Source organism: Sorex araneus, chromosome 8 (genome assembly GCF_027595985.1).
Source record: "Sorex araneus isolate mSorAra2 chromosome 8, mSorAra2.pri, whole genome shotgun sequence".
In the NCBI taxonomy this organism is placed as follows: domain Eukaryota; kingdom Metazoa; phylum Chordata; class Mammalia; order Eulipotyphla; family Soricidae; genus Sorex; species Sorex araneus.
Window position 1 is genome coordinate 33,178,950 of NC_073309.1, and position 55,924 is coordinate 33,234,873.

Sequence of the window (55,924 nt, forward strand, 5' to 3'; positions counted from 1 at the left end):
CAAATCAAAATAATAATGAGGCATCACTTCATACTAGCCAATAAAGGGTTAGAAAGAAAGTACAGGGGCCGGAGCGATAGCACAGTGGGTAGGGCGTCTGCCTTGCACTCGGCCGACCTGGGTTCGATCCCCGGCATCCCATATGATCTCCCCAGCGCCGCCAGCAGTAGTTCCTGAGTGCATGAGCCAGGAGTAACCCCTGTGCATCGCACGGTGTGACCCAAAAAGCTAAAAAAAAAAAAAAAAAGTACAGTGGGTAAGGTGAATGTATTGTGTATAGCTGACACAGGGTTCAATCCCTGGCACTACATGTGGTCCCCTGAGCACTGCTGATTGTGATCCCTATGCATAAAGCAAGTAGTAAGTTCTGAGTACCACTGGGTGACACCAAAACAAAACAAAACAAAGAGTCCAGAAGTAAATAATCCTGGCAGAAATAGAAACCAAAAAAAGGAACTCTCAGTCACTGTTGGTGGTTTAGCCATTATGGAAACAGCTGGGAGACAGCTCAAAAAAATTAAAAATAGAATTACCATATGACCTCGTGGTTCCACTCCTTGGCATCTACCCCAAGAGCACTAAGATATTAACCAAAAAAGATACATGTGCTCCTATGTTCACTGCAGTGCTATTTACAACAACCAAGATCTGGTAACAACCCAAGTGCTTGACAGATGAGTCAATAAATAAATTGCAGTATATAACACAGCTATAAAATTCTACCTTTTGCTACAACTTGGGTGGATCTGGTGGGTGTCATGTTAAATGAAACAAGTCCAAAGCATATGGACAAATACAGGGTAGTTTCATTTGTGTGGTATATAAAGAAGCCAGAAAGAGACTATGTAGGATAATATTGGTTTCTCCTGTCTGCCTTGCTGCAGGGAGTTAGTTTTATTGGGTTACTCCCATCACAGTGCTCCCATTCCTCTGTGTTTATTTGTAACTTCTTTCTTTGTGCTCTGTTGACTTGTAAATGTTGTTTTTCTCTTGTCCTTAAGTCCTTTGCATAGTTAATTCAGAGCAATGTCCTTTTTGTATGGGCAAAGAAGACAGTTAATGCTATGCTTTTGTAACTTGGGAGTTAATGGGCTTTCAATGATATTTGCCTCCTGGGCATCTGTTATCTCGACTTGAGCCTCAGTTGCCCTAACTTCCTAGCATCCCCAAAAGCAGAGTCCTGACAAGGGACTGGATGGACCCTTGTCAAGGGTGAACTATGTGCTACCCTGGCTTGGAGATGGGCCTGGCCAAAGTGCCAAAATGCTTAACTGTAAGTTAAGAAAATGGTCATGGAAAAATGCTGTCATGATCCAAAAAGTAATAACTATATTCAGACCCTCTTAGGGTTAGGAAAGATTAATCTGGCCTGAGCACTGTGGTCTGAGTCTGTGGCAAGATGTTCCCAGGAGAGCTGCCCTACAAGCTCAATGCATTTCTTACTGTGTCCATACAAAATAACTAATATTAAGAAGTAAAATTAAGGGGCTGGAGCGATAGCACAGCGGGTAGGGCATTTGCCTTGCATGCAGCCAACCCAGGTTCAAATCCCAGCATCCCATATGGTCCCTTGAGCACCGCCAGTAGTTAATTCCTGAGTGGAGAGCCAGGAGTAACCCCTGTGCATCACCGGGTGTGACCCAATAAGCCAAAAAAAAAAAAAAGTAAAATTAAGATGTTAATTAAGTTATTGGACTGAGGAAAGGAGAACCCCAAGGTGGTGTTTCTGCCCTTGAGCCTGATGGGCAGTTGAGAGGGGCTTTTCTTATGCTGCTTTTGCTACCAGACTGGGCGTAGCATTGGCCCAGCTTGAGGGAGTTGGAGAGAGTGCTTAAGGAGTTGGAGAGAGTTGAGGGGTTGGGAGAGAGAGCAGGGAACACAATGGAGCACGGAGAGATGAGCAGGAGAGACAGGAGGAGACGGGAATGAGGGGCAGTGTGAGACTAGAATAGGGGGCTCCGAGAGACTGGAACAGGCGCATGGGGAGAATGGAATAAACACCAACCGATCAACCATCCCGGGCGGCCGTCGGGGCTTCCCTGGCCCCCCTGGAGGTTATACAAGACTAGACAAGGATGAGTGAAAACAGAACTCTTGAAAACAGAACCGATGAGATAAAAGAGGTGTGACAGGGGGAGATGGAGAATGAGGAAGTAACTGAGGTAGGGAAAAAGGGGACAGTCAACATTGACACTATTACATTAATACTGTAAAAGAAAAAAATCAAAAACAATGCACAGGACAACCGTTCCCAAGACAAATTTAAATGTCAAACGTCAAATAATTTGAAAAATCTTGTAGTGGAAATCTCACTGTAGTTGTATTTGAATATCTTAGGTAACAATTGATCATAGGCATCTTTTAGTGTGAAACAAACTAAAATGTGGAAGGAGAGTAATAATGGGAATTATTTTGATTACAAAATTTTTCTTGTTTTCTCTACTTAGAAATTTTAAAATTTAAGAAATTGCATTTTGCAGTTTTAAAACTTCCATTCAATTCTCAGGCTGGAGTAATAGCACAGCAGGTAGGGCGTTTGTCTTGCAAGCAGCCAATCCGGGTTCAATTCCCAGCATCCCATATGGTCCCCTGAGCACCGCCAGGGGTAATTCCTGAGTGCAGAGCCAGGAGTAACCCCTGAGCATCACTGAGTATAACCCAAAGAGCAAAAAAAAAAAAAAAAAAAAAAAAAAATTGATATACATATCTACATATGTTAAAAAAGACATTTTCAGGAGTTTTAGGTTTGTATCTTATTTGGGGTAAATTTGGTGGTTTGTAGTTTTCAAGGAGTATGTTGGCTTCATTCACAATTTTCAATTTATGTTCATAGTGGTTACTAATGAACCTTCTCCTATTGGGGGAAACCTATAGTGAGATCTTTTCTTTCATTCCTGGTATTGAAAATTTATCTATCTATCTATCTATCACTGTCATCCCGTTGCTCATCAATTTGCTCGAGCGGGCACCAGTAAGGTCTTCATTGTGAGACTTGTTTTTACTGTTTTTTTTTTTTGGCATATTGAATACACCACTGGTAGCTTGCCAGGCTCTGCCGTGGGGGCGGGATACTCTTGGTAGCATGCCAGGCTCTCCAAGAGGGGTGGAGGAATCGAACCTGGGTCGGCCGTGTGCAAGGCAAATGCCCTACCCGCTGTGCTATCTCTCCGGCCCCTATCTATCTATCTATCTATCTATCTATCTATCTATCTATCTATCTATCTATATCTGTCTATATTTTTTATTTTAATCTTGTTAGAGGAGTTATCAATTTTGACTTCTCAAAATTTGTTTTGGTTTTATTAATTTCTCTATTGTTTTGCAATTTTGTTGAATTTTGATTTCTGCTCTTAAATTCCTTATTTTTCTGTTTAAATAAGCCTTATTGAGCTCTCTTTTTTTTTTTTGCTTTTTTTTTTTTTGGGTCACACCTGGCGATGCTCAGGGGTTACTCCTGGCTCCGCACTCAGGAATTACCCCTGGCCGTGCTCAGGGGACCATATGGGATGCTGGGATTTGAACCCGGGTCAGCCGAGTGCAAGGCAAACGCCCTACCCGCTGTGCTATCTCTCCAGCCCCTGAGCTCTCTCTTTTCAACATGCCTAAGATAGACCTTTATTGATTGATCTGAGAATATTCTTTTAAAAATATATAAGCATTTAATACTATCCTCTGAGAAACTTGTTTTGGTTTTGGTTGGTTCTGCTTAAATGACTGGTGAATTTCCAATTCAGACAACTGAAAGAGTCCCTTTGAAAAAAAAAAAATTTCCAAACTTTTTTTTCTTTTCTTTTTTGGGCCACATTCTACTCAGAGTCCCTTTAACTTTCCAATTTTTTCTTAATAAATTAAGGGCCAGATGTGACTGACCCAGGTTCAATCCTGGACATCCCATATGATTTCCTGAGCTTTGCTGGGAATGATTCTTTTTTGTTTTTTTTTGGTGAATAATTAAAAAAATTTTTTTTTAATTTTTACATGAATCACTGTGAGGTAGACTTACAAACTTTCATGCTTATGTTTCAGTCACACAATGATCAAGTACCCATTCCTCCACCAGTGCCTATTCTCCACCAGCAATGATCCCAGTATCCCTCCCACCAACCCCCTCCTTCCCTCCCACATCACCTGGCCTCTGTGGCAGGGCATTCCCTTTTGCGCTCTCTCTCTCTCTCTCTCTCTCTCTCTCTCTCTCTCCCCTTTTGGGTGTTGTTTGCAATACAGGTATTGAGTGGCCATCATGTTCAACCTATAGTCTACTTTCAGCTTGCATCTCCCATCCCCAGCGGGCCCTCTAAGCACCCTTTACTTGGTGGTCCCTTCTCTATCTAAGCTGCCTTTTCCCCCAGCATGAGGCCAGTTTCCAAGCTCCTGGCACACAGCTCTACTATTCTTGGGGTGTAAGTCTTGCATTTTGCTGGGAATGTTTCCTGAGTGTAGAGTCAGGAGTAAGTCCTGAGCACTGCTGGATGCAGATCCAGGATTAACCAGAGCATCACAGGGTGTGACCACCCCCTTCTCCTCCCCTCCCCCACACCAAATTGATGTAATTTTGTGAAAGCCTGGGGAAAATGAAATTCCTTATATGAATACACCCCCTTCTCCACTGGCCTCGATAGGCTTCTTCTGCCCCACAAAAAGTATATGTTGGTACTTCACTTCCATAAGAAGTCAAGACCTGTCTTCATTTTCTTCCCTTCCCTGTGTTGTAACTACTGCACTGTCTGAAGCTGCACAGTTGGTTGTGATGCACAGTTTGTGCATATTGTGATGCTAGAGATCACAACATCAGTGTCCCAAGAGCTGCACTTGGCAGTACCAGTTATCAAACTCACAGCCTCATGCCTGCAAGGGAGGCACTGCCACTGAGCCACATCTCTAGAATCCTTTAATTTTAACAACATTCTACCAGAAAGACTAAAGTTTCTGTCTCACGTGATAGAAAAAGTAATGCGGGGTTCTTGGAGTTTGGAGTTGGCATATAAGAAAAAAAAAGGAAGACAGGAAGTTATAAAAGAGGTTTATGGGGAAAATACTCATTATCGTGCTACAAACTGAGTTACAGAGAGTGAAGACATGATGATGATGTCCACTACAAGAAAAGTTCAACACAGTCACCAGTTTGTACATGTAGTTTATTGTTTGGAAATGTCCAGCAGAACTACCATTACCTTTGTCAGGAGACGCCTATGAGAAACAAAATCAGAAGACAGGGACAGGCTGCTGGTCTACTCTTCGTGCAAACCCACCCAACTAGGGTACAAGAGTCAACAGGTCTCAGGGACCATCAGGGGACACCCCAGCACCTCCCCATAATGGAACAGGATGAGAGACAAAAGCTTCCAAGTGCGGGCTTAAAGTGCCACCCCGAACCATACAATTCGCTTTGATGGAGCCCGGAACCCTATGATCTGTAAAAAAATCAAATCTATAACCATCAGTTTTCTTACCTGAAGTTGACCTCCTAAACCAGTGAATCTTAGCATGATCCTCTTATATTTATTTAAAAAGTAATTCAAGCGTATACAAGCATCTTTTTTAAAAAATCATGTAAATGCTGCAAAGTTTTTAAGAGTTATTTATAATCTGAAGAGATTTTGTAAAAAACTACCGGACTTGTTAAAACTACAAATACTAACCCTTCCTCCCCCCATGAAAAAAGCAATTGTTACAAAAATATAAAAAATATACCAGCTTCGACTATTTAACCTTTTTCACTAGAAATTTCACAACTCTGGGACACATCTGGGTTCATATTCCGTACAACACGCGTAAGTGCAATTTTTCACAATTTTTTTTTTAAAAGAATGTTTCCTAAACATTCCCTTTGTTCTCTGAGATCGTGGCTGATTCTTCAACAGGGTGAGAGGAGTAACACGTAAGGTCTCCCCCGCTGTCCCCTGCCTGGAAGTGATAGCACAGGAGGCCACCTTCAAAGCTCACTTCTTCAGTCCCTTCAGATTTCTCTGTCCAGCTCCTATGATAACCTTTGGGACTTGCGGGCTCCCTTGAGCTGGCCTTGGCTTTCTCAACTGACGTGGAAAGGCCGCTGGGAAGAGGAGGTTCTCTGAAGAAAAGGCCACCTAGTCTGCTATCGGACAGCACCCACTCTCGGGAAGCTGCAGGCATGGGGGTGATTCCTGACCCCAAGAGATGATTGATGCTACAGGACATGCTCTGGGAGCCATCAGCAACTACGGAAGTAGCACATTTCGGGTAAAACCAGTTTGATAGACTTCAAGTCAGAGCACGTGCACTCTCACAAAACCATCCAACCAGGCACTTTGACCAATGAGGAGCTGGAAAACGGGTCAAATTCAGTTTGAGATAATAGACACTATGGAGAAGGGAGGTTCCACTGAAACCTCCTTGTGGCCTTGAGGAGGATCCTCCCTCAGTCGGCTCATTAGGACATTTATAGTGTTCTCCTAGTTCCCCCCCAGGGAGACAATAGTGTGTAAAGGCGCAACCAAGGCCGAGTGAGGCAACAGCTACCGGGCAACAGTTACTGGATGGATCTGTGTCCCACAGGCAAGAATCCTACCCTGTGACTGGGATACCACCGGGCTTTCCCCCGTGTTCCTGGAGTCCGGGTCGGCCTCCCAGACGTGGATTCCAGTCTAAGTCTTCCCAAGAGAACCTAACTCTGTCCTTGTGTGCAGCAGCGTTCTTGCCATCTGCCTGATCCCAAGTAGAATTCAGGCTCGATGTGGAGTCTGGCTCATCATCTCTTCCTCTCCTCTGGCTGTCTGACTCTGCCCACTACCCCCAGCACCTTCCATAACTTAGCTTAGTGTCCAGTCCAGCACCAGGCCCTGCTGCCCTCACCATTCGGGTCTGAGAGAGAAGCCTCTGGGCTTCAGGCAGGAATTGGGGTGTCTGAGACTCCAGGGGACCCCGGGCACTCCTCTGGGAAGGACCAGATGTTCACGATACTCAGGGCTTTATTTCGCAGGTCACGGTGGTGAGCTGGGATTCTTCGGTCCTTACCACAGTCAGGTCAGACATTACCCCACACCTTCTTTTTTCCAGGAATGAAACCTCTCACCCAAGACATTCTGATTATTTGAAACCCCAAATGAACTTTTCTAAAGCAACAACGATTCCGAGAGGGCTGGCCATGTATGCTGAGCAAATCCTTTCAACTTTGGTTGCATCCAACCCCTCCCCTCCCTCCCCCACTGCCCCCCCGCCCCCCCATACACAGACACACACACACACACAAAAACAGAGCTTTGGGGACATCCCCAATTCACATTAGCTTAGAAGAGAAGTGTTCCCAACATCAAGGCACAGAGAAAAAAAGTCTCCTGGGGCAAAATGATGATGAAAGCTACCAGTGACCCTGGCGAGGTCTGAGGCAGAGTTTCTGGGGGAGATGCACATTCAGTCTGGCCTGGTGGAGATTAGGAGGGAGGCCCCAGTCTCCCTCTGGGGCCCAGCGGCCTCACGCGTACTGCTCCAGGAACTTTATGTGAAAGTCTTTCACCTTCTGGAGAACCGCCTTCAGCTTCTCAACAGGAGGGAGAATGGTTATTCTGTCAGGAAAGAGAACAGTGTCAGCCGGCACTCCAGCTGCCCTGGGATGGGGTGAGCAGTGACCCCCAGAACTCCTTCTGCACCGTGGGAATGGAAACGTGCAGGTGTGGGCAAGGTCTGGCGAGGGACAGGCCTGTCCCATCTGCAGTGAGAGCATCTGTCCCTAAACGGCGCCTGGCATCGGTTAAAACCACCTTTACCCTTACCCACTCTGGCCATTTGTTTCTTTCTTTGTACCCAAACATGACATGTGAACAAAGCAAAGAGCCCATCGCAGCATTTAATGTAAGACACGTCCACTCTACAATGCTCGGACCGATGGACAGAACTTCCTCTAGGAGAGCAAGACTCACTCCTGCTAGATGGGTCTCCCCCGCCCCCCACCATTTCTGCAATCTCCACAGTCAGGAAAGGTGAGTGGGAACTTCCAACCATACCGCCTCAATATCCTTCCCAACTAGATGGACTAGATGTTCACGATACTGAGGGTTTTATTTCACATATCATTTAAAAAATTTTTAAGTGTTCTTATTTTTATTTTTTTTCCTTTTGGGGTCACACCCAGCAATGCACAGGGGTTACTCCTGGCGTTGCATCAGGAATTACCCTGGCGGTGCTCAGGGGACCATATAACATGCTGGGAATCGAACCCGTGTCGGCCACGTGCAAGGCAAACACCCTACCCGCTGTACTATCGCTCCAGCCCTTCACATCTTACTTTAATCCTTGCAGTTTAACCACCTTTTTAATTGTGGTTTCTTGGCCACAGCTGGCAGTGTTCAGGGGCTACTCCTGATCTGGCAGTGCTCGAGGGATCATGCAGTTCTGGAGATCAAACCCTGGCCTCCTGCATACGAAGCATGTGTCTTCCCCTTGAAGCTATCTCTCTGGCCCTAACCACTTTTAGAATTCTATCTCCAAGGTGAAAAAATAACTAGGGTGGAAAGGCCAAACATGCTTATACACCCTGCTCATGACCTTGACTGAGTCAAGACTTGGCTCCAGGAGCTAACTAAGCTCATGACATTTCCTTTTATATCATACGCTGCTGGAGACATCTGAGAGCACCGTGCACGAGGAGGTGCTACTCTGGATGGAACAGGCCTCTGCAGGGAGGCTGAGGTTCTCTCCCTCTCTTCTTTTCATTTGTTTTTGTTTTGGGGCCACATTCAGAGGGGCTCATGACTTACTCCTGACTCTGCACTCAGGGACCATTCACTCCTAGAGGGCTTCCAGGGACCAAATCCAGGAAAGCCACATGCAAGGCAAGAACCCTACCTGCTGTACTATCTCTCCAGCCCCAGGAGCTGAGGTTTTTTTCCCTAGCTCATCTCCAAAAGCACCCCCATCAGTCCTAGGCAGAGTAGCACTTTAGAAGTGGAGCTAACTCCACTGTGTGTTTCAGATACAATATGTCAGTAGCTTTTGAGTTACTGAGCAGCTGTATGGATGCTGGATGTGGTTTGCATGCTGTTAAAAAGGAAAACAGGGGCTGGAGCAATAGCACAGCGGGTAGCGTGTTTGCCTTGCACGCAGTTGACCCAGGTTTGATTCCCAGCATCCCATATGGTCCCCCAAGCACTGCCAGGAGTAATTCCTGAGTGCAGAGCCAGGAGTAACCCCTGAGCATGGCTGGGTGTGACCCAAGAAAGCAAAAAAAAAAAAAAAAAAAAAAAGGGAAACAAAGAAAAACCACCTCCCTGGAAACATTTCAGGTTGTCTGTGACAGATGGAGACAGACTGGTCCAAGACATGAGCTTGGAATCTCTCCAGGGTTTTACTAACGCCTCGGCACAGGGTCTCAGTGCTACCGCAGGACAGAGTGGGGAGACTCCAGGGAGGAGAGGGTCACACACATCTTGTCTCTGATGCCAGCCTGTGCTCTGTGTTGAGAAGCCCACGCATCCCCACACGACCTTGGAAGCAGGCCCCCGTGCAGGAAGGAGTCATACCTAAAGTGGTAGGTGCCTTCTCTCTGCCCGAAGCCGCTGCCGGGCACCACGCAGATGCCAGTCTCCTCGAGGAGCTTCATGCAGTAGAACATGTCCGGGGCCATCTTATGGGCCTGCGGAGTGGGGGAGAAGACACTGATTCGTTGTTTTCCTGGTTTCACCTGGCCTCACCCATTAAAACCACAAAGCCAACTACAATCAAGCGGCAGGTTCTTTCCCCTGGTCAGGCCCTTCTCCTGCCCCCGTCCTGGAAGGATCGAAGTGGGCAGCCGATGCAGAACGGAAGCTGAAGTCGAACACCTCAGGCTAGCCACAGACTGAGATGTTTCTACTCTTGGTCTACGGGAAAGGACGATGATTTCCTGCACATCACTCTCAGGCAGTGGCTCAATAGATACTTAGAGAGGTTTTCTCTGAGCCAAGTCCCAAATGCAGCCCATAGGACCCTGAGGTGAGACGCAGTAAGGCTGTTGTGGATGTGACTGGTCCTTCTTAGAGGCTGTGCGTGCTGGCCAGGGGGCACATTCTCTGACTTCACACCAGGGATCAGGGATTCTGACTCAACAAATCAGGGGTACGGTGGCAGGGGATGGTTGTTTATGTTTTGAGGGGCATACATCCTGCTTAGGGAACCATATGGGGTACCGGGGATTCAACCAAGGACAGCTGCATTGCAAGGCAATGGCCACATGCGACATATTATCTCTCTGGTCCGGATCCTGAATGTTTCCCAAGGCCCTGGGTACACAAAGGCGACGCCTACAGAAATACTGCTCTATGCTTTGATCTCCTAAGTCTGTGATAACTCTTGAGATCTTGTTGGAAATGCAGAACCCTGGCGCCTTCCACAAAATTCCTGAACGAGAATCGGTATTTTAACAAGACCTCAGACAATCTATCTTCAGACTTGGACCTGAGAACTGCTGTTTGAGGGCCCAGAGACCAGCGCGGGGAGACTCTTGTTACTTCCCAGGGTCCTTCCAGGATTTTCGGTGGTTTGTTTTTAGGAGAGAGGCTCGCAAGAGTGCTCAAGCAGACGCAGGGCCCATTCCCAGAGATACTCCACCAAGGCCAGACAATTCAACGCTTGGCCCGCTGATGTGGTGCTACCCGGTGCTGTGGTTCAAACTCAGGTTTCAAGCACACCCCCTCGCTGCTGCGCTATCTCCTCAGCCAGTCAGTTTGAGCAGCACCGCCGGGGCACCTGCCTCAGAGCACCAGGGGGACAGCCCGCATTAGCTCTGCTCTCGGGTCTCAGCTCCAGACGCGCCACTCTCACGAAAGCCAGAGGCTTCCAGGGCCAACCGCTGTGTTCTCCACAGCACGCGGCAGCCCCTACCCGGCAGTCCCGAGGGAACCCAGAGAAAGAGCCAGGGCTGGCCGGGGCAGACCTGAGCGGTTTCCACAGCTTTGGCAGGAAGGAAGATCTGAGGGAAGGCATACAAGGCTCCCTGTAAGGGGTTGCACTTAAGTCCTGGGATTTGCTTAAACAGCTCTTCTGTCAGCTTGGCTTTCTTGGCCAGAGTACTCAGGACAGACTCCTTTTCCTGAGGGAAGAGAAAACAAGAGTCAGCATCTCGGGATATCATGGAATGGTCCTGGCCCTGCAAAACTGTCCTTTTCTTTTCTTTTTTTTTTTCCTTTTTGGGTCACACCCAGCAATGCACAGGGGTTACTTCTTGCTCACTCAGGAATTACTCCCTGGCGGTGCTCAGGGGACGATATGGGATGCTGGAATCGAACCCGGGTTGGTCACGTGCAAGGCAAATGCCCTCCCCGCTGTGCTACCGCTCCAGCCCCAAGACTGTCCTTTTCATGTCCCATCATGGAGCACACTGGTGCAAGGTGCCCAGGGAGGGGGGGAAGAATGCACACACCTCCCTACTTCTTCAGATGCTTGGCCCATGAGCCTGTCATGTGCCTGAGCATGGGACTCCCAAGCACAATATTGCAGGCCACAGGTAGGGATTGGTGAGCTTGTGTCACGGCCTCTCTCTCATCTTGTACCAGAAGGTCATTCTTGGGAGTAAGAAATCCCAGTTCCTGCTCTTTGTTCTAAATAGACTTGGACCTGGACAGAAGATCCATGAAAGTGCTTTGGTGGCTTCATTACTCTCAATCTATGAGGTATGCCTAGGGCACATGACCTGGCCAAAAACACATCAGTGACTGGCTCAGAGCTGGTCACGTCACCCCAGGCCTTCAGCTAGTGTGGGCTGTAGGGGAAAGGAGAAGCAGTGGGCAGTGTCCACATAGTGCATTCATACTGAGGCCCAACACAGAAGGAAACTCTAACAAATGATCTATTTTATTTTATTTATTTATTTATTTATTTTTGCTTTTTGGGTCACACCTGGCGATGCACAGGAGTTACTCCTGGCTCCACACTCAGGAATCACTCCTTGCGGTGCTCAGGGGACCATATGGGATGCTGGGAATCGAACCCAGGTCGGCCGCGTGCAAGGCAAACGCCCTACCCGCTGTGCTATTGCTCCAGCCCCTCTAACAAATGTTTTAACATGGAGAAATCCTGAAGAAATCCATTTCTTTAACATGGAGAAACCATGGAGAAATCATGTTAAGTGAAACAAGCCAGGAACAAAAGGGCAAATAATGTGTAATTCCACTTAAATGAAGAACAACAGACAAAATTCATAAATGCATAAAGCAGAGAATTGGTAAAAGGATATAAGGTGTGAGTGTTTAATGTAAGCAGGGTTTCAGTTTGGGATGATGAAAAGATTTGGGGGATAGTTGTATCATAACACGAATGTACTATATGTATTAAACAAAACAGTTTAAAATAGCTAAAATGGGAGCCAAGGATATGGTTTAGTGGTAGAATTTAGGCTTTTCATTTATGAGATTGTGGGGTTTGATCCCTGGCAGAAAAAGAGGCTATCATGGTGAGGTTTTTTTTTTATCTTGGGCTTCTTGGGTCACACCCAGCAATGTTCAGGGGTTACTACTGGCTCTGCACTCAGGAATCATTCCTGGAGGTGCTCATGGGACAAAATGGAATACCAGGAATCAAACCCGGATCAGCCACATGTAAGGCAAATGCTCTACCTGCTGTACTATCTCTCACCCCATCATGGTGAGTTTTATATTCCAGGCATTTTACAACAAAATTTAAAGAAGATGTGTGTCTGTAATGGCTAGAAACTGATTTGTGGTTATGTAACCCTTAAATTCCCTTTGTTGTTTAAAGGGGTACAGCTCATGTCACTTGCAATTGGGACTGGACAAGCTGGAGGCAGGAGTAAGGGCCAGAACCTACACTGTGCCCAGCTACTTCCCCTTTTCAGCGAGTAATGACCTATGTCATTTCCCACATGTTTTCAAGACACTGAGGGCTTTCCCTCGGAATCCACCTTTCTGTGCTTATGTGCACATCCGCCTGCTTCAAATCAGGGTCCTGATGCATCCTTAGACGTCACCTCATTGGGGCTGGAGAGATAGTACAGCAGGTAGGGCGTTTGCTGCTACGAGCATGACCTGGGTTCAATCCCTGGCATCCCATATGGTCCCCCAAGCACCATCAGGAGTAATTCCTGAGTGCAGAGCCAGGAGTAACCTCTCAGCATCACCTGGGTGTGGCCCAAAATGCAAAACAAACAAACAAACAAACAAACAGACAGACTTCACCTCATGGAGGTCAGACACCAAAGGAACCACCAGCACTTCTGAGGCCACCCTGAGAGAGAAACTGACGGTGACAGTGCTGCAGACTCACCCTGTTGAACTGCTCGAAGGACTCCTCTCCTGGCACTGGGGGGTTCACCACGATGTCCATGGCAGCCTGCCCAGACACTGGCGGGCACAGACGCACCGAGAGCAGTTTCTCCAGCTGGCCCTTAATCTCAGGGTGCAAGTTGATCACTTCCATGTAGCCTCCTCTGTAGCCACACCTGGAGGTTGAAGAGGCAAAGAGGATCCATCCGTCACACAGAGACCTCAACAAAGTGCCACCCAGCAGAGCAGAATCTTCTGCAACCCTCCCTGGGCCAACAGAGAGGTCCGGTGTGCCCAAGTTGTGGGCAATGAAAGGGAAACGAAAGTGCAAATTCCTGTCACTTGGTCACAAGGAGAAAGCAGGCGGACTCCTTCCTCAGTCCTCCACCAAGGAAACAGAGAACTGGAGCAGAAGCCTCAGAGCTGGAGACAGATGTCACACGTGGAGAAAGCAGAGTCATATCACCCATCACATTCACGAGCGCCCTTGTGGAGTGGAACCTGCCTGGGGCTTCCTCCTACCTCTGGGCCGCCACGCCAAAGGCAGATACACTTTTATCTTGTTTAAGTCCTTTTCGGGGGCCCATTTATTATAGCATCTTATCCTGAACCCTAACTAGTAGATTTTTTTTTTTTTTTTTGCTTTTTGGGTCACACCCAGCAGTACACAGGGGTTACTCCTGGTTCTGCACTCAGGAATTACTCCTGGCAGTGCTGGGGGACCATATGGGATGCTGGAAATCGAACCTGGGTTGGCCACGTGCAAGGCAAACTCCCTACCCGCTGTGCTATCGCTCCAGCCCCCTAACTTACCCCTGCTCCAAAGAGCACCTGGGTAGGTGGATGCTGGACACAATTCACTGCTGTTAAAAAGCACCCAGCAAAAGCTGGAACTTTCTGTTGGCTGAAAACACAATCAATACAAAAAAGAACAGAGCTAAGAAAGAAAATGAAACAAGGCAAGAAAGCAGACAGAGTCCCATGGACATCTTTAAACACCATGAGTCAACTGCACTTCTGTACTTTTTACCACGTGGATTTTTGTTTTCTAAAAAAAGGCTGTATTCTTTCTTTCTTTCTTTCTTTCTTTCTTTCTTTCTTTCTTTCTTTCTTTCTTTCTTTCTTTCTTAAAAAAGGCTGTTTTCTTAAAAAAAAAAAAAAGCTTCATATAGGCCAATTCAAACTCATTTCATTATTTGATTACACAGTCAACTGTAGCACTGTTGTCCCGTTGCTCATCAATTTGCTTGAGCGGGCACCAGTAATGTCTCCATTGTGAGATTTGTTGTTACTGTTTTTGGCATATCGAATACGCCACAGGTAGCTTGCCAGGCTCTGCTGTGCAAGTGGGATACTCTTGGTAGCTTGCTGGGCTCTCCGAGAGGGACGAAGGAATCGAACCCGGGTCGGCCGCGTGCAAGGCAAACGCCCTACCCGCTATGCTACATTAAAAATAACCTGAGGGTGCTGGAAACCCTAGAGCACCCATGGGAGGCGGGCGGGCCGAATACCCAGCAAACCAAGGCTCTGGCGGCAGCACCCGTCCCCACCACTACCGCTGCACTTCATGAAAATTCCAGAAAAGACACCAATCTCGGAATAACTTCAGGTACTAGCACCTGGACTGGGAACTCCGGTGTTTTTTTCGGAGTCAGGGTGGGCAGCCTCCCGCCAACTCCCCATACTTCTGAAAGCCATTACACGCATCTGCCACCTTGTTGATTCTGGCCCAGACCATTTATCTGGAAGTGTCTGAACTTCATGACAGCTCCTGATGCCAAAAAACACAATAAATTCTTAGACAAGGACTTACCAACCCTGAATCAGATGTAACAATGTTCACATAAATGTATATTCTACATCTATTGACCTTAGTATTGCAACTCTGTTCCTAATCAATATTAATCCTAGAATTTTATCAATGGCTGCTGCTTTTTTCCACATTAGATAAATTTAAAGTAAGCTGAGGGGTTGGAATAATAGTACAGTAAGGAGGGTGCTTGCCTTGCACGCAACTGACCTGGGTTCCATCCCCAGCTTCCCATTTAGTCCCCTGAGCACCACCAGAAGCACTTCCTGAGTGCAGAGCCAGGAGTAACCCCTGAACATCACTGGGTGTGGCCCAAAAGTCAAAATGTAAAATAAAATAAAATATGACGAGTTCACACAATGAATTAAAAACAACTTTCAGAGCCACATCAACTCTCCCAGAAACAATTTCTGAAGCCACAACTCCTCTGAAATGTGGTAACACTTAGACTAATGACCAGAGAAACAGGCACCCTAAGGCAGGAACGGAGTATTCTATTTATAACCATCCACCCGCACCTCAGAGATGCCGTGATAATATGCTTCTGGGATCAGGATGATGGACAGAACTGGCAAGTACAATGCCCCTGAACTAGTCTTTGTAGGATCAGAAGACAAATTCTGATACCTTGGAAAGTTTTGCTTATAACCAAAGCAGGAAAAAGGGATTTTCTGCTGAAACCTCTGCTTATGAACAGAACACTCAAATTACGCAAGGCCAATAAGCTCCCAACAGAGGGTTGGCTGTTACATAAGAGTCTCCAGAACACAGATGGAGAGATGAACAAGTATGTAATAAACAAACTTGAGTTTGAAAAATGAGTTAACAGAGTGCAGATCGGGTTAGGGCCAGCAACAACAGGCCCTGTTCACATCAAATAAAGCCAACATCGGTGGGCAACGTCTCCAAGGGGACAGCTCTTGATCTGGCCAAATATTTCTTCAAGCTTCACTGTCACACTAACCTCCTGCCAAAGAAAAAGTCCCTTCCGCACCCCTCACACCTGGCACAGAGAAGATCAGCCCCTGAGGGTCAGGGAATGGAGACCCTTAGTTATGAACGCAAAGACCTTTCCTTCTCCTTCTCTCACCCCTAACTTCTGAGTAGTGACAGCTGGTCCTTGGGCCTCTTCTCACTCAGAAACATCTAGGCGCAGCAAGCTCCCTGTCGAACAACTCAACACTGACCGCCGACGCATCAGCCCCCAACTGGTCTGCACTGCTGACTGTTCTCTCTCTCTCTCTCTCTCCCCCTCTCTCCCTCACTTTTCCCACCCCCTCTCTCTTTCTCTCCTCTCTATCAAACAACTCAGACACTGACATCACCCACACATAAGCTTCCAACTGGTCTGGGCTGCACTCACAGTTTGTGCTCTCTCTCTCTCTCTCTCTCTCTCTCTCTCTCTCTCTCTCTCTCAGTCTCTCTCTCTCTCCCCCCCTCTCCCTTTCTCCCCTCTCCTCTCAGTTTGTACTCTCTCTCTGTCTCTTTCTCTCTCACTCTCTCTCCATCCAATGCAATCTGTAAATTTAACCCCTCCCAAACCAACTCCCCACCCTTCCCCCTTTCCCCTAAATGCGTTTCACATCAAACAACTCTTATCCAGCCCACTTCACATATGTGGCATCAATGTCTTCTCACCACCTCTACCTCACCCACTATACCTCACCTGAACTGCAATAGCTCCCTGAGTTGCGAGTGTCCCTGATTTTGTCACTGGCCTGCCCCGTCACACAGCAACCAGTCTAGTCAAACAGAGTCAGGTGTGGCCTCTGTTCAAACCCTCCAACTCTCTCACTGCATCAAAGTACCGACCTTAGGAGCCTGTTCGTCTGGCCTAAGACTGATCTCAACTTCTGCCACTTTTCCCATCCTCACTCCTTTCCAGTTCCGTACTGATGTGTGTGGACATGCCAGGCACGTGTCTGCCTCAAGGCATTTGCACATGCTCTTAGTTCTGCCTGGAATGTTCCTACGTCAGTCACACACGGCCGCCTCCTCCTCCTCTGTCTCTTCACTCTAGCCAGCTGCTCCGTGAGGCGCTAATTAAGCCCATGATCTCACCCTTTGCTCCAAGGGCTCTTCATCTCTTCTCTAATTAGTTTTCTCTGCATGATTTTACTCATTTGCCTACTACTCCCTCTCCTGACTAGAACACGAGCTACAATCAGGTTTGGGGTTGGCTTTGTCTTCGAAAAAGTGCCAGCAAAAGTCCCCTGAAGAATGCTGTTTGGCATTAGTGTATCAAATGCCCACTCCTGCAGCTCCTGAAGGGGGACGCCGGGCCTGACGTGTGTCCCCCTCTGGAGCAGAGACTAGTGCCTCTGTGCCAGGGTTCAGGCTCAACTGCTGCAATGGGCGCCCTCAAACACAGCAGCGCGACCCTTGAGGTCTGGATTGCTCACGGCTGTTTTCCCAGTGCCAAATACACACTGGACTCATAGCGGTATATTTCATCAATATCAGCACATGAATGAACACGCATTCAAGGGGCCCCTCTGAACATAGTAGGAAGACAGGGCGCACCCAGAGGCCCCAAAACCTGACTCTCTGACCACAGTTATCCACTTCCGCTGCCTTCCTTGACGCCTCAGAAACTGCTGGCAGCTGCCAGGACTCTGATCCCTGATCCACACGCCACTCTCTCAGGGGGAAGCAGTGTGTTGCGGGAAGCCGGCGGGCCCAGAGCAGGGGGAGGGAGGTCGGAGGTTAACCTACTCGCCCATGTAGCCCTTGGAGGTGGAGTGGAAGGAGGCCAGCTCCACATTGCTGGAGTACTCGGGACCCATCTCGTAAAGCACCTTCTTAAAGGAGTGGAATTTGCAGTCAGGAGAGTACACGTTGTCCTGGTATACCTGTGGGGAGAGGACAGGGCAGGGACGGTCACCAGACGTCTCTCCAAGAGGCCTGAGCTCAGGAAGTCTCCCAAGTGTGGACCAATGGGCAGAGCCCCTCAGGCCGCTGGAGAGGGGTGCCCAGGCTCCCAGAGTTGAGGTGCCGTCAGGCTTTCTGGCCTTGAGGCGCAGCCTCTATTCCCACTTCCAGGAACCAGGCCAGGGATCAAAGCCGGCCCGAGGGGCACCGGAGCGAGAGTACAGCAGGGAGGGCGCTTGCCGTGCACGTGGCTGACCTGAGTCTGAGCCCCTGGTGCCACACCCAAACAAAAGAAGAAAAAACAAAAAACAAAAAAAAAAACAGAAAACCGCACAAAACCCCAAAATACCTGTCTGAAGGAAGCTTCCAGAACAAATGAGGAAAAGCCTCAGGCTGAACACCCACGCAGTTTCTCTCACACCCCTCCCTAGTCTCTCGGGCTCCTTTCTGCTTCAGATGATCGGTGACAAAGGGCACCTACCTGCCCAGGCCAGTTTCCTCCCCGCAGTGCAGCGCTGAACCCCCTTCAACAGATTCACAAGGAGAGCCTGGATCCCGGCTTCCCCACAGAAGGCGCTAACTGAGCCCTCTCAGCCTGTTCTGCTGCCACCAGCTGGAAGTATTTGGGTTTCCTGTCCACTTTCACTGTCAGTTTCCCCACGTGACTGCAAACACAAGCCGTGGCCACCTGTTCCGTTCTGCCCGTGCACACAGCCGAGCACCGCCAGCTGCCGGCACCCCACGCTGCACATGAGCTTCCCACAGCTGCGGGACTGGGAAATGGAGGCTCTGTGGGCCCCTGGGTGAGGCGGAGCCTCGGGCCGCTTCCTCCGTCCACTGTATGGACCACTGCGTCCTCCTTCCTGCCTTTCTCCCTCCCTCTGGCCTCCCTGTCCCCTTCTCTCCCTCTTCCCAGCCCCAGAGGGGAGGGCTTTGTGCTGCCGTCAGAAAAGTTAGGCTGTACTCTATTGCCCCTTGTCTCCTTTAGAAATTAAAAACTGAGGGGGCTGGAGCGATACCACAGCAGGTAGGGCATTTGCCTTGCATGCAGCTGACCCGGGTTTGATTCCCAGCATCCCATATGGTCCCCTGAGCAATGCCAGGGGTAATTCCTGAGTGCAGAGCCAGGAGTGACCCCTGTGCATTGATGGGTGTGATCCAAAAAGCAGAAAAAAAAAGAAATTAAAAATTTAGGGGCTAGAGCGATAATATAGCAGGTAGTACAGGGCTTGCTTTACATGTGGCCAACCAGGGTTCAAGCCCCAGTGTCCCATTATGGTTCCTTGAGCACTGCCAGAAGTAATTCCTGAGTGCAGAGCCAGGAGTAACCCAGAAGTGTGGCCCTCCCCGAAAACAAAATAATTAGATAAATAAAAAGGAAAATTTTAGGTTGAGTTGCTAGACATCATGACAGCAAATTAGTGAGGAAGCAGTGGGGTGAGTTGTGGAGGAGCAAAGAAATGAAGTCACTGTGTTGAGCCACGCTAACCAAACTCCGGGGCAATGCAGTACGCGTCGACAGGCTCTTTGGAAAAATGGAAAAGAAGGAGCAGGCTCAGCTCCAGAACAGTAACTCTGGGGTTATTTGGGTTTGATTTCTCCACGGGCTGCTATGGGGACAAAATGAGGTGGGTGGTCCAGTAGGGTGGTGTTATGCCCACCTGACACCACAGCCTCCCTTCTTGTCTTGTCTAATAACCCTTATATCCTCAGGAAACACCCTTTTCCTATTCTGCCCTCCGCTGTCGGGGGATTTGGGAAACCAAGGCAAAGCCCCACCCCTTGCTCAGGGCCAGGTCAACTTTTTTGTTTTTTTGCATCATGTAAAATAGGCCACAAAAAAAAAAAAAATAGGCCACAGTGGTTGGCTCTGCAGTGGGTACCCCAGCTGCGCCAGTGTGTAAGAGTGAAGCAGGACCTAACAGGAACAGAATCCAGAAAATAAGAGTTTGAGTCTCCAGATCCCGACCTATACCTGTGACCTGAACACTTCTTTTTTTTCTTTCCTTTTTATTTTATTCACTAATTTATTTTTGTTTTGTTTTGCTTGGGGGCCACACCCTGCAGTACTTAGGGGTTACTCCTGGCTCTGCACTCAGTTATCATTCCTGGCAGTGCAGGGTGGGGGAAACATATGGGATGCCGGGGATTGAACCCAGGTCGACTGTGTGCCAGGCAAGTGCCCTACCTGTTATACTATCCCTCCAGCCTCTTCTTTTCCTTTTTAAAGTGGTTTCAGGACTGGAGAGATATCATAGCGGGTAAGGCACTTGCCTTGCACACAGTTCACCCTTGTTTGATAGGGGCCCCTGAGAACTGCCAGGAGTGATCCCGGAGCACAGAGGAAGGAGTAAGCTCTAAGCACAGCTGCATGTGGCCCCAAAACCAGAAAATAAAATAAAATTTAAAAATCAATGAGAAGTGGCTTGAGTTTGATTTCTGAAATTCATAATGAAGAATTCAAACCAAGAAAGGGATGTATCGGGTCACAATCCCATCGGTTATAGAAAGTCCATTTTCTTGGTTAGACCGTGCTTTTTGGCTACAGAGCGGGACACACCGCTACCTCTAGGAGAGAGAGCTCACCTTTTCCCCGTACTGAGGGAAGAGCTGGGGCTTACCTCATCAGCCATTAGGAAGAGCTTCTCTTCCCAAGCAAAGTGAATCACTTCTTCTATGCACTTCCTGCTTTGCACCTGACCTGAAAAAAAAAAAAAGAAAAATCCCCAAAGGAAATCAGAATGTGATACTGTTTAAATTTGGGAATAACCCCACCCAGAATCACTGAGGGATCCTAAATGTCCTCAGAGCCTAACGGGCTGAGCTTCCTAGTAGCTGTAGACATAGATGATGGAATTCAGTCTACATCCAGGGAAGCCCTCAGAGAGATCCCACTGTCTGACTTGCTTGTCCTTATGAGAGGGGTTAAGAGTTTGTGAGAGAGGGGCTGGAGTGATAGCACAGTGGGTAGGGTGTTTGCCTTGCACGCGGCCAACTCGGGTTTGAATCCCAGCATCCCATATGGTCCCCTGAGCACCACCAAGGGTAATTCCTGAGTGCAGAGCCAGGAGTAACCCCTGTGCATTGCTGGGTATGACCCAAAAAAGCAAAAAAACAAACAAACAAACAAAAAAAAACAAAAAAAAGAGTTTGTGAGAGAGAGACCAGACAAGTATGTTTTGCTCACAATGCTGGAGGACAGGAAAGTTTGGCAAAAAAGAAAGAAAAAATAAAAATGAAGGCACTAGATCAATCAGCCCAGCTTCCCCCTTACACATCAGCAGTAACTGCCAAGGAGAACCGTGAACTGTGGGCACAAATAAGCTTCCTGAGTCAGAATAGGTTCACTGGAGAGTCTTGAAGCTGACGCTTAGTATGTGCTCAATAAATATTTGCAGACTAAGCACTCAAAAAGCAAGCATGCACACCAGCTCTGGCTTCTGTCCAAGTTAGAGAGGGGCCATACATTGCTAAAGATGTTTACTCACACTGCTTGTCACCTTTCGGGCCATGGATAGGGAAAGAAAATTTCAACAAGGTGCCAAAGGCCCTTTCCCAATATTTCCACAATGAGGACAGCGTTGGGAATATCTGAGGCACTCATACTCTCTGGAAAAGCGTTGCTATAATCAGACTTGTAAATTCATTTAAAATATTATTTCTTGGGGCCAGAGCGATAGCACAGCGGGTAGGGCGTTTGCCTTGCACGCGGCCGACCCGGGTTCGATCCCCAGCATCCCATATGGTCCCCCAAGCACCGCCAGGAGTAATTTCTGAGTGCAAAGCCAGGAGTAACCCCTGAGCATCGCTGGGTGTGACCCAAAAAGCAAAAAAAAAAAAAAAATATTATTTCTTGGGCTCAGAGTGATAGTACAGCAGGTAGAACATTTTGCCTTGCACACAGTGGACCCGGGTTCAATTCCTGACACCCAATATGGTCCCCCAAGCACCTCTAGGAGTAATTCCAGGGTGCAAATTCCAGAATGTAGAGCCAGGAGTAAACTCTACATATTGCCAGATGTGGCTCCAAACAAAACACAAATTAAAAAGCTCTTTCTTTAAAAACAAGAAAGAGGGGCTGGAGAGATAGTACAGTGGGTTGATGTGGCTGCTCCGGGTTCAATCCCTGGCATCCCATATGGTCCCCACAAGCACCACCAGGAGTCTTTCCTGAGCACAGAACCAGGAGGAAGCCCTGAACACTGCTGGGTGTGACCCAAAAACAAACAAACGTTTCAAAAAGAAAGAAAGCAACAGGGTCAGAGCAATAGTACAGCGTACAGCAGGTAGGGTGCTTGCCTTGCACACGCCTGACTGAGGTTTCATCCCTGACACCCTATATAGACCCCCAGGCCCACCAGGAGTGATCCCTGGGCACAGAACCAGGAATGAGCCCTGCAGACCCCAAACAAATATACATTTTAAAAGTAAATAACAAAGAAACACAATAAAGGAGCAACAACTGGGGAAAGACAGCAGACCTGGAGAACTGGTCTACAGAACCAAGCTCATGCGGCTGCAGAGACAGTGCAGCAGGTCGTGCCTCACCTGCATCGTATGTGGTGGACTCAGGTTCAGTCCTTACTACGTGACCCCTGAGCACGGAGCCAGGAGAAAGCCCTGAGCACAGCAGGGTGTGGTCCCTAAACTGTACCCAAACCTAAACAGCTAAGCTTATCTAAGGCTGGGTGGTGTGGGGAGGGGTCCTTGGATCACTGGGGGAGGGAAGTGGGTGAGATATTGGGACAAAGTATGCAGGAAAGTATGCGTAGTTTCATTTGCTGTACTGTGAATCCCAGTACCTCGATAAAATGAAGGGGGAAAGGTGAAAATGCTGTTTCTTTACTGTCTGCATGTATCTACAGATAAGTGTCTACAGATAAATGCCTAAGTGTCATGTATCTACGGATAAATACTTAAGTGCCCATATATGAAAAGGTGTACACAAACACTACTTACACATATCTGAATGCAGAGTATACTCCCTTGTTAAAGAGTTAGAATATGAGGAAAGGGGCAGAGTGACAGCACAGCGGGCACAGCATATGCCTTGCATATAGTCATTCGGGGTTTAATCTCGGGCATCCCATTTGGTCCCCCAAACACTGCGAGGAGTAATTTCTTTTGTTGTTGTTCTTTTTGGGTCATACCTGGCGATGCTCAGGGGTTACTCCTGGCTCTACACTCAGGAATCACTCCTGGCGGTGCTTGGGGGACCATATGGGATGCTGGGAATCAAACCCAGGTCCGCCACGTGCAAGGCAAACGCCCTACCTGCTGTGCTATCACTCCAGCCCCAGGAATAATTTCTGAGTTTAGAGCCATGAGTAACCCCTGAGCATCCCTGGGGATAGTCCCCAAACCAAGAAAAAAAAACCACTAGAATGGGGGAAAAATACTGTTGAGCTTAAACTCATAAGGCTGAAGCATGTGCTCTGCATGTCGTAGGTTTGAGTTTGATCCCTGGAACTGAACTGTCCCTTGAGCCCTGCCAGGAGTGATTCCTGAGCACTGGGCTGGGAGTAGCCCCTAAACACTACTTACTGGGTGTGGCCTTCTCCAAGGGAAAAAAAACCCAGAAAAAATAATCACTGTATCACTGTCATCCCGTTGCTCATCGATTTGCTCGAGCGGGCACCAGTAACGTCTCCATTGTGAGACTTGTTATTGTTTTTGGCATATCGATTCCTCCGCCCCTCTTGGAGAGCCTCGCAAGCTACCGAGGGCATCTCGCCGCCATGGCAGAGCCTGGCAAGCTACCCGTGGCGTATTCGATATGCCAAAACAGAAAAAAATAATAAAGAAGTAAAAATTACTATACGATTGTCTGTAGAAATATAAAAAATATATCTTGAAAAAAACATATCAGAGGGTCTGGAAAGATAGTATAGTGGGTAGGGTGCTTGCCTTGCACACAGCCGACCAGGGTTTAATCACTGGCATCTATATGGCCCCCCAAGCACTACCAGGAGTGATTCCTGAGTGCAGTCACGAGTAGGCCCTGAGCATTGCCAGATACAGTACACACTGTACACACTGTCATCCAGTTGCTCATCGATTTGTTTGAGCGGGCACCAGTAACGTCTCTCATTGAGAGACTTATTGTTACTGCTTTTGGCATATCCAATATGCACGGGTAGCTTGCCAGGCTCTGCCGTGCGGGCTCCATACTCTCAGTAGCTCCATACTCTCCGAGAGGGGAGGAGGAATCGAACTCGGGTCGGCTGCGTGAAAGGCGAAAGCCCAACCGCTGTGCTATCACTCCAGCCCACTAGATACAGAAACATATAAAAATAAAGCATGGTATGCGATGGCCAGGATTTCGTTTTCCAACTACCTAAGGAATGAACTAATTCCTTTAGAAGGGTCTGAGTATTCTTCTGGAAAAAACCCGAATGCCCCAAAACGGATGACTGGTTGAGGAAACTTTGGTACATCTATACAATGGAATACTATGCAGCTGTTAGAAAAAAGGAAGTCAAGAATTTTGTAGTTAAGTGGATGGGCATGAAAAGTTTCATGCTGAGTGAAATGAGTCAGAAAGAGAGAGACAGACATAGAAAGACTGCACTCATCTATGGTATATAGAATATCAGAGTGGGAGACTAATACCCTAGAACCGTAGAAATAAGTACCAGGAGGTTGACCCCATGGCTTCGCGGCTGGCCTCACGTTCCGGGGAAAGGGCAACTCAGAGAGCGATCACCAACTACATTGTAGTTGAAGGCCATGTGGGGGAAGGGAGTTGTGGGCTGAATGAGGGCTAGAGACTGAGCACAGCGGCCACTCAACACCTTTATTGCAAACCACAACAGCTAATTAGAGAGAGAGAACAGAAGGGAATGCCCTGCCACAGTGGCAGGGTGGGTTGGGGGGGAGATGGGAGTGGGGAGGGTGGGAGGGACGCCGGGTTTACGGGTGGTGGTGAATGGGCACTGGTGAAGGGATGGGTTCCCGAACTTTGTATGAGGGAAGTATAAGCACAAAAGTGTATAAATCTGTAACTGTACCCTCACGGTGATTCTCTAATTAAAAATAAATAAATTATAAAAAATAATAATAATAATAAAAAAAAAAGAAGGGTCTGAGTATTCTTCTGCTAAGCAAGCACCTCCTGAGCGTCTGATGAAGCAGGCCTGAGTTCTAGGACTCCCAGAGGGTGGCAGTCCTGGATTCCACAATGAACCACCCAGTGCTCCCACAGACACAGGCGGGATACCTACAGGACAGGGCCTGCCTGCACACCAGTCATGCCTGTGACCCCCACACACTGTAAGCCGTTAAGATGCAAGCAAAAACTGGAGCCCCAAGAACATCAAGACCACGTGAGCACAATGCCAAGGGGAGCGCAAAGTGGAAATAGCAAGGACCTGCAGCTGGACAGAGGAAAGGAGAGCTGCCGAGTGCAAATAACTCATCCGAACGCTCCCTGCAAACCTACGAACAAGGTCGAACCTGTCTCTCTGGTGCCTGGGTCCCAGTAGCCACTGGGTGGGCATAAACATGCTCTGGTGGAGCAGGAAAAGTGAGTCATGTGTAATTTGGGGCAATACTGCTTGACCCTCTAGCATTTGTATTATATCATCCAGTCCTTTCAGTCTTTTTGTTTTCTATTTAGGTCACACCCAGTAATGAGGGGCTCAGGGTGGTTATTCCAAGCTAATTGGTTGGGGGGTGGGGGAGTCAGTCCAGATCATGCTCCGAGGACCATGAGGTGTCAGAACCCAGATCTCTCATACGGAAAACGTAAGTTCCAGCCTGTTGTACAATCTCTCCAGCCTCATCTCGATCTGAGTTTCTACCTTGAACCCCAAAGAAGGGGAGCTTGACCTTCCAGTCCATTTTGATACATTGTAGCCAACAAGGATAGCCAAGACATATCTCATATATTTACCATGTCCCATCTTCTGGTAACTGATTTTCATATGTTTAAGACCCAAAAAGGGGGGGGGGGGCTTCTGCCTACTCAGTTACACCTTATAAATAACTTACATTAGTATATATACATTAATCCTTTCATTAAAAAAAAAAAAAAAAGGAAAGCCTCTATTCCGGGACAGCCAGGCAGGGAGGATTTATGTAAACACTTGGCCAAGAAATTGCTGACTCTCAAATATAAAGTAGGTGAACTTCCTAAGGTGCAGAACTTTTCACTCCAACAGCTTGAGTCTTACCTGGAAACTAAGTCTCATGTCTGGAGAGATAGTATGGGGGAGGGCCCCCCCAAAAAACTCTCCAGCTGGTTCAAATCCCCAGGACCACATAGAGTTCCCTAAGCACAGAGGGAAGGAGGTAAAGATGGAAGGAAGAAAGAGAAGAAGGGAGGGAGGAAGGGAAGGGAAAAGGAGGAAGGGAAAAGTCGAGGCTAGGGTCCTAGACCAAGGACAAGAGAATGTGGGAGGGGACCCAGTGTCTGCGTTTAACAAATCAGGCTGCGGTTTTCAACCCTCAGTTGCACAGAATATTGATGCCCGGGCCCCATTCTGAAGTGTGACCTGGACGCTGGGATTTTTAAAAGCCCCCTTTGTGACTAGAAAGCAAGCGGGACTGAGAACTCAGCTGCACAATCTTTCTCCTACTGCATCACGATGAGAATCTTCGTCCCTTCCCCCAAGGGAGCGGGGGTCAATAATGCAGTGTTTCTGCCAGATGCACCCATTTTTTGCACTCAGGAATTCAAGTGGTGCTTTTAGCTGATTAAAGCATCATTTGATGTTCCCAAGAAGCAGATTCCACAATCAACTCCAATGCGTTTTGGCTTTAACCCAATTTATCTCAACAAAGGAGGAAAAGGAGCCCTTGTTCTCTGCATCCAAATAGCACTGGGGGCATATAAAGCCAGTAGCCCAGAAAGATCAAAACAGGCAGGCTGCATTTTTTTTAAAAAAAGAAAAATATGCAAAATTAGGAGTGCTTTTCAAGCTCTAGAAACAGGTTTATCGGGTATGTTTGTTTTGATTTTTTAAATAAGGCATTTCCATTTCAGATCTCAAAGTACATAGCGATGCTATGTCAAAGGAAAGCAAAAATGCACATACCAGCATTCAGAAAACTGGTTTGGAAAAACAAGCAGGAGTGAAGGTACAATGAGACTTCGGGGAGGTAATTCTTGACAAGTGCAAGAACTGGGGAGAGACTGATCTTTTAACAGTATGCCCCTGCCCCTGGAAATGCCCGTATTAGCTCACCCACAAAGGGAGCCTGTGGCAGATTTTATAGCTTTATTTTAGCAAATCTGGAATTGAATCTGAGAGCAGAGGGCTCGTTTGCCTGCTTTCTTTTTCCCTCTTTCTTTCTCTCTTTCTCTCTTCCTTTCTTTCTTTCTTTCTTTCTTTCTTTCTTTCTTTCTTTCTCTCTTTTTCTTTTTTTGCTTTTTGGGTCACATCCAGCGATGCTCAGGAGTTACTCCTGGCTCTGCATTCAGGAATTACTCCTGGCGGTGCCTGGGGTACCATATGGGATGCTGGGAATCGAACCTGGGTTGGCCATGTGCAAGGCCAACGCCCTACCTGCTGTGCTATCACTCCAGCCCCTCGAATTATTTCTTAACTGTTTAGTGCCAGTACAACAGCGATGCCACCCCGCCCCCAGAGAACTGATGAGGAGGTGAAGCACGCACCTGTGGGGTTCCCGGGGTTGATGATGCACAGCACCTTGGGGTTACAGTGGTTTTGAGCCTCCCGCACAGCACGCCGGAGCTCATTCACATTCAGGGCCCAGCAGTTCTCCTCATCCAGGTAATAGTTCACCTGGACGGCGTCAAACTCAGAGATGACCGCTGAGTAAAGGGGGTACTGAGGAATGGGGATCATCACACCCGTCCGTGACTTGCCACCTCCAGACACCAGGATCTTCAAGATGGTCTGCAAGGAAAAGACACGCCTTCAGGGCCATTGGCACCTCCCAGCCCCTGAGGGCTGACATTACCAACAGCATAGAAGACACCAGGATGCAGCCTTTCACCTGCCACCCAGAGCTTGCTCGAACTTCCCCAAGTCTAACTTTCTCTCTAAAATGAGGCTGGCTGTGAGAAAGATGCAACAGAACAAAACAAAACATGTTTTGATGTTCTTAGCATAGAGCATAGAAAGACTCAATACTTATTAATATATATATTTTTATTTATTTATTTGTTTATTCCTTTTGGGTCACACCTGGCGATGCACAGGGGTTACTCCTGGCTCATGGACTCAGGAATTACTCCTGGCGGTGCTCGGGGGACCATATGGGATGCTGGGAATCGAACCCGGGTTGGCCGCATGCAAGGCAAACGCCCTACCCACTGTGCTCCAGCCCCATTAATATATTTTTTAAGTGGTCTAAAGCAGTTATCCACGAACTGGCCAATTGGAATTATTCTTATTTTTGCAAGTCATTCTGTATCGCTGGAGTTGGCCCCCTGGAATCTGTCTTGTCAGTAATTACTGGAAGAGAAAGGCATTGTTCGAAGATTAAAAAAGAAATACCCTCTTGTTACCACCAGGAGGCGCTTCCACCCGATTGTCCCCTAAGCGCCTTGGGGAATTCCAGAGAAACCAGGCCATGAGAATCTTGAAGAGGATTGGTGGAGGGCTAATTCATTGAATAAGCCAAGCCCGCTTCTAGAAGAGTCTACCCCCTACACATAGTTTCTAGGTTCTTGCTCAGGCCCCCTTGCTGAAATGTCACCAGATTTAAAAAGTACAATGTCTTCATTCTTCTCAGTGAATTTTGAAGTCACTCATCCCTCTCCTCCAGGACTTCTGTCTAAGTTTTCTTGGGAAATCTGTGGGTACTGACTGACAGCAGGACATGGTAATAGATGCTACGGCAGAGGTCCAAAGCTCAGAAGTAAGGCACAAATGCCACCAAGGCTGCCTCAAAGCTGACAGGTCGCTTACTGTCTCTGGGTCTCAGCTTCCTTGGGGGTTACAATCAGAATTTAACACATTTGAAAGCTTAAAAAAGAATTACAGCAGCCTTGGAGGTGAGGATAAGATCAGAATAATCTGGGGGGGGGGGCAGAGTGATAGTACAGCAGGGACAGCATTTGCCTAGCATGTGGCCGACCCGGGTTCGATCCCTGGCATCCTATCATCCCATTATCGTCCCTGGAGCACCATCAGGAGTAATCTCTGAATGCAGAGCCAGGAGTAACTCCTGGATATTGTCGCTGGGTGTGACCCAAAAAGCCAAAAAAAAAAAAGTAAAAAAGAAAAAGATTAGAATCATCTCCATAATGAAAGGGGTCAGAGAGCTTTCTAGCTAAGTAGGGAGGTAAGAAGTGAGTGGACCATCTTGCACCACAGATGGGCTGAGGCAGGGGAAAAGGGAACAGGTGGCTGCAATTCCAAGACTTTAGACTCCTGATAAGCAGCACAAATATCAGACCCTCTCTACCCCAGTCACAACTGTCCCCCAGCCCAAGTCACCACTGACCTCCGAAATAGTCCCTCACACCTACTATTGAAGTAATTTAACTTGAACTGCTAAAGTTAAACTTAAGAACATAAGTCTAACTACGCGTTCTGCCTCCTTCTTACCCTTCCGTGGCTTCCGACGGCTGGCCGAGTGACCGCCCAACCCCCCAGCATGGCCTCTGGGGTCCTACAGGACTCAGGCCCTCCTGCCTCTCAGCTCATTTCCAGTAACTCTCTCCTCTTATCATATACGCACACCCGTTTTCAAACTCGAGTCTCCTTCCAGCTCAAGATCTCTGCACATCTGTTCAGAACACACTCCCTCCCAACATCCCCAGCGTCACCGACTCTGGGGTCTCCCTGTGCTCAGTCCCCCCTTTTCAGAATCCCTGATGTGCCAGGGCTCTGGCTCCGTAGCACAGTGATGCTAATGCCAGTCCACTCCACTACTTGTGCGTAAGCAGAGACTTGGTTCCAAGTCTCCTCGGCAGCGGACAGAGAAGGAACACCGATACATGCTGAATAAGAGAAAGACCAAAGCTGCAGGAAAGGTAGGTACCTGGGCACTCTACAGTGCTCCAGGAGTCTCGAGCTGGACCCACCAGTGAGCACTCTGCTGTGGTACCCAGCAAACTGAGGCTGCAGTGGTACCCAGGCTCATGAAGACGAAATAAAACAATACCCAGGGTGTGGTAGATAGCCTGGACCTAGCAGGCAGCAGCCCCCTCCCCCACCACAAGGCCTGTCTCGCTGCTAGCCAGTTCACATGCTCAGTCCTAACAGACCAGGCTGTTCCATACGTGGGTGAACCAGGGATAACCACGGCAGCCCTCTATACGTACAGTAATGCCGTCACTAGCTCCAGTGGTTAGATAAATGTTTTCAGGATCTGCAGGCACACCATCTCTCCTGGTGAGGTAGGAAGCCACATCCTCTCGAATGCAGCTGACGCCCTGGCTAGCAGTGTAAGCTCCTGTAAGACAGTAAATGAGACAGTCATAAGGGGCAAGATGTCGGCTCCATAGAGCTGATGATACCCATATAATTAATCGGAGGGCTCTCAAGTGAGGTTAACTCCACTTGCCTATCTAGCAGGGCTTCATCCACCCATTCTCTCCACCATCCACCTACTTCTCCATTCATCCATCCATCCATCCATCCTTCCATCCACCCATCCATCTGCCATCCATCTTTCTGCCCATTCATCCACCATTCCACTCATTGACTCAGAACCTACTATATGCTGTGTTATTCTACACCCCGGTTTCTAGTTGATCAACTGGTACCCATAACCCATTCAACCACCTCCTAGCACTTATTTATGTTCTATGAGAATATAATAAATCAGTGCAGCTGGGATTGTTATGCTTTAGTCAGTGTTGCCTGCAGGTTGTCAGAGAAAGTTGACCCCAAATGACACTTCGGGCAGCTCCAGGGGTTGGAATCCCTGACCAGCACTAACCACGTCTCTCTGGGGCTTCTGGCCATGACTGTCCTACCACTATCCCCTGTCAGCAATGCCATTTGGACTAAAATCCAGACCAGTGTTTATATAAAGCACAAGACGAACTCCCTCTGGCGAAATACAAACTGATAAGGAAACTTCTCTGGAGAAAAGAACCAAGAGACTAGGTCAGAGGTAGGAAGCAGATTTTTCACTGCCTCTTTTGTGTGTTGTTTTTCACTTATTTGGGACCATACCTGGTGGTGCCCAGCAGTTACTCCTGGCTGTGCACTCAGGTGTTACTCCTGGCTCTGCACTCAGGTGTTACTCCAGGCAGTGCATGGGAGACCATGTGGGAGTTCGGAGATTAAACACGGGTTGGCCACGTGCCAGGCAAGTGCCCAACCTGCTGTACTAACGCTCTGGCCCCTTTCACTTTTTTTTTTTGGGGGGGGGGTCACACCCAGCAATGCTCAAAGGTTACTCCTGGCTCTGCACTCAGGAATTATTCCTGACGGTGCTTGGGGGACCATATGGGATGCCAGGGATTGAACCCGGCTTGGCCGTGTGTAAGGCAAATGCCCTACCCATTGTATTACCACTCCAGCCCCTATTTACTCTTTTATCATGTGAATTTGATACCACACTTAAAGAAAATAAGCCCATCCCTTCTAAGGCTTAACCACAAGTAGGAGGCAAGATGGAGCCCTGGTCAGTAGCTCCATGCTCAGAGATCTGCCAGTGCCTCCTCTTTCCTTCTGTCCTCTATCAATATTTTATCATTATTTTCATTGTTGGGGGTGCTCACCCAGTGGTGCCGAGGGAGGAATGCATGTGATGCTGGGGATCGATCTCAGGGTCTCCCAAAATGAAAAGGCGTATCTCTAGCCCTTGAGCCGTACCCCTGGTCTCACCTCCTCTCTTCTCCTGCCCTCTTCTCCCCTCCAGGGCCAGCCAAGGAGCGCCCCTCCCCCTTCCCATCTCTAGCTCACCACATGAATGTGCAGGTCTTCACCTGGTGAGCCCCCTGCTGCTGTGGTCCAGTCCTCCCACCCTTTCCCTTCCGATCTTTTTGTTATACTCCAAGCCACACTGATCCTTCCCTTCCAGGCTCAGACCTAGACTCCCTCCAGGGGCCCACCCTAGAGATAAAGCCCCACCTCAACAGCGCCTGGCCCACAAGGTGCACTCCAGGAGGGCTGGACCAGGGCAGCTCCCGTTTCCCAGATGTGTCTAGCTGGAAGATGGCACCCCCAGACCCACTTAAGATCCCGAGGATTAAGTTACTAGGCATCGGGAATCATTTGAAAAGCGTGATGGAAATGTGTCAGGGGAGTTCCAAGGCCTTGTTTAATTAATCATCTCCACCTGGGTTAGGGAGACCCTGAACCACAACGATATTTGCTGCTTCCTTTCACTTCAGTGGGCAGGACTGAAGCTGACACAGCAGGAGCCCTCCGCCTCCCCTTCCTGGTCTCGGGTCAAAGTTCCTCTACATCCTATAAGAGACTGTAGTCAACAACTTTCTTCGAAAGCCCAGGAGTGGAGTACAAAGTACTTGAAGGCATTTAAGGGTGAGGAGAGAGAGAGAGAGAGAGAGAGAGAACCTTTGCCCGTGAACCAGCATGAACTCAAGGTGGCTCCCGGACACCCTGAAGGCCAACTGTCCTCTGGCTGCAATACTCTAGGAAGGGGACCTTAGGTCTGGCCTAACAATCCCATTGCCCCCAGCCCTTGCTGGCCAGCGCACAAAGCCTTGCCGAAGCTCAGGAAGTGGAAGAGCGTCCTTCTACCTTTTCCCGACATTTATCCCCGGAGGAAGCCCCTGTCCACTTCTCGGCTGTGGCTTCTTGGGAGTCCCGAGCCCACCTGCTGGTTCTCCGAGAAGCCCCTTTTCCTCTGGTCCCCCTCGGGCTACGAGGCTGCTCTCGGCCTGTCTGAGACGTAGGCCTTGCACACATGGTGCTGCCTCATACACCATCCAGGCTGGCCAACAGGGAAACTGGGGACACCCAGACTTCCGAGGGGCCCACGGGGTGACCACAGTGCTAGGGGCAAGCAACGGCTCTTGACACAGGGCTGGAGCCGAGCGCAGGGAGAGGAAAGGCAGAGAGATGATAACCGAGAGATCAAAGGGGGCTGATCCCCTGCTGAGCAAGCCGCAAGAACCCCTGGCCCACGTTCCAGAATCTTCAGGCACATGTCTTAAAAATACTCCAAGATCAACAGCAGGCGGATGGGAGCCAATCCCTCGTGCAGGAGTTAGGCAGAGGCACCGTGCAGAAGTCAACAGAGAAAAGAAAATAAGATGAGAACAAAGTGTCAAGAGGCCTAGGCCCTGGGAATCCACCTTGGCAGGGAAGGGGAAATATCATGTTCACCTCCCCAGGAGTCTCACATATCCGGCCCGCTTCCACACAGCCCTGGGGGGCTTGGCTTGCCCCTTCCCGAGGCCCCTGGCAGAGGGTGGGCAGCGCAAATGCGGAGAGGTGCTGTTAAAATGAAACTGCCCGGGGCTGGAGCGATAGCACAGCGAGTAGGGCATCTGCCTTGCACATGGGCAGACCCGGGTTTGATTCCCAACATCCCTGTATGGTCCCCCGAGCACCACCAGGAGTAATTCCTGAGTGCATGAGCCAGGAGTAACCCCTGTGCATCGCCGGGTGTGACCCAAAAAGAAAAATAAAAAAAAAAAAAAGAAAGAAATGAAACCGCCCAAAGAGGAGAAAAGATCCCCCCAGCAATCACCCTCCACAGTTGGACCACAGGGACACACGGGTCTGGGCACCCAGAGGCAGAGGCATGGTGCTCCCAGCCAGTCCTCGGCCAAACTGGCAGCTCTAGCGAAAGGCCTCGGGCTAACCAGGCCGACTCCGAATCCAGTCACCTGTAGGCCTCCTGGGCGCCCTCCCGGGTTCAGCACACAGGAGGCCCGCACGCCGGGGACACCTGGGACACCTGTGCCTCAGCCCCACACACACGCACATGCTCCCTGGCACGCACAACGCTCTCGTCAGCTGGTGACACCACAGTGACTTTCTTTCTGTCTCCTGGGACCAGGTAAGTCAGGGCCTCACCCAGGCTGTTCCCGCCACAACCCTGAAGGATCCGCCGGGCTCGTTTCTTAGCATCTTCTGGGAAGCTGGGGCTGTCCAACAGGTTTGGGTAGGTGCAGAGCGCCACCACCTGGGGGAACAGAGGCGCGGCTGGACTCCCAGCACACCCCCCTCCCCGCGTCCCACCCGGGAGCCCCAGGAGGGGACGGAGCTAGAGACAGTGTGGAGAGAGATGTCAGCTTCGAGGGGCTCTGTCCGGTGTCAGTGCCGGAAGGAAAGATTGTGAGAGGGGAGGGGCGGCAGTATCCGGGCGTGGGGGCCCCTGCAGAGGTGAGGACCGGGCTGACGCTGCCATTCGGGGGCCATGAAGAGCAACAGCTCACACGCCAAGGCCGCAAGAACAGGGGCCTCCTGAGCAGGGCCCCTGGGCTGCACAGACCCCTCCTACGGCACCGGGGGGTCCCTCGCCCCTGTGCAGGGCCCCTTCCCCTTTTCTCGCCTTCACCCCACTTCCTGGACAGAACTGAGTTCCAGGCTGACTTTCTTGTCTCTGGAACAGCGAACGCCATCCTCACCTCACAAATGGAAGAGGACTCAGCAAGGAAATGTTTGCAAAAGCACGGGGAACCACCCCCCTCTCCCCACCCCCGACCTTCCACCCCCTTCCCCCTTGGACAAGTCTAAGCTGGCAGCTCAAGAGCTGTGCCAGGAGCACTGAGGGGGGGGCTGGGAGGGGCAGGGTTCACAGTCCTGACACAAGCTGAGTGACTCGCAGTGCTGTTTCTCTTCCTTTAAACAAAGCACAGTGACCCGCTCTGCCCTCCCCCAGGGACACGTGTGAAGCAGGAAAGGCCAGTGCTGGATCTGGGTTGTCAGGCTGCCTGAATCAGGGCCCTGCTCATACCGAGGGAGGCCACCGTGTCACCCTCTCTCTCTGCCAAGGCTGCATTTCCAGGGGAGCTGCCAGGGCAAGGGGCACCCCAACCTCCGCCCTCCACGTCCCTGGCACAGCTGCCATCCCTGCTCTCCTCCTCAGGGACCCGGGTGGGGCCTTGGGGACTCACGGGCCCCTGGCGTGCTCCTTGGTCACAGGGGAGGCAGCTTCTCAGGCCACGCCAGTCTCCTCCCCCGCCCCCTGCGAGGGCCCACTGAAGGGCTGTAGGCTGAAACCCCCAAACTTCCTGCTCAGGGAGCAGGTGCCCCCTGCTTCATGCCAGCCCGGGCAGCCGAAGACAAGGAAAGACACTTTCCCAGCTCGCCCCAGCCCAGAACCTGAATCCCACTCAGGGCCATACAGCTCAGGTCCGGGCCCCGGTCCTTCTAGGAAAGGATCTGGGGGGTGAGGAGAAGGGGCAACACACCTGGCAGTACTCAGGGCTGATGCCTGGCTCTGTGCTCAGGGGACCATCTGCCTGGGTCGACTGCATACAAGACAAGTGCGTTACCCTTGCACCGTCTCTCTGGCCTAGACAAGGCTTCCTGCTACAGCAGGCCCCTGGCCTCTCTGTCGCGGTGGCTCTACGGTGTCCTTCCCCCTCCTGCTTCTCCTCCTTCAGCCCACCCATCCCACAGTTTTGACTCACGTGGCATCCTTGTGGTCACTGTCCAAACTGATAAACTAAAACCTGCCTCCCGAGCCTCGGGGCCTGAGCCAAGCAGTCAGGAACTTGGAGCACCCACAGTGGCTCCCAGCCACGGGGCCAGGGGCCGAACTCAACATTCCACCCACCAACACTCCCTGCCCGCCTGCTGCCTTGGAGACTGCCCTGTGACTCCTTCTTCAAAGCCACCCAGCTGGTCAGTGCAGCCAGCACTCAACGCTTCGGCGTCTCACTCAGGAAGCTGGACCTGAACAAACCTTCCAGCCCTTGGGCCTTTCCCAGGGCCTGTCCCTACAATGCTGTCACCAGCTCGGCTTGAAACCCAGCACGCAGGACCCAGCGCTTTTGCACAAACCTTCCCGGGGGAGCCTTGCGGAAGATTCCCCAGAGAGGGCTTAGGAGGGCAGGAACTAAGAGACGGCAGGCTGGAGGGGGTGCTGCTGCTTCAGTAGCACCTTCCAGTGGGATTCTGGGGCCTGCTGTGTGCTATGAGGGCAGATGGATGAGCAGATGAGTAGGCAGAGGGGAGAAGTGAAGCCTGGCCCCCCAAGTCCCCTAGTCTCCCCTTGTATCACAGGACAGCTTACCTGTCGGAGGAAGGTGATTGGTTGCTGGCCCATGGCATGGGCATCCCCGATGTTGGCACGGATGACTTCAGTGAACGGCTTTTTGATACCCTGAGCAGAGAGAAAGCAACAGGTGGTGACTAAGCAACTCCCAGGCCCGGGACCCAGAGTCTGTCTCCTACAGGATATAATAAGCAGCCCTATTTCAAGCCGTGCCAGGTGTCAGGCAGAGGGCCAAGCCCCTGGCAGGCCTGATCCCACTTAACCTTCACCATCACCCCACAAGGAAGAGCTAGTTATAATCCTATTTATAAATAAGGAAACGGGTTCTAAAAGTTTAAGAAACGCCTTCACGACACAGAAATTGATAAATACAGTAATCCATTCTTCTTCATCCATTATTTTGTTTTCATGGTTTCAGTTATTACCCACTATCAATCAGGGTCCAAAAATATGACACAGTAAGGTGTTCTGAAAAGGGAGCAAGAGGGAAAGGAGACAAAAAAGGGAGAGAAAAGCGAATACCTAACTTTTATGCTAATATAGTCTTATACTTGTCCTATTTTACAAAGGGTTATTGCTGCTAGTCTTCCGGTGCCCAATATACAAACTGAACTTTATCATGGGTATATGCAGTGCATGGCTGAGTACATAGTACGCATATTTTCACAGTCTATATCCCCAGAGGTTTCAGGCAGCTGCCCCTGGGGATGGGGGCGGGGGCTACTGTACTGAAATTCCCATCAGACTCCAAGATCACTCGTTGTGATCTGCAGGTCCCCACTTTTCACAAGGCTGGAAGAGCTTTTCCGAAGCAGCTGCAGGTCCATGCCTCACTGCGGCTTTCCAGGAATGTCCAAAGGAGGGATGAGATACGCCAGGGATGAGATACATGGCTCCGTAGAGAGCACCAGCCCTCAGGCGTGAGGCCGTGAATTTGATCCCGGGCACCAACACACACACACACGCACGCACACGCACACGCACACGCACGAGCACGCAGAGCACAATCCATGGCAACCAAGTGTATGAGCTCCAGCACCCACAACCGGATGTGTAAACATCACAACCAAAGTGTTTGAGGACCATGACTAACGGGTACACCTCAGATTACTGCACCGAGAGTAAAGGGAAGGGAAAAGGTAAACAAAGACTCAGAGCCAATGTGGAGGGAGGCAGCAGGAGTGCACAGCGCTCCCACGGTCCCTGAGTCCCTGCCACTAAGCGCACCCCTGCCTCATAAAACTAAGCATCCGGTCAAGGGACAGCACAGCCACTGGCCTGCAGAAGACACAGATAAGCAGGGTCACTCCCGTGCAACTTTCAGGGTTACTCCCATGCAACTCCCGAACCGCCCCCCACCCCTTTTTAAGGATGAAGAATATAATCTGATTTTTCACTTAAAAAAATTTTTTTTTAAGTTTTTTTTCTTTTTTCTTCTGGAGAAGCCCATGTTCTCTCTTGAACCCATATTCTTCTCTTTCTCCCCCCCTACATCTTTCTAAGTAAATTTCATTCCTAAAAATCATCTTGGGTTCAAGCGACAGTACAGAAGATAAGGTGCTTGCCTTACACGCGGGTGACCTGGATGCAATCCCTGACATCCTGTGTGGTCCTCTGAGTACCTCCAGGAGTAATTGAGTGCAGAGCCAGAAGTAACACTTAAGCATCACTAGGTGTGACCCAAAAGCAGAAAGAAAGAAAGAAAGAAAGAAAGAAAGAAAGAAAGAAAGAAAGAAAGAAAGAAAGAAAGAAAGAAAGAAAGAAAGAAAGAAAGAAAGAAAGAAAGAAAGAAAGAAAGAAAGAAAGAAGAAAGAAAGAAAGAAAGAAAGAAAGAAAGAAAGAAAGAAAGAAAGAAAGAAAGAAAGAGAGAAAGAGAGGAAGAAAGAAAGAAAGGAAGAAAGAAAGAAAGAAGAAGAAAGAAAGAAAGGAAGAAAGAAAGAAGAAGAAAGAAAGAAAGAAAGAAAGAAAGAAAGAAAGAAAGAGAGAAAGAGAGAAAGAGAGGAAGAAAGAAAGAAAGAAAGGAAGAAAGAAAGAAAGAAAGAAAGAAAGAAAGAAAGAAAGAAAGAAAGAAAGAAAGAAAGAAAGAAAGAAAGAAAGAAAGAAAGAAGAAAAGAAGGAAGGAAGGAAGGAAGGAAGGAAGGAAGGAAGGAAGGAAGGAAGGAAGGAAGGAAGGAAGGAAGGAAGGAAGGAAGGAAGGAAGGAAGGAAGGAAGGAAGGAAGGAAGGAAGGAAAAGAAAAAGCATCAGGAATGAAAATACTGGCTAAAGGGCAAACCAAAAACACTGCCAGGGGTTAGCACAGAAAGAGATACAGGGAGAGGAGGAGGGAGGGACAGGCCGACAGTCACATCTCTGAGGGGTGGGGTGGGGACTGAATAAGCCGTAAAGGAAGTAACAGAGTAACAGTTCCAGTGGAGCGTGGTGAGGAATCTGGGGATGGGATTCCACAGAGCCCCCTGGACAATACACAATGAGCCACTGGAAGAGTAAAAATTCAAGCACCTCCCAAGGTGCCTGGAGGGATTACCCGAGTCAGGCAGTATGAAAGCTTGTCAGAGTCTAAACATTATCATCTTACAAAGCTGGGCCAGGAACAGGTCTCAAAGGTCAGAGTGGAGGAAGAAGGCAAGGAGCGCGTGGAGGCGGGTCTGGTCAGGTCTGGCCATCTTCCCGTCTCCAGCTGCCCTGCCCCCAAAGCTTCCCCAATCCAATTTGTTTTCCATTTGTTTGCTTTTGGGGAACAACTTCCGGTGCTCAAGGCTGACTCCTGGCTCTGTGCTCAGAGGTGACTCCTGCTGCGGCTTCAGGGGACCAGAGGCGGTGTCGGTGACGGAACTGGGACCAGCCGTGAGCTAGACCAACACCTTAACCCCTGGATAGCGTCTCTGGCTTGAGGCAAATATTAATGGGAGGATTCTAAGGTTTTGACAGTGTCTTTTTTTATTTTCCACTTGTGCCATGTGCAAATGAAAGCAACCTCAGGAGACTTTCCTTCTTAAAACTCAGTCACAGTCCCACCTCAATAAAACCCAGTGGACTTACGAAGTGAAGGCAGCTGCCGAATAAGTGTTCCTGACTGATCCTGTTTGCCACCCCTAGCCCCCTCCGAAGCAGAAACTCTCCAGCTGTTGTTTCTGGAGTGAGGAGGCACTGGTGGAGGGGACAGCCTCCAAGCAGCCCTGCACCTGCACAAACAAGCCTGGTAAATCTTCAAAAGTGGTTCTGCAAGGAAGCGGGCGGGAGAAATCCTTTTATTTCCTTGTTCTCTTTTCTGTTGAGTTCCTCAGGGTTGGCCAATATGGAGCAAGGTGACTGAGGCCGGGGAGAACCCGGGTTTTCCTGGAACCGGGGCGCAGCACTACCCACAGTGGCGGGGCTAGACCGGGGTGTGATTTCAGGGCAGCCACGGTATGTGATTTCAGGGCTGACCCGACAAGCAGGACCCAGGAAGGCTGAGGGGAGAGGAGGGGCTCAGCCGTTGTGTGCAGGAGAGGGACAGGCTCGACCCACCCCTTGGCACCAGCCTGGGCTCTAGTCCCAGAGCCATCTGTCAGCCTGACCGACTCCACTGAGACCTGGCCAGCTAGATTCAGGTGATCTCCATGGTGCAGGCACAGTCCATTCTTCAGTAAGGCGTAAATCTGCCATAGGCCAGGGTCAGAAAACACCCCACAGCTATAGGCCTCGGCCCTGAATTTCCGTCCCTGCCACTCTTCTGTACTGCAAAACTCACCCTGAGCTGCCAACAAGCCTGGGAACACTGAGCATCCCCTTCCTTGGATCGGAGGAGATCCTGAACATTCAGCTCTGATGGATGAGCGGGGGGAGGGGAAGCTGGCACCCTAGGATGTGCAAGTCAACCAGCTGACCCGCCAAGGGCCACCACACAGGGAAGAATGTTCTGGGCAGACTCCTGTGAGTCGGCACCCATTCAAGGTCTCCATGCATTGGGAAATGCCCAGGGGCCAGCGGGCAGACTTCAGCCACAGCGATTCCTGGCAGGCACAATGGTGGCCTCATCTCAGCCCAGCTCCGGGAACCTGCCAGGTCAGCACACAGCACCCTGGGTCGCTTTCCCAACAGCCTCGAGCCCGCCTGCCTAATCTGTGGAGCACTAGCCAAAGGTCCTGCCCATGAGGGCCCACCACTCAGCTCAAGGAGGAAATCAAGGGTGTAGACCCCCGGGCCCTGAGGCTGCGTGTATGGGGTTACCATTGTCCTTCTCAGCTCACAAGCCCAGCAGCATCATGGGGCCAAAGGGCCAGTAAAACTCTCACAGGGACAAAGCTGTTTCCTCCAGCCAGGGGTGACTTGTCTTCTTATAGGATATGTAGGCAGGAAGGTTTGGTAGGTAGGGCAGCTGCTCCTATGACACTTTCCTCTCACTCAACAAACATAGCAGCTGCTGGGATAACACCATTTTCATGAGAACATAGATGAGAAGACCTAATCCTAGCCAAGGATGAATGTCATTGTCATTCCGTTGCTCATCAATTTGCTCGAGCAGGCACCAGTAATGTTCTCCATTGTGAGACTTATTTGTTACTGTTTTTGGCATGTTGAATATGCCACGGGTAGCTTGCCAGGCTCTGCCGTGTGGGGGAGATACTCTCGGTAGCTTGCCGGGCTCTCCTGAGAGGGACGGAGAATGATGAATGAAAAGATGTTATTCAAGGACCTAGTGTTGTTCAAGGTTTTCCAAGTCTAAGAACCTATCCACAGCATTGAGGACTTACTGTACTAATGGTTCTCCCGTGCCCCAGGACAGAACTCAGTGAGTCCAGGATTCTGAACAGTTAGAACTGAGCACAGGGAAGGGAGAAGGCATGGCAGGTTTCCTCCCCTCTCAGCACCTCCAGACCAGAAAAACCATGTGAAAAGAACCAGAGAAAATGGGGCGGGCGGGGGTGAGGGGGGCACACTAGAAGTCCTACAGAGATCTCCAGAAAAAAGCGCCAGAGACAAATCCCAATTAGACCCCCAAACAGGTATCTTTCACAGCTAAGGAAACTGCATCTCAGCGAAAGGTGTGGCAGTGACTATTATAGAAAGACAAGCAAAGCTGGAAGAAAGCAAGCCAAGCTATTTGTGCCCAGGCCTGAGCTAAGGTGGAAGTCCATGGGCTAAGTTTCCAAACCTGAAACAGGAAAAGCTGGGGACCACTGGTAGAAACGGAGATTACAGGAGGGAAATAGGGATGATGTGAATGAACTCTCAGTAATAATTCATGACAACAAGGCATCTCACAGATCACATTCCCAGACTCCGGGAGCTTCAAGAGGAAGGCAAGGCACGGGAACACAGGTGTGTCTCCTCAAGCAACTCTCACTTGAGTGCAAAGTCCCAAGTACAGGCTGGAGAGAAAGTACAGTGGGTGGGGCACTTGCCTTACACGTGGCTGACCGGGGTTCAACCTCTAGCATTCCATAGGGTCCCCTGAGTACCACCAGGAATACTTCCTGAGTGCAGAGCCAGGAGTAATCCCTGAGCATTGCTGGGTGTGGCCCCAAAACCAAAACCACTTCAAAAAAAAACCCCAAACAAGAAAACTTCCAAGCACTGAATATCAGGGACAAGGCTCAGTGGTAGAATGCAAGTGGTGCATAAGGAGTCTAACCAGCTGCTGGCCTTTCAAAGTATTGTCACTGACCTTTCATAGCAGTCTTTAAATTATTACTTCTGGAGCGATAACACAGAGGTTGAGCATTCGCCTTTCACACAGCCCACCCGAGTTCGATTCCTCCGCCCCTCTTAGAGAGCCCGGCAAGCTACCGAGAGTATTGAGCCCGAGCGGCAGAGCCTGGCAAGCTACCCGTGCATATTGGATATGCCAAAAACAGTGACAATAAGTCTCTCAATGAGAGACGTTACTGGTGCCTGCTCGAACAAATCAATGAGCAATGGGATGACAGTGACAGTGACAGAATAAACTGAGGCGAAAGTCTCTGAATAACTAGTTTGAGGCCCACATCATACAAAGACCAGGATACAGGTTGGTGGAGACGTGGGTGAGATGGGTGGGTAGGATTCATCCCACAGAGAGATAATTCTGTAAGTTATTTTAAAGTAGCATCTAAATTCCACAGAAAATGACTGATAAGACTTCACCACCGGGGTGGAGCACTGGCACAGTGTGTAGGGCATTTGCCTTGTACACAGCCAACCCGGGTTCGATTCCCAGCATCCCATATGGTCCCCTGAGCACCGCCAGGAGTAATTCCTGAGTGCAGAGGCAGGAATAACCCCTTGCATTGCTGGGTGTGAACCAAATAGAAAAGAAAAAAAAAAAAAGAAGTTTTCATCACCTGGGCAGTAGAGATAGTACAACAGGTTGAATGTTGTCTTGCATACAGAAACCAGAGATCTATCCCTGGCATCCCGTATGGTCATCCAAGCTCTGCCAGGAGTGATTCTTGAGCACAAAGCCAGAAGTAATCTCTGAGCACTGCTAGGTTAGGCCCCAAAATAAACAAAAAAGTTTTTACCACCCGTGCTTGAAAACCCAGGGTTTCCAATCTTAGTTAACAATAACAATCAATGTATTATAGCATCCAATACAGGACTGGATGTTTTTCTACCTCTTCACTGATGTTCAGATTCAGCAAACACTAACAGTAGTAATCAGTTTTCCTGTTTCTGAATATTCATCTCACCTGCATTTACTTTTACAACAAGAAGTAAAGCCATTCCTTTCTTCATTTGTGCAACGTCCCTCCCCCCCCCCAATAAAGCAAAGGAAGAGCAAGTGGGTTGATAAAGAACTGACAGATCTTTACAAAACTTCTTACTAATTGCAGCTTATTTTTACATGCTGTTTCCAATGAACACCAGGATCTGAAAAGCTGAGACAGGTTCTTTCCCTTGGGACTGTGGTTAGGAAGAGGGTATCCCTGAGACATCCCAGACTCAGGCTGGAGGAGAATGGTTCCTCTCACATGCACTAAGCCCAGCTCTCCTTCTCCTTATCACTCTCCTGAGCTTTCTCCACATTTTTTCACACAAGCATAGGATTCACCGTGCCAGCCACTGACCAGGGCAAACACTCCAGCCACGCGTCCAACTGAACGGCCAGAAGTATTTGCAGAGCGCTTGGTGAAATGATCCCACGGGGCAGCATAAGGGCATTGGCATCATTTCAGGCCCAACACACCTTTGGCTAGATGAGGAGATACAAACCTCAAGATGGGAGGAACCCTGCATCTAGTGGGTCAAGTCTCTCATTTTATAGATTGGCCCAGAGAGGCTGGAACACCCATACATACCAAGTCACTCTGCTGCCTACAAATGCTTAGCTACCCCTAGTCAAACAGAACCCTTTATTTCCATCCAATTTTCATCAATAAAGCTCAAACCAGAGGTAGAAAAACAAAGCCGTGAAAGTCAGCCCAGGAAGGAAGCAAATGGGAACAATGGCTCCTGAGAATGAATGGTTTCGGTGAAGCTATACTGTCTTGACTCTATCTCCAGCATGTAGAGCCAGGACTGAGATGAGAACAGAACTAGAGGGATAAGACTGAAGCAAAGTACCAAAAACTATAGATGGGCAGAAAAGAGGTCTTTATCCAGGGCAGCACCTGGGGTCTAGGCCCCTGTCCAAAACATCCGAGTGTCTGTCCAGACCCAATAACCTGGTAATGTGCCTCAAATAACTCCCTGCTGAAACCGTTATTCAGTCTTTACTTCCCTCCAGAATGTGGCACCATAAAGTCCAGAGCCCAGCACAGAAGCCTCCTGTCTACCTCTCTTCCCAGTCATCTTCCACATTCCCCGCCGGCCAGTGCTCTCGAAACCGCACCAAGCCCCTCCCCCAAACGCCCCGAACATTCCAGCCTTCTCTTCTTGCTCACAGCCCTGTTCGCACCATAGAATATCTCAATTCTTCCCGGCCCATTTAAAACTCCCACCAAAGTCTTGAAGAACTAGGGGAGGGGAGGCTGAGGGATAGCATAGCACCACACTCAGCTCCGGAGGCAAAAGACAACAGCTCTTTCCAACCAAAGCATTTTTACACATCACAGAACTTACACCCAAGTTGCTAGTTAGCAAAAAGGTAATCTCAGGAACACCCGCCATCTCTGGAACCAGAGAAATCAACTTTAAAGGAATGGATCAGGAATAATCTCATCTCAGTTTAAGTTTAACAAGATGACAATTGTCTCACAAAGGCCCGCTCCGGTCTGCACCCGATATCAACAAGAACAAAGTGACAGAAATCCATGTGCAGGGCCACAGATAGAGTACTGTGAGTAGGGAGCTTGCCTTGCACTCAGCTGACCTGGCTTTAATCTCGGCATTGCATATGGTCCCTCAAGCAATGCCAGAAGTAATTCCTGACAGCAGTGCCAGGAGTAATCCCTGAGCACCCCAGGTGTGCCATACACAGACACACAGACACACACACAGTGGAGGCGGGGATAGGGAAGAGAGAGAAAAGAAAAGAAATCCACATTCTCTGCTCTGGCTCATCCTCAGGTCGGACAGACACAAAAACGACTCAACTTTCTATGGGCCAAGGTGTAAACTTAGCTCTATCCGCGTCAGAGGAAGACACTGGCCTATGACATGCCCAGGTCACTGTTTTGAGTCAGCGGAACTGGGTGTCCCAACAAGGGAACAGCAGACCATGAGCTCATCAAACCCCCAGTCCCCAGGGCAATGGGCGAGAAGTGTCACAGTTCCAATGTTACATCCTCCCACATATTCAAATAGACACTAAGTGACCAACTGACTTCTACCGCCACCCAACCCCAGGGCCCCCATTATCTGATGCTGAGAGCAGACTCAAGAAACCCTGTCGACCACTCCCATCCTGGGCAAGATCTTGAGCAAGCGGCTGGGTAACTATTTCATCAGCTCCCAACAAATCTTTCAAGCGTTTACTTTTTGTGTTTTTTTTTTTTTTTTACATTGCCTCTCTTGACTCTGCCTCTTGTGTGCCAGCCAGATTAGAACTCTGGTATTACAGTTCTGTCTCTAAACACTCCTTGCGGCTTCCCTGGCCATCCAGAAGGCAGACATGACTCCTGGGCGTGTTGGTCACTTTCTGTGTAGCTAGGAAGGCAAGCCAAGATTTCAGCCAGTCAGTCCCCACGACAAAGAAAGACCCAGGGTCCCTCCTGCCAAGGCTCTGAGGCCCAACTAGGAGAAGCCGAGTCCTTGAAGAACAAGCGTGGCTCTCAGTCAAGGTACCAGCAGACTATAACCAGGGAATTGTGCAAGATTCTCCCCAACATCCCAACTCTACTCAGGGAATCATGACAAGCAAAGGTCCCTAAGGTTTCAGACGCTGAGGGGGAACAAGAAACTTCAGGGACAGACGGGAGGAGTCTACCATCTTTCTCCCCTCCTGCACACTCCGTCCCTTTCTCCAACTTCCACCCAGCACCGACATTCCTCCACTGACTTTCTTCAAAGTATTCGCTGTCTGAAAAAACCCTCTTATTTATTTTCGTTACTGTTTGTGCCACCCTCCAACACCCCACCACCCCCTCCGGGTCAAGCAGCCACAGAGAGGGCACTGGCACCACAATAATGGATGGATGCAAGTCAACAAGTGACCGTGCCTGAAGGACCTTACTTTGTGCCAGAGGCTGGGCATTAGTGGGTGAAAGGATGGGAAGACGACATTCCCCGGTTTAGCCAACCTTGGCTGAAGGAGCCGGCCGTGGGATGGGGAGGACAGCCGCAGCTGCTCCGCCGCCGCCCCCCGCCCCAGGTCTCCCAGGCCCCCTCCCGCCCCGCGGAACCCCGCGCCCACGCTCACCCGCCGCAGCTCCCTCTCGATCTCCCCGGCCTTGAGCACGATGGGTCCCCGCACCGCGTACTCCAGCGCCTTCACTTGCGGGTTCATGGATTCCAGCGTGAGGATGCGCTCGTGCCGGCTCCGCTCGGGTCGCATCTTGAGTACCGCCGAGGCCTCGGCGGCCGCGCTGCTCTGCCCCCGGCTCCACGGGCCCGGGGTACGGGGGCCGCAGCCCCGCCGGGCCAGCGCCAACGCCCGCTGCATCGTGCGCCCGTCCAGAGAAACCTTGGCACAAAATAGGAGAGATCGAACCTATTCGCGCACAGCATCAGGCGGGCACCAGTCCCCCCCACACCCGCTCCATCTCCTCTCCCGGCCCCGCAGCCTAGCCAAGGGCTCTTGGCGCGAGCAACGTCAGCCCGGATCGGGGCTAGGTGCCCATCCCCCGGCGACCCGAACCCTCCGCCGCGCCGCTGCAGTCACGGCGCGGCACAGCCGCTTCGGCCAAGGCTGCGCCCGCCGCCACACATGCAACGTGCCTGGCGCCGCCGGACCTCTCCTCTCGCCGCGCACGACTAGCACGGCCGCCTGGAGCTGCTCGCGGGTTCTGCCGCCTGCAGCCGCATCCCAGCGCCGGGGTGACCGTACCACCCAGCCCCCTGCGGCTCACACACCCACCGCCCGCTAGTCCGCCCCTGGCTTGCCCGCTGCCTCCTGGCCTTTGTAGTTCATCTTTTCCTCTCCGCGGCAGGCGTGCCCGTCTGAAGAAACTACAAGTCCCGAGATGCACCGCGCCAACCCGAGCTGGGCGGGCGAGAGGCGGGAACCCGGGGGCTGGCTCGGCCCGGAGCTGGGCGGGCTCTTTGTCCAGCCTGAGGGGTTAGAGAGCTTCGCGGGGGCCGGGCAGGGGGCCGGGCGGGGGCCGGACAAGGGGGGCTGGCGGGGGGCGGTGTGCGGTTTGCTGGCGGAGAGTTATTTGCAGTTTCTCGCTCTGGGCGCGAGCCGCCTCCCCACTTTCTTCCCCGCCCCCCAACACCTGCAAGTACGCAGTCGGCGCGATGGTGCAGTTCTCGCCCGGGGTTTCATCATGCAGGGCCAAACCCTGGCAGCGACTGAGCTGGGAGGATAGGAAGAGGGGACTGATTTGAGGGGACTTAACTACCAGCTGCTGCGTCTTAGGAACGTCAGTTTCCCTATCTGCAAAACGAAGCTGGTCTACAGCCCCCAGGGTTGCTGAGATTGAAGGAACGCTCCCCGCCCCCCCAGCCCCCCAGGTTACCTGGTTCTCGTTTGCCAAGAGCTTTTCCTGAACACTCTATAGGAGACTCTTTGCGAGAACCTTCTCTTCTTAAACTGCTCCCAAGTATCTGACATCTTTTTTTTTTTTCTTTTTTGGGTCACACCCGGCGATGCACAGGGCTTACTCCTGGCTCTGCACTCAGGAATTACTCCTGGCGGTGCTCGGAGGACCCTATGGGATGCTGGGAATCGAACCCGGGTTGGCCGCGTGCAAGGCAAACGCCCTCCCAGCTGTACTATCACTCCCGCCCCATCGGGCACATCTTAATTGGATACTTTTTACTGGGTTGTGATCTGCATCCCCCATTAACTCTGCAAGCTTCTGAAGGGAAGGGCAGCGTTTTACTTGCTCCTGGGAGCCTTGGCGCCTTTAAGGCTTCACAGCACATATGAGGCACTCAGTACATCTTTATTGAAAAATGAATGCCTAGCACAGGTAACTATTTTTAGCAAAGGTATCTCCAGGCAGAGATTTCCTGGCTCACCCAGTGTCAAAGCAGGGCAAGAGCAGGAATGAAAGCCGTGGTTTCTAACTCACACCAAAACTGACCGAAAGAATGTGGGAAAAAAAACACTTCCCCTCTCCAGACCTCACATTTTCTTTTTGGAAAATAAATGGAATAAAATGACCTCTAAGTTCCCTTTCTGTCTCAAAAAATTTCTTCTTGTAGATGTTTTCAGGTGGAAAATACAACGCAGAGTTCCCTTGCCCCAATAAATATCTCTAACGTTAGGTTTGTGAAAGCCGCGGGCAGAAAACACTTTAAAAACATAGTATTTGGGGGGACTGGAGTGATAGTACAGCAGGTGGGGCACCGCCAGAAGTAATTCCTGAGCCAGGAGTAACCTTTGTGCACCACCGGGTGTGACGCAAAAAGCCAAAAACAAAACAAAACAAAAACATAGCATTTGCAGCTGGAGAGATAGTACAGTGCTTGCCTTTCATACAGCAGACCTAAATTCTATTTTGGGCATCCCATATGCTATCTTCAACCTCCTTAAGAGTGATCCCTGAGCACAGAGCCAGTATTCAGCTCTGAGCACAGCCCGGTGTGGCCCCCAAACAAAAATAGATTAAAACAAAGCATTGATACTGGAGAGATAGTACAGGGATCAAGGTGCTTGCATAACATGCAAGCACCATGGAGGGTCCTCAGAGTAGCCCCTGAGCACCTCTAGGTGTGACGCAAAAACCAAAACCAAATCGAACAAAAGCAAGAAAGGGCTTAAGGTCTTAGAAAATCTGTGTTTGGATATAGGTGCATACAACTTCTTACTACTTGACTGACTCTGAGCATATTGTCATCATCCCGTTGCTCATCAATTTGTTCGAGCGGGCACCAGTAACGTCTCTCATTGAGAGACTTATTTGTTACTGTTTTTGGTATATCCAATACGCACGGGGAGCTTGCCAGGCTCTACCTCTCGGGCTCGATACTCTCGGTAGCTTGTCGGGCTCTCCGAGAGGGGTGGAGGAATTGAACTCCGGTCAGCTGCGTGAAAGTCGAACGCCCAACCGCTGTGCTATCGCTCCAGCCCTGAGCATATTAGACATTTTTAAAAGAAAGAATCATGCTAGGGGTGTGGTTCTGTGGTAAAACACTTGCCTTGCCTGTGTAAGGACCTGGGTTGGACTCCTAGCAAGCAACTGCCACCCCCGCCCCCGCCAAAAAAAAAAAAAACCTATCTTAACAAAATTAGAAGACAAAAATGACTTGTTCTTTAGTTCATCAAGCGGTTCATCAATCAGGCAGCCTCCCATTAAACTAGCAGAAAGGCAGCTGCAAGGATTGTACAAAAATGGAAGGTTTTTATAGTCAAAGAGTGGGGCAAGGGGGATAACAAAAGAAAGGAAGACTATTTCAAGCAAAGAAAACTTTCCTTTAGGAAGGAAGGAGATATTATCGTGCATTATCTCATTAATGCTCACCAGGAAATTCCAACGTATTTGGTGTAAAACTGCACTTTTTTTATGTAGAGTCCCCAGTATGACCTCCATGACCCCCCCCACTCCCACCCCCACCCTAGCCCCTACCCCTTCACCCAACAAATAGCTGGAGATAGACTTTGAACACCACAAGGTGGGTCACAAATAAATAAAAAAATTGGTTTCCAAAAAAAGGGGGGCATTTCAGATGCATCTCAATTTTGGGTGCATCATTTCTTTTATTCCACACTGGATTTCCCAATTATTTCCATTACTTTTTGTTTGTTTGGGGGCCATACCTGCCTGTCTTCAGGGTTTACTCCTATTGCTGCACTCAGGAACCATATGGGATGCCAGGAACCAATGCAGGTCAGCTTTAGCGTGCAGGGCAAGCACCCTACCTGCTGTACTATCTCTCCAGCTCCTTTGTTTATTATCATTAATTTCATTGTGTTGCTTTGTTTTGGGGCCACACCAGCTGATGCTCAGGGTTTACTCTTGGCTCTGCACTTAGGGATCACTCCTGGCATTGTTGGGGGACCATATGGGAGGCTGGGAACTGAATAGGAGTTAGCTGGATGGAAGACAATCATTTTACCCACTGTATTATCTCTTTGGTTCCCCAAATTTCCTTTACTTTTTTTTTTCTTTTTTGGGTCACACCTGGCGATGCACAGGGGTTATTCCTGGCTCATGCACTCAGGAATTACTCCTGGCAGTGCTCGGGGGACCATATGGGATGCTGGGAATCAAACCCGGGTTGGCTGCGTTCAAGGCAAACGCCCTACCTGCTGTGCTATCACTCCAGCCCCCAAGTTTCCTTTACTTTTGACCTCTCTCCCTCTCCCTCTCTCTTTTTCTCTCTCTCATTTCACATTATCTTTAGAATTAGTATTCTTCTACAATAAGACTATTTTATTTTGTTTTGGTTTGGTTTTGAGTCACACCGAAAGATGCTCAGGGGCATCTAAATATGGGAATTACTCCTGGTGTTGCTCAGGGGACCATAGAGGATGCCAGAGATGAAACCCAGGTCAAGTATGTGCAGGGCAAAAGTCCTACTGGCTGTACTATTCCTCCAGTCATTTTATTTCTGTTAAACTAGCTCTTTGTTGGGGGTAGGGCATAGAAATAGTATAGAGGATAGGGTGCTTGCCTTACATATGGCCAAAGGGGTGTAACCCCCAGCACCCCATGTAGTCTCCTGAGTCCCACCAGGAGTGCTTCCTGAGCATAAAGCATAAATCCAAGAGGCTGGAGTGATAGCACAGTGGGTAGGGCGTTTGTCTTGCACGCGGCCGACCCGGGTTCGATTCCCAGCATCCCATATGGTTCCCTGAGCACCGCCAGGGGTAATTCCTGAGTGCAGAGCCAGGAGTAACCCTTGAGCATCACTGAGTGTGACCCAAAAAGCACAAGAATAAACCCTGAGCACCACAGCTGGACGTGTCCCACCCCTATCCCTACTAAATATTTCCTTCTGCCCCACCACAAAAGGCACTTTTTCAGAAGCTCAGATTGTAATTAGGTTAGATTCCCACACATTCAAAACACACTTTTTTTCTTCTCTTCTTACAGTAACAGTGATAAAAACAAAAACAAAATCAAAAGACAGGACCTCACATATGCAAGGCAAGTGCTTTACCAAATGAGCCATTTCCTAGCCCTCCAAACATACTTAGTCTCTACCTCATATGATGGAAACAGTCTCTTACTATTCACCGTAGAGAATTCAGTGTATTTTCTGTTGTCTCCACCCTGAACATAAGGGACAAGGGACCTTGGGACAGGGGTGTAGGGTTCAGAAATGTCAGCACAAATTCCTTTGTACTGCTGGGAAAAACAACACCCCACACACTGCCCACCTACATGGACTCTCACATCATCATTGTAGAAAACAAATATACCCCTCTGCGTGAAAAGAAAGAAAGCTCTCTTGTGTGTTTTTCTTTTTTCCTTTTTTTGTTTTGTTTTGTTTTGCTTTTTGGGTCATACCCGGAGATGCTCAGGGGTTACTCCTAGCTCTGTACTCAGAAATTACTCCTGGCAGTGCACAGGGCACCATCTGGGATGCTGGGGATTGAACCCAGGTTAGCACTATGCAAGGTAAACGCTCTACCCACTGTACTATTGCTCCAGCCCAAAAGCTCCCTTGCTTTTATTTTGTTTTGTTTTGTTTTGCTTTGGGGCCACACCCAACAGTGTTCAGGGATCACTCCTAGCATACTCAGGGGACCATATGGGGTGTGGGGGATTGAACCTGGATTGGTCGTGTGCAAGGTTGTATGCTATTGCTCTAGCCCATCTATTGCTTTCACATGAAGCACACTTTACAATGTGCAATGACCATTTTGCCTGTGCCTGCATTTGAACCTGACAGTCATCAGGAAAGTTGAAGGGTCAGGTATTATCATATTCATTATACTGGCTCAGATGTGGCTCAGGGACATTAAGTGACTTCCCTGCTCAGGCAACACAGATAAGACACCTAATAGTAGGATCTATGATTTCTACCTCAGTCTTTGCCTTCTAACCCATGCTGTAAGGGAGGAGCAAGCTATTAAATATGAAAAATAAAACTTCATTGCATTTCAGATCATGGCTGCCCACTCTGAACTAAATGAGAGATCCAAATACAGAGTAACTTCACCGGGACTTGAGTTATAGTAGAGTGGGTAGTGTGTTTGCTTTGCACGAGGCAACCCTGATAGATTCCCAGCATCCCTTATGGTTCCCTAAGCACCGCCAGGAGCAGTTTCTGGATATAGATTAAGGAGTAAGCCCTGAGCATCACTGGGTGTGACCTCCCCCCCTCCCTCCCAAAAAAGGGAAACTTTCACCTATTCAGTTGGGAAAGGGGTTTGTTTATAGACATGGTATCAGTCTTCATTTCTTTTTTTCTTTCTTTACTTTTTGTTTGTTTGTTTTGTTTTGGGGGCACACCCAGCTGTGCTCAGGGTTTACCCCTGGCTCTATACTCAGAGATCACGCCTGGTAAGAATGGGGCTTCAGGGATCAAACCTTGGTCAGCTGTATGTAAGACAAGCCCCTACCCACTATACTGGCTCTCCAGCCCTAGACTTCACTTTTTTTTGGGGGGGGGTCACAACCAGCAATACATAGGGGTTACTTCTGGCTCTGCACTCAGGGATTACTCCTGGCAGTGCTCAAGGGACATATGGGGTGCTGGAAATCAAACCCGAGTTGGCCACGTGCAAGGCAAACACCCTACCTGCTATGCTATTGCTCCAGCCCCTTCACCTCTTAAGTTGTTTTTAGTCTGTATCACTGTATCACTGTCCTCCCATTGCTCATTGATTTGCTTTAGTGGACACCAGTAGCATCTCCATTCATCCCTGTTGTGTTCAGGGTCAGGGGAATGAGGCCCATTATTGTTACTGGTTTTAGCATATTGAATACACCGCGGGTAGCTTGCCAGGCTCTGCTGTGCGAGATTCTGCATTGTTCTCTTCCTGGAGCTTTGTTTTGTAGTCTCTGGGTCTTGGCTGTTGATAAGATTACATGGCATATGGGGCAGTTTGCTGGTGTGGCTGCCAAGCTACTGGAAAATGGGGGATCTGGGTGGAAGAGGCCCAGTCCCAATCTGAGCAGGCTTGGAGATCTCAGCCACGGATCCGGCATACCTGCGTTCCTCTGATGATTCCTTCATGGGTGAGGCTCATCTGAGCGTGTGGAGAGTGGCCTTGGGCATAACTGTGGCTGGATTCTGGAGGCTTTTAGCTGCTGGGGCTCTGCTTGGGATGGGGAGAGAAACTCAACCTGCCTCCCTCCGAGGGGCCCCGGTGAAGACAGCCTAGTGCGAGGGCAGTGTTACTAGCAACTATTGTTTGGAACTAGGAACTGTAAGTTCCTATTAAGGCCTAGCAATGGTATAGCAGGTAGGGCACTTGCTTTGCACACAGCCAACCCAGGTTCAATCCCAGCATCCTGTATGGCACCACAAGCACCACCGTAAGTAATTCCTGAGCACAGAGGCAGGAGTAAGAACTGTGTACCGCCTGGTGTGACCCTCCTCAAACAACAACAAAATGAAGGTCCCTCCCTGCTTAGAATGTATAGTTTCTTTCTTTTTTTTTTCTTTTTGGGTCACACCCGGGGATGCACAGGGGTTACTTCTGGCTCATGCACTCAGGAATTACTCCTAGCAGTGCTTGGGGGGACCATATGGGATGCTGGGAATCGAACTCAGTTCGGCCGCGTGCAAGGCAAACGCCCTACCCACTGTTCTATCACTCCAGCCCCCTAGAATGTATAGTTTCTTAAGGGGAAGTTAGACTTCATTTGAACGTACGAATAAGAATTTCCAAACCATAATAATTGGGGGGAGGGGTGGAAGCAGTGGGGGCAGAGAATGAAATTTTATAAGCGTTTATGGTCCAGTGGTCTAAGAAAAGGTCTCCTAGGAAAAATGGCCAGTGAACTTCTTGGTGGGATGATAAGGGACAGCAGCTCCCATGGGTGTGGTGGATTAGCCTCAATCTGTCAATCCATCAGGGTCTGCCTCACCTGCAGGTTTGTCCTAAAGTCACTGTCACACCCTAAGCAGAGAAGCTTAGAATCTAGCAAGGATTCAGGTTATGCTGAAGCTGTCTCGAGGGAGAGCTTTCCATGTAAATCGCTTGACTCTAGCAGGCCTAGATTATGATTTTTCTTCCCTCTGGCCTATCCTGCTTTCCTCTTCTTCCTCTTAGAGCCTAGATTTCCTCCTGTACCTCACACTTCATCTCAGTGGGAAGGCAGACAACAGCCAGGCCAGGGGGGGCTGAAGTTTGAGGAGCCCCAAGAAGGCTAAAGTGACTTTAAGGCAGATGGCAAAGGAAAAGCAGGGTTGGAAGACAGGGGTCAGAGGTGAGTAGTGTTAGAACCAGCAGGCCAGGATCTTAATGTCAGATTTTTTTTTTCCCTCATCCTAAGAATAATTAGAAGCCTTGGGAAGGCTTGAAGTATAGGAATGACATGATCATATTTATGTTGCAAATTCCACTATATTAAGGATTGATTGGAATAGGGTTAATGGAGGATACAGGAGGATGAGTTATGGTGCTGACAAAGTCCACTATTAGCCTGATTAGTGTGGGAATGGACCCAAGTAGTGATGGGAAGGAAGTGATGGGAAACAACAGGTTCTTTTGCATTCCTCTGACCTAGCATATTACCTGACACATGGACGTTGCTTTATTTTGTTGGGGATGGGTGAGAAGTGGCTTCCAAGCAGTGCTCAGGAGATCCAGGGTCTCCTACCAATAAGGTCAGCAGTTCAGAGCAAGTGCCTTAGGATACAGTATGGCTCTGGTCCTGCCAGTGTCAGAGATTATCGGGGTCCCCTTGTCAGCAGCCCCCAGGGTTTCACCTGGTGATGCTCAAGTAACCATGCACACGTAAGAACCAGCCACAAAGTAAATAAAGGACCAAACATGATGGCCTCTCATTATCTGTATTGCAAATCATAATGCAATATGGAGGGGGGTGAAATGGGAGGGTGTAGGGATGCTGGGGACATTGGTAATGGAAAATGTACACTGGGGGAGGGATGGGTGTTCGATCATTATGACTGAAACTCAAACATGAAAGCTTTGTAAGTGTAGCTCATGGTGACTCAAAAAAAGAAAAGGAAAAAAGAACCAGCCACATGTGAGAACCAGGCATGCGCCTTAACCTCGACATCATCTCTCAGGTTCTTCACATAGACTTTTAGTAAAAATTTCTTAAAGGAATAAATGAATGGATTCATAAAAATATAGATTCTTGGGAACGGAGTACAATGGGTAGGGTGTTTACCTTGCCCACAGCTGACCTAGATCCAATCTCTAGCACACCATATGGTCCCGAGTCCATCATGAGTGACCCCTGAGTACTGCCAGGTGTGGCCCCAAAACAAAATAAATGAATAAATAAATAAAATGTTTTCAAAATTCTGTAAGTTAAGTGATCTCAGGATTTTGCTGTCCAGTAGAAAGAACATAGCAATAAGTGGTAACCCTCTGAGCTAGAGAGACAGCTCAGGGTAAGATGCTTATTTTGTAAATCCTTGTTCAAATTCTGGTTTGTTTGTTTGTTTGTTTTGGGGGAAGTCACACCTGGCAATGCACAGGGGTTACTCCTGGCTCATGCACTCAGGAATTACTCCTGGTGGAGCTGGGGGGTGGGTGGGGGGGACAAATGGGATGCTAGGAATTGAACCTGGGTCGGCCCACATGCAAGGAAAATGCCCTACCCACTGTACTATCACTCCAGCCCCTTGTTTGAATTCTGGCATTGGGATTGAACCCAGGTCACGGCCGACCTGGTTTGATACCTGGTTTGGTACCACATATGGTTCCCTGGGCATGGATAGGAATTCTTCCTGAGGAAAGAGCTAGAACTAAGCCCTAAGCACCAACCTGTAAAAAACATCGCCAGGGCACAACCTGGAGAGAGCCCCTGGTGGTCCCCATCGCCCGCTCTCGGGTTTGTGGGAGAGGGGTGGTTGGTTCCGGCTGCTCGCCCAGCCAGGGTGACCCAAATCATGGGGCAGACAGAAGAGGAAACAAGGGCCAAGCCGGTTGATTGATCAGTTGCTGTTTATTCCATTCTATCCACGCGCCTGTGACAGTCTCTATCCCAGCTCTCAGGATTCTTCTCCTCTTCACTAGTCTCTCCACATTTTCTTGCCTCTCTGGGCCCAAGCTATACCCAGCAAAATCAACATAAGAAAGCCCTTCCTGAGGGCCAACCATGCTCAAAGGAAACACCACCTAGAGGTATTCCAAAGCCCTTCCTGAATATTCCAAAGCCTATTTCCATTCCCCCCCCCCCCAGGCAAAATACCTCTTAAGGTGTTTTTCTCCTTTCCTCAGTCCAATAACTCAATCAACATCTTAATACTAGTTATTTTTGTTTGGGCACAGTAAGAGATACATTGAGGCTTGTAGGGCAGCTCTCCTGGGAACATCTTGTCATCGACTCAGACTACAGTGCTCA

At 49.4% G+C, this 55,924-nt stretch overlaps 1 protein-coding gene across 1 annotated transcript; it reads right to left on the reverse strand.

The window, feature by feature from the left end:
- Positions 1-5,117: 5,117 nt before the first annotated feature.
- Positions 5,118-46,412, reverse strand: GPT2 (glutamic--pyruvic transaminase 2). Its single transcript, XM_004600691.2, has 12 exons — positions 46,257-46,412; positions 45,739-46,002; positions 35,995-36,084; positions 33,828-33,936; positions 30,149-30,279; positions 27,527-27,770; positions 20,529-20,608; positions 17,752-17,888; positions 13,228-13,402; positions 10,883-11,038; positions 9,492-9,604; positions 5,118-7,538 (listed from the first exon to the last, which is right to left on the reverse strand). The coding sequence occupies exons 2-12, from the start codon at positions 45,979-45,981 to the stop codon at positions 7,448-7,450; spliced, it is 1,569 nt and encodes a 522-aa protein (XP_004600748.2). The 5' UTR covers positions 45,982-46,002; positions 46,257-46,412; the 3' UTR covers positions 5,118-7,447.
- Between the last annotated feature and the right edge of the window lie 9,512 nt (positions 46,413-55,924).

Coding starts and splice junctions, on each gene's coding strand:
- GPT2 (XM_004600691.2), bottom strand. CDS start 45,981: ATGCAGCGGGCGTTGGCGCTGGCCCGGCGGGGCTGCGGCCCCCGTACC. Junction 27,771..30,148: donor GAGCTAGTGACGGCATTACT/GTACGTATAGAG, acceptor TTTTCCTTGCAG/ACCATCTTGAAGATCCTGGT. Junction 7,539..9,491: donor GAAGGCACCTACCACTTTAG/GTATGACTCCTT, acceptor CTTTCCTGACAG/AATAACCATTCTCCCTCCTG.